The sequence below is a fragment of the Ranitomeya variabilis genome, chromosome 4 (genome assembly GCF_051348905.1).
Source record: "Ranitomeya variabilis isolate aRanVar5 chromosome 4, aRanVar5.hap1, whole genome shotgun sequence".
Lineage (NCBI taxonomy): Eukaryota > Metazoa > Chordata > Amphibia > Anura > Dendrobatidae > Ranitomeya > Ranitomeya variabilis.
In genome coordinates this window covers 298,102,291-298,174,379 of record NC_135235.1, presented here as the reverse complement: position 1 = coordinate 298,174,379, position 72,089 = coordinate 298,102,291, and the positions used below count along the sequence as shown (strand labels likewise).

At 43.2% G+C, this 72,089-nt stretch overlaps 1 long non-coding RNA gene across 1 annotated transcript in view; it reads left to right on the top strand.

Annotated features, from left to right (window-relative positions):
* The first annotated feature begins 70,036 nt into the window (after window positions 1-70,036).
* LOC143768864 (uncharacterized) overlaps window positions 70,037-72,089 on the top strand; it is a 3,798-nt gene continuing 1,745 nt past the window's right edge. The window contains exons 1-2 of the long non-coding RNA XR_013214085.1: window positions 70,037-70,139; window positions 70,259-70,368. This is a non-coding gene — a long non-coding RNA (uncharacterized LOC143768864). The remainder of the gene's footprint in view (window positions 70,140-70,258; window positions 70,369-72,089) is intronic.

Sequence of the window (72,089 nt, the reverse complement as noted above, 5' to 3'; positions counted from 1 at the left end):
CTGCGGATTTTTCCGGACTGATTTTGTTAAATCCGCAGGTAAACCGCACTGCGGATTACCTGCGGAATTGCCGCTTTTTTTTTGCAGATTCCACCTGCGGTTTTACACCTGCGGATTCCTATAATGGAGCAGGTGTAAACCGCGGCGGACTCCGCACAAAGAATTGATATCCTGCAAAATAAACAACGCTACGTTTCCGCGCGTTTGGTTCCGCAGCCTGTGCACTACGGATTTTGTTTTCCATAGGTTTACATGGTGCTGTAAAATCATGGAAAACGGCTGCGAATCCGCAGCGTCAAAACCGCTGCGGATCCGCAACAAAATCCGCAACATGTGCACATACCCTAACACTTGATGCATTTTTCAATAAAAGTGTAAAACCTTCTGAAACCTTTATAATTATACTTCAGTAACCACAGAAACACCGAAGACTATGTTCACATATTGCATTTTGGAAAAGTATTTTTTGCAAAGTTTTTTTAATACAAATAATACCAGCTGGAGCTATTAGATTTCAGAAATCTCATGCACACTCTTGCTATTTTTTCCTGACTTAATTGTAAAACTTCTGTGTCTTTGGTAAATCTGCAACATGTCAATTTTTGCAGGGTGTTTGCAGAATTTTTTTTTTTTTCATCGCAGAAAGCAAAAAGAAAGAGAAACGCAAGGTGTGAACAGAGCCTAGAGTGTCTAAAAACATTGAAGCAGCAAACCGAAAAACACAATTTGTGTCAGTCTCCAAATTTTTGGCCTCGTCTGCGCAGTAAAGACAGGGCCGTACATCAGGGATGGAGAGGGGCAGGAACAAAAGAAAAACGGCATGGTTAGTAACAGGTCCTCCTCAACCTACAGTCTCGCCATCTTTGTGGAATAAAGAAAGCCATTAGTTTGCCATGGGTTAATACGTTTTATTACACTGTTTGTGTACTTGTGTTGTCTGACTCTTGTGATTAATGGCACCATTGATTTCGCATTAACCATGGATTAAGCTGTCTCCAACAACCGCTAGCTTAGAATATGATGTCACTGTATTGACTGGAGCACTAAACAAAGGCTGAGAAATATCTAAAAACCATAAATGACAATGTTATCAGCCCATAATGAAATCTACGTATCTATGGCCTGTCCTCTGCTCTTGAGCATGTCCATTTCACTATGATAGATCAATTATGTTCGATACATTTGGTTATCAGCCTCGTCTGTGTTCCTCCATATTGAATTCTGTAAAGTGTCGTAGTTGAGATTTCCTTGAAACCGATTATTTGGGTGACCACCCTCATTCAGTACATGTGGATATGTGGACTACGCGTGTGTCGGGAAGTTTAGTCTTGTCTGGAAATATAACACCGATTCAATTAAACATGACTTGTTTTCTTGATGATTAAACTATATTATGGGGCTGAATTATCAAAACTGTTGAGAAGAAAAACTGCCCTTGTTGTCCATAGCAACCAAACGATATGCAGCTTTCATTTTACCAGAGTGGTTTAAAAAATGAAAGCCGAGATCTCATTGGTTGCTATGAACAACAAAGGCGGTTTTCTTTTAGACAGTATTGATAAATGAGGCCTAGTATCTGTACACAAGCCTGAGACATGACCAACGTGTTTTGGTGGTTATGCCTTTTTTTATGGCCTGTAGTCTTTTCTGCTCTGATTTGGTGGGCAGGGTCGTATTCTAGCAAATACCCCAAATACCCAAATCTTAAACATGTGATCGCTCTGTAGCTTTCAAAACCTATATGTATTCAGGTGCGCCCAGTGTCGGACTGGGGTGCCAGGGGCCCACCAGTAACAATGACTTTGGGGGCCCACTTTTCACCTGCATACAAATATTACACTATCCTCTTTCACAAATTTACCTATATCTCTATATAATAATAAACTGGGTAGGTTGGTTAATGAATGTGCAGCGCCCCAGAGACCTGTTCGTTGCAGTACTGACGCTCCGCCACTAAGGGGAGTGATGCTATGTCTGATTGCACTAAAGAAGTTCACCTGACCAGGTATCACAGACACACATTACACTTCACATTCTGGCCTCCAGGGGGAGCAAAGGGCACTATGTATTAGGCCACTCCTCACAATCTGGTAAAACTGGGGGTTGGATAGAAAGTTAGTTACAAGCTGACTGGGTTGGAACCAGGCAACATCCTGTGGCAGAGGGTGTTGCAGGGGAAGATTCAGGGGGGTCCCTGTCAGGGGTGGGATCCTGACAGAGGCCTAGCGAACAGAAAAGAATGTTAAGGAACCGCACCTGCACTACATCGCGGCGGTATCTCAAGAAAGGCAAAGAAGCGAGGTTTATTGTGGAGAGTGAGAAACAAGATCAAAGCAAAAAGGAGATAACACCAATAGGAGTCGTGCTGTAAGATCGAGGCAACATCCTATTGAGGCGCGTAGCCGGTGGCTAGAACGCCGAGGAAGTATTAGGCTCCAAGCAATACTTCAAACAGAGGCAGGACAGTTGATTTTAGGTTGGCTGTCTCACCAAAATCACCTAAGAAGACATAGGGGGCAACTGTGGGAGAGGGGCGACACTAGGGTCCCGGAAGAACTCCAGGCCTTCTTGTCATACGGGTGCGTCCTATCCATATCATCTGGGGGACGGAGAAGAACATCAGGAACAGACACAACAGTTGTGAGGACTATCCCGTGGTGCTCAGCAGGGAAGTACTACAACACACAGGCGCTATAAGGTAGGCACAGATTTACACCTGCAAAGGGAACTCTGGAGGTGCCATCGGACCGGCCGGTCTCTTGCAGCCCTGTTAACCGTACTCTGGATTGAGGACCTTGAAGCCTTCAGTAAAGAGGTAAAGAGACTGCAACCCTGTGTCCTCGTTATTCACCGCGAACTGCACTACGCACCACCACCTACACCTTTCATTGGACGCCCCTTAGCAGGGTCAGGGACCGGGTCTAGCCACCGTGACGACCCCAGAACCGAGACAGAGAAGCCCGGTACCGAATACCCCGCGGCCCTGCGTCTGGGGGCGCTCCAAACGATGAGATGCTGCTTTTTTCTGTACACAGTAAATCATGTGAATTATGCCAAGTACTTCCCATATAGTGGGGTTGGGGGCCCATGTTTGCACAGGGGCCCACCGGGGGATTCCCCTGTTCCCCTATGGGCCAGTCTGAGCCTGGGTGCACTGTTAGGCACTTAGATCCAGGGCCTAGGCCCCTGATCATAAGTTTTATCCGAGCAGGCTTGTGTGCTAACAGGCAGGCAATCCCTGCATGTTGTGTTGCGGCTGTCTAATAGTAGCAAGACACGCAGCCACAGAGACTCAAAGATATTTTTCGAGCATGCAGAAGACCCTCGGTTAGCACACGAGCATGCTCGGATAATCCCAGCACGTTCACTCATCACTATTCCCCAAGCTTTGAACCCACAACCTTCAACATTACAGGCAAGAGCTAAAGATACTGAGCCACAGGCTCTGGTGATGTTACTGGGAGAATTTTGTATGCTTGATCTGTATTGCAGGCTCTGACTCCACAGGCAGATTACATAGAGATACATTGTACATAGTTGTGTGTTTTTATGTCTCTGTATCCTAGAGGGAGAATAAAAGAGATTTTTTTTCTTCCTATAAAATTACTAAGAAATAATAAAAAAAACACAATAATGTCAGTTTTAATTTGCTTTTTAAAAAATAATAAAAAACACAAATCAGCAAATAACATTGACATATTTAGTGTTCCTGTAATCGTAACCATCCGCACAACAGATCGATCATATTATTTCTGGGCATAAAAAATGGCATGAGTTATATTTTCGCTCTATGAAACCCATAAAAAAAAATAGAAATTGAATGTTGAGGCCGTGTTCACAAGTAGCGTTAATGCTGCGTTTTTTCTACTGCTTTTTTTCAGTCCGTTTTCTGCAGGTGTCCGCACCACACGACACAATAACAATCTTCTCTGATTATTGCGTGTGTGCTGCATTTATTTTATGTGTGTTCATCCATGTTTGATGCATTTTTTTTGGTGTAGATTTGAATCCGATTTTTTAATACTATAGAAAAGATTTGATTCTATACTTAAAAATGCAATAGCCTTTTTTTCCTTGCATTTTTTTTCAGGTTCCACATAGAAACCTATATAGAAAAAAAGCATCAAACCGCAGAACTCGGCAGAGATGGTGGAGATTTCATGGAATCACATCCACTTTGCTTAGACATTTAGACCTTGTTCACGTGTAGGATAAAAGCTGATTTTTTGCTGCTGCTCTTTTTGCACAGAAATTCTGCTGTTTAAGGCTATGTGCACACGTAAGAAATGTGGTGCAGAATTTTCTGCACAAAATCCGCATCTCCTGGCAGAATACGCAGCTGCGGATTTGACGTGGTTTTTATGCGGATTTTGTGCGGATTTTATGCAGTTTGGTGTGCGATTTTGGTGCTTTTTTTTCTCTCTTGCCTTCTATGCGGAGACTAAAAAAACACATGTAAAAACACCAGTTACTTTTTTAAGTGCTGAATCAAAGCTTTCTGTACTATAAAATGCACTTAAAAATGTGGCTTCACATCTGCACCAGAAACACATCAAATAACAGGGAAAAGGAATGTAAAAAAATGCAGCAAAAATGCAATAATCAGAGAAGATTGTTATTGTGTAGTTTGGTGCGGACACCTGCAGAAAACAAAAACAAAGTATTTCTGCGATGTGTGAACACGGCCTACAGACACAAGCTGTCATTATAATTTAAAAAGAGAAAACACAGTAGTTTGACAATAAATGGCTTCACCCAACCACTAACCATGAGTGGAGAAAAAGTTTTGGTGTTATCAATCACATTCTCTGAAAAAAGGCCAAGAAAGCAAAAGTTCTGCTGGGGTATGTAAACTTTTGAGCACAACTGTTTATAGATAAATGATTAAAGCACTTTATAAAATAAAAAAACCTATATAGTGACATTTATAAGCAAAAAACCATAAGAGGCAATGTGCAAATAAGCATTGAAATAAGGTAGAGTAAATAGGTATATAAACCTTCTCTGCAATCAAAGCACACATGCAGATCAGCTTAATATATGACCCAAGACAAACCGTTAAATGCAAGTTATAGCGGTAAAGTGAAAAAGAATATATAGATGTGCAAATAAGCAAAATATAAGGTTTCTGAACCAAAATACTTTCACAAATGATTGTGGGTCCTTGGCATGAATGTGCAATTTGGCATAATATACAAGCCAAGGGCAAAGAATCAAAAAGCTGACAACCTCATAGCTAGATAAAGTCAAATATTGTGGAACCTGCATACTAATTGGAGAGAGATCCCCACGAGTATCACCACAAGACATAGCTTCCTCAGGGGTGATGGTGGGGAACAGTCAAAAGTCTGTCTTATTTATATGCATCTCAAAGATAATTAAATGATAATTGCCATATGTCTGGACAGACGAGAGAGCGATGGTTCAGAACGGCGTCCAGAAGTGCTTGCAGTGCAAGCCATGGGACATGGCGGCACATGCGCAGAAAGAGAATGCAAACGTGTATGGAACCATGTGTGCATAGGAAGCAGAGTGAGATAAGCTCCCTCAAATTGTGGCTGCACACAAGATGATCAGTGGCAGCGGAGATGAGCTACGTCAGAGGGGAAAGCATGCAATTCAGGCTAATCAGGTAGTATAACATTAAGGAAGCTATTATGCGCATGCACATGAGATCTGACTAGGTATAGCATAGATGAACTATGTTCACACAAATTGACTTATATTTAGACATGCAATATGGACCAATAGAAGTAAGTGCACACAGAAAGTGTACAGGTATGTTGAAAAAAAGGTTACTTATTGTGTAATTACAAGAAGGATGAGGAATACCCATTCTGCCATAGAGGAAAGCATCACTAAAGTTATTGAACCAGAGTCAAGTGATGATTCAATAATACAATAAAACCATATAACAATCATTCCAAAGAATGATTTGCAAGTTACCTAATGTAGCCTGAAGGGTGTTTTGTGACTCCAATTGCATCTGGTTTCCCTCTTGTTTGACAGCCACCATGCTTGAAACCTTCTGTTCTGTGTCCTTGGATTCTGTTGACTTACGTTTGCCCCATCTGGTAAGTTTTCTTGGTTGCTGGTGTCGGAGGACAAAAGCAGTCACTGGAGGAAGGTTCCTGAGTTGATAGGGTAGTGCTGATGAACATTACCATTCCTATTCCTAATAGAATTCCTTCTCATTATGTTGGATATACAGTTGCCAACAAGTGTCCAAATAAAAGCCTTCTTCTCATCAAAATCATTGTTATCATTGGAACATTTAGATTTTTTACCCTGAATAATCTCCTTCTCAAATTTATGTTGTCTTTTAATCTTTGCTGAAAAGGTAAAACTACGGTGTCAGAATCTAAGGACTTCATTTTATTCTCTCCATTTTTTATGCCCCCTTTTAGTTGAACAAGCAACGCTTTATCATGCTCAATAAGAATATAATTGGGGAGCATTTCTGTAAACCTGTTTCCCTGAGTAAGTCTGAAATCAGGGTCCACTGTTGTGAACTCTGTTTTTGGGCTCCCTCTTGTGGTCACAACTGGTACTGTGTGAGTGCTGTCTTTGGGCTCCCTCTGGTGGTTCTTTGTGTCATTCTGCAGGTCTGAGGCTGATCAGCTGTCTCGTTATCTGTTAGCTGGTTTCCTATTTAGTTCTCCTGGACTCTCAGTTGTTGCCTGCTGTCAATGTCTTCAGTGCTATTTTGGAGCTCTCCTGCAGTCCTTCGTTATCAGTCTCTTCAAGAGAAGCTAAGTTTTGCTTGGTTCATTTTTTGACCATCAGTGGTCATATGTTTCTTGGTTTATTTTTGTTTTCTTGTCCAGCTTGCTAATATGTGATTTCCTTGCTTGCTGGTAGCTCTAGGGGGTTGAGTTTCTCCCCTCACACCGTTAGCTGGTGTGGGGTTTCTTGTGTTCTCAGCGTGGATATTTTGCATAGGGTTTTTTACTGACCGCACAGTTCCCTATCTGTCTTCTGCTGTCTAGTACTAGCGGGCCTCATTTGCTGAATCTGTTTTCATTTCTACGTTTGTGTTTTCCCCTTACCTCATCGTTATTATTTGTTGGGGGCTTCCTATATCTTTGGGGTGATTTCTCTTGAGGCAAGTGAGGTCTTACTTTCCTTCCAGGAGTAGATAGTTTCTCAGGCTGCGTCGAGACGTCCAGGATTTTAGGCACGTTCAGTAAAAACCCTTACAAAATATCCACACTGAGATTTCAAGAACCCCCGCACCAACTAACGGTGTGGGGGGAGAAACTCAGCCCCCTAGAGCAACCAGCAAGCGAGGAGATAACATCTTAGCAAGCTGGACAAGAAACATGATGAATGCTGATAATCAAAAAATGAACGGACAAAAACTTAGCTTGTCTTGGAGAGGCTGGGAGCAAGGTAATCACAAAGAATCTGAAGAGCACTGAATACATTGATAGCAGGCAAGGAACTGAGTATGCAGGTGAGCTAAATAGGAAACCAACCAGGATAACGAACCAGCTGATGTAGCCAACCTGCAGAAAGACAACACTACACAGTACCGCTTGTGACCACTAGAGGGAGCCTAAAAATAGAGTTCACAACAGTACCCCCCCTTGAGGAGGGGTCACCGAACCCTCATCAAAACCCCCAGGGCGATCAGGATGAGCCGCGTGGAAGGCACGAACCAAATCGGCCGCATGAACATCAGAGGCGACAACCCAGGAATTATCCTCCTGACCATAGCCCTTCCACTTCACCAAATACTGAAGCCTCCGTCTAGAGATGCGAGAATCCAAAATCTTCTCCACCACGTACTCCAATTCTCCCTCGACCAGCACCGGAGCAGGAGGCTCAACAGAAGGAACCACAGGTACCACATACCTCCGCAACAAAGACCTATGGAACACATTATGAATGGCAAACGATGCTGGGAGGTCCAAACGAAAAGACACCGGGTTAAGGATTTCCAAGATCTTATAAGGACCGATGAAGCGAGGCTTGAATTTAGGAGAGGAGACCTTCATAGGAACATACCGAGAAGACAGCCACACCAAATCCCCAACACGAAGTCGGGGACCCACACCGCGGCGGCGGTTGGCAAAGCGCTGAGCCTTCTCCTGTGACAACCTCAAATTGTCCACCACATGGTTCCAAATCTGCTGCAACCTATCCACCACAGAATCCACCCCAGGACAGTCAGAAGACTCAACCTGACCCGAGGAAAAACGAGGATGGAAACCAGAATTGCAGAAAAAAGGCGAAACCAAAGTAGCAGAACTAGCCCGATTATTAAGGGCAAACTCGGCCAATGGCAAAAAAGTCACCCAATCATCCTGATCAGCAGAAACAAAACATCTCAAATAAGTTTCCAACGACTGATTAGTTCGCTCAGTTTGGCCATTAGTCTGAGGATGGAAGGCCGACGAAAAAGATAAATCAATGCCCATCTTAGCACAAAAAGTCCGCCAAAACCTGGACACAAACTGGGATCCTCTATCAGACACAATATTTTCAGGAATGCCGTGCAAGCGAACCACATTCTGAAAAAATAGAGGAACCAAATCGGAGGAGGAAGGCAACTTAGGCAAGGGCACCAAATGGACCATCTTGAAAAAACGATCACACACCACCCAGATGACAGACATTTTCTGGGGTACTGGAAGATCCGAAATAAAATCCATGGAAATGTGCGTCCAAGGCCTTTTCGGGACAGGCAAAGGCAAAAGCAAACCGCTGGCACGAGAACAGCAAGGCTTAGCCCGAGCACAAGTCCCACAAGACTGCACAAAGGAACGCACATCCCGCGACAAGGAAGGCCACCAGAAGGACCTAGCCACCAAATTTCTGGTACCAAAAATCCCAGGATGACCCGCCAACACCGAAGAATGAACCTCGGAAATAACTCTGCTGGTCCATCTATCCGGGACAAACAGTCTCTCTGGTGGACAACGGTCAGGTCTATCCGCCTGAAATTTCTGCAGCACTCGTCGCAAATCTGGGGAAATGGCAGACAAAATCACTCCCTCTCTGAGAATACCAGCCGGCTCAGAAACTCCCGGAGAGTCAGGCACAAAACTCCTAGAAAGTGCATCAGCCTTCACGTTCTTCGAACCAGGCAGGTATGAGACCACGAAGTTGAAACGGGAGAAAAACAGAGACCAACGAGCCTGTCTAGGATTCAGGCGCTTGGCAGATTCAAGGTAAATCAGATTTTTGTGATCAGTCAAGACCACCACACGATGTTTAGCTCCTTCAAGCCAATGTCGCCACTCCTCAAATGCCCACTTCATAGCCAACAACTCCCGATTACCAACATCATAATTCCGCTCGGCAGGCGAAAACTTTCTTGAAAAGAAAGCACATGGCTTCATCACAGAGCCATCAGAGCTTCTCTGCGACAAAACAGCCCCTGCTCCAATCTCAGAAGCATCAACCTCGACCTGGAAGGGGAGAGAGACATCTGGTTGACATAAGACTGGAGCTGAAGAAAACCGGTGCTTCAGTTCCCGAAAGGCCTCCACGGCCGCAGGAGACCAATTAGTCACATCAGAACCCTTCTTGGTCAAATCCGTCAAAGGTTTAACCACGCTAGAAAAATTAGCGATGAAACGACGGTAAAAATTAGCAAAACCAAAGAACTTCTGAAGACTCTTAACAGACGTAGGCTGAGTCCAGTCATGAATAGCCTGGACCTTGACAGGGTCCATCTCCACAGTAGAAGGAGAAAAAATAAAACCCAAAAAGGAGACCTTCTGTACTCCGAAGAGGCATTTTGAGCCCTTCACAAATAAAGCATTAGCACGCAAGACCTGAAACACCATCCTGACCTGCTTCACATGGGACTCCCAATCATCAGAAAAGACCAAAATGTCATCCAGATAAACAATCATAAATTTATCCAGATATTCTCGGAAGATGTCATGCATGAAGGACTGAAACACAGAAGGAGCATTAGAGAGTCCAAAAGGCATCACCAAGTACTCAAAATGGCCTTCGGGCGTATTAAATGCTGTTTTCCATTCATCTCCCTGTTTAATGCGCACAAGGTTATACGCACCACGGAGATCTATCTTATTGAACCAACTGGCCCCCTTAATCCGAGCAAACAAATCAGACAATAGTGGCAAAGGATACTGAAATTTGACTGTGATTTTATTCAGAAGACGATAATCTATACAAGGTCTCAAAGAACCGTCCTTCTTGGCCACAAAAAAAAATCCTGCACCAAGAGGGGAAGAGGATGGGCGAATATGTCCCTTCTCCAAAGACTCCTTTATATAATTCCGCATCGCGGCATGCTCTGGTATAGACAAATTAAAAAGTCGTCCCTTAGGGAATTTACTACCAGGAATTAAATTTATAGCACAGTCACAATCCCTATGAGGGGGCAGGGCACTGGACCTGGGCTCATCAAATACATCCTGGTAGTCAGACAAAAACTCAGGGACCTCAGAAGGAGTGGAAGAAGCAATAGACACCAACGGAGTATCGCCATGAATTCCCTGACAACCCCAACTTGACACAGACATAGCTTTCCAATCTAAAACTGGATTATGAGACTGCAGCCATGGCAGACCCAAAACAACAACATCATGCAAATTATGCAAAACAAGAAAGCGAATCACCTCCTGATGTACGGGAGTCATGCACATGGTCATTTGCGTCCAATACTGAGGCTTATTCTCAGCCAATGGCGTAGCATCAATTCCCCTCAGAGGAATAGGAAATTCCAAAGGCTCCAGGACAAAACCACAGCGCCTGGCAAACGACAAATCCATCAGATTCAGGGCAGCACCCGAAACCACAAAAGCCATAACCAGGTAGGACGACAAAGAGCAAATCAAAGTAACAGACAAAATAAATTTAGGCTGTATCGTACCAATGGTGACAGGTTTAGCGATTTTTTTTAAACATTTAGAGCATGCTGAGATAACATGAGTAGAATCACCACAGTAAAAGCACAACCCATTTTGACGTCTATGATTTTGTCGCTCAATTCTGGTCAGAATTCGGTCACATTGCATAGACTCAGGTCTCTGTTCAGAAAATACCGCCAAAGGATGAGCAGATTTGCGCTCCCGCAAACGCCGATCAACCTGAATGGCTAAAGCCATAGAATCACTCAGACTTGTAAGGGTGGGAAACCCCACCATAACATTCTTAACGGCCTCAGAAAGACCTTCTCTGAAATTTGCAGCCAGGGCACACTCATTCCATTGAGTAAGCACTGACCATTTCCGAAATTTTTGACAATACACCTCTGCTTCATCCTGACCTTGAGAGATAGCCAGCAACGCTTTTTCTGCCTGATTCTCAAGATTAGGCTCCTCATAAAGCAGTCCAAGAGCCAGAAAAAATGCATCTACATTAAGCAATGCAGGATCTCCTGGCGCCAGAGAGAAGGCCCAATCTTGAGGGTCGCCACGCAACAAGGAGATAACAATTTTAACTTGCTGAGCGGAATCACCAGAGGAACGAGGTCTCAGAGACAGAAATAACTTACAATTATTCTTAAAATTCTGAAACCTAGATCTATCTCCAGAAAACAACTCAGGAATGGGTATCTTTGGTTCTGACATAGGGCTATGAATAACAAAATCCTGAATACTTTGCACCCGTGCAGCAAGATGATCCACAATAGAAGTCAGAGTCTGAACATTCATGTCTGCAGCTTAGCTCAAAACCACCCAGAGTTCAAGGGGATGAAAGAAGCTAAACAGACTGCAGCAAAGGAAAAGCGGGAGGGAAAAAAAAAAAATGTACTCAGGTCTTCTTTTTATCCCACTTCTGCGATGCATTAAACACTTTTTTGGGCCTGCTATACTGTTATGATCCTTAGTGGTTGAGGATCACGAATTACTCCAGCTAAGAAACAAACATAGGACAAGCTCTAGGGAGGTGGCAAACTGGACTGACCACAAATCTGAACCTATCCAAACACACTAGAAGTAGCCGGTGAACGTGCCTAAAAATCCTAGACGTCTCGAGCCAGCCTGAGGAACTAACTACCCCTAGAGAGAAAGAAAGACCTCTCTTGCCTCCAGAGAAATAATCCCCAAAGATATAGAAGCCCCCAACAAATAATAACGGTGAGGAAAGAGGAAGGCACATACACAGGGGTGAAAACAGATTCAGCAAATGAGGCCCACTAATACTAGATAGCAGAAAATAGTAAAGGGGTCTTTGCGGTCAGTAAAAACCCTTACAAAATATCCACACTGAGATTTCAAGAACCCCCGCACCAACTAACGGTGTGGGGGGAGAAACTCAGCCCCCTAGAGCAACCAGCAAGCGAGGAGATAACATCTTAGCAAGCTGGACAAGAAACATGATGAATGCTGATAATCAAAAAATGAACGGACAAAAACTTAGCTTGTCTTGGAGAGGCTGGGAGCAAGGTAATCACAAAGAATCTGAAGAGCACTGAATACATTGATAGCAGGCAAGGAACTGAGTATGCAGGTGAGCTAAATAGGAAACCAACCAGGATAACGAACCAGCTGATGCAGCCAACCTGCAGAAAGACAACACTACACAGTACCGCTTGTGACCACTAGAGGGAGCCTAAAAATAGAGTTCACAACAGTTCACCAGTTACCTTTAGTGTGTTGGTTAGGATCAGGTTTGCAGTCAGTCCAGTTACCACCTCCCTAGAGCTCGTGTCTATGTTCATAAACTTAGCTAGTCCGTTTTGTGATCCTCAGCCACTAGGATCATAACAGTACAGCAGGCCAAAAAGTGTTTAATGCATCGCAGAAGTGGGATAAGAGAAGCCCTGAGTACAATTTTTTTTTTTTTTTCCTCTCTATCTTTGCTGCAGTCTGTCCAGCTTCTCTCATCCCCTTAATCTCTGGGTGGTTTTGTGTTCAGCTGCAGACATGGATTTTCAGAGTCTGACTTCTAGTGTGGATCATCTTGCTGCAAGGGTGCAAAGCATTCAGGATTTTGTTGGTCATAGCCCTATGTCAGAGCCAAAAATACCTATTCCTGAGTTGTTTTCTGGAGATAGATCTAGGTTTCTGAATTTTAAGAATAATTGTAAATTATTTCTATCTTTGAGACCTCGTTCCTCTGGTGATTCCGCTCAGCAAGTTAAAATTGTTATCTCCCTGTTACGTGGCGACCCTCAAGATTGGGCCTTCTCCCTGGCGCCAGGAGATCCTGCATTGCTGAATGTGGATGCATTTTTTCTGGCGCTTGGATTGCTTTATGAGGAACCTAATCTTGAGAACCAGGCAGAAAAGGCCTTGCTGGCTCTTTCTCAGGGCCAGGATGAAGCTGAGGTGTATTGTCAAAAATTTCGGAAATGGTCGGTGCTTACTCAATGGAATGAGTGTGCCCTGGCTGCAAATTTCAGAGAGGGTCTTTCTGAAGCCATTAAGAATGTTATGGTGGGGTTCCCCACGCCTGCAAGTCTGAATGACTCAATGGCTTTGGCCATTCAGATTGATCGGCGTTTGCGGGAGCGCAAATCTGCGCACCATCTGGCGGTGTTTTCTGAACAGAGACCTGAGTCCATGCAATGTGACCGAGTTCTGACCAGAATTGAGCGGCAAAATCATAGACGTCAAAATGGGTTGTGCTTTTACTGTGGTGATTCAACTCATGTTATCTCAGCTGTTATGGTTCTCAATGGCAAGAGAACATAGCCCAGCAAACATAAGAACTAGCTCTTGGAAGGATGGAAACTAAACTGACCATGAACTAAACCTGCCGCACAACTAACAGTAGCCGGGTAGCGTAGCCTGCGTTTTATCCCTAGACGCCCAGCGCCGGCCGGAGGACTAACTAATCCTGGCAGAGGAAAATATAGTCCTGGCTCACCTCTAGAGAAATTTCCCCGAAAGGCAGACAGAGGCCCCCACAAATATTGGCGGTGATTTTAGATGAAATGACAAACGTAGTATGAAAATAGGTTTAGCAAAATTGAGGTCCGCTTACTAGATAGCAGGAAGACAGAAAGGGCACTTTCATGGTCAGCTGAAAACCCTATCAAAACACCATCCTGAAATTACTTTAAGACTCTAGTATTAACTCATAACATCAGAGTGGCAATTTCAGATCACAAGAGCTTTCCAGACACAGAAACGAAACTACAGCTGTGAACTGGAACAAAATGCAAAAACAAACAAGGACTAAAGTCCAACTTAGCTGGGAGTTGTCTAGCAGCAGGAACATGCACAGAAAGGCTTCTGATTACAATGTTGACCGGCATGGAAGTGACAGAGGAGCAAGGCTAAATAGCGACTCCCACATCCTGATGGGAACAGGTGAACAGAGAGGATGATGCACACCAGTTCAATTCCACCAGTGGCCACAGGGGGAGCCCAAAATCCAATTTCACAACAGTACCCCCCCCTCAAGGAGGGGGCACCGAACCCTCACCAGAACCACCAGGGCGATCAGGATGAGCCCTATGAAAGGCACGGACCAAATCGGAGGCATGAACATCAGAGGCAGTCACCCAAGAATTATCCTCCTGACCGTATCCCTTCCATTTGACCAGATACTGGAGTTTCCGTCTGGAAACACGGGAGTCCAAGATTTTTTCCACAACGTACTCCAACTCGCCCTCAACCAACACCGGAGCAGGAGGCTCAACGGAAGGCACAACCGGTACCTCATACCTGCGCAATAATGACCGATGAAAAACATTATGAATAGAAAAAGATGCAGGGAGGTCCAAACGGAAGGACACAGGGTTAAGAATCTCCAATATCTTGTACGGGCCGATGAACCGAGGCTTAAACTTGGGAGAAGAAACCCTCATAGGGACAAAACGAGAAGACAACCACACCAAGTCCCCAACACAAAGCCGAGGACCAACCCGACGCCGGCGGTTGGCAAAAAGCTGAGTCTTCTCCTGGGACAACTTCAAATTGTCCACTACCTGCCCCCAAATCTGATGCAACCTCTCCACCACAGCATCCACTCCAGGACAATCCGAAGATTCCACCTGACCAGAAGAAAATCGAGGATGAAACCCCGAATTACAGAAAAAGGGAGACACCAAGGTGGCAGAGCTGGCCCGATTATTGAGGGCAAACTCCGCTAAAGGCAAAAAAGCAACCCAATCATCCTGATCTGCAGACACAAAACACCTCAAATATGTCTCCAAGGTCTGATTCGTCCGCTCGGTCTGGCCATTAGTCTGAGGATGGAAAGCAGACGAGAAAGACAAAATCTATGCCCATCCTAGCACAGAATGCTCGCCAAAATCTAGACACGAATTGGGTACCTCTGTCAGAAACGATATTCTCCGGAATACCATGCAAACGGACCACATTTTGAAAAACAGAGGAACCAACTCGGAAGAAGAAGGCAACTTAGGCAGGGGAACCAAATGGACCATCTTAGAGAAACGATCACACACCACCCAGATGACAGACATCTTCTGAGAAACAGGAAGATCCGAAATAAAATCCATCGAGATGTGCGTCCAGGGCCTCTTCGGAATAGGCAAGGGCAACAACAATCCACTAGCCCGAGAACAACAAGGCTTGGCCCGAGCGCAAACGTCACAAGACTGCACGAAGCCTCGCACATCTCGAGACAGGGAAGGCCACCAGAAGGACCTTGCCACCAAATCCCTGGTACCAAAGATTCCAGGATGACCTGCCAACGCAGAAGAATGAACCTCAGAAATGACTTTACTGGTCCAATCATCAGGAACAAACAGTCTACCAGGTGGGCAACGATCAGGTCTATCCGCCTGAAACTCCTGAAAGGCCCGCCGCAGGTCTGGAGAAACGGCAGACAATATCACTCCATCCTTAAGGATACCTGTAGGTTCAGAATTACCAGGGGAGTCAGGCTCAAAACTCCTAGAAAGGGCATCCGCCTTAACATTCTTAGAACCCGGCAGGTAGGACACCACAAAATTAAACCGAGAGAAAAACAACGACCAGCGCGCCTGTCTAGGATTCAGGCGTCTGGCGGACTCAAGATAGATTAGATTTTTGTGGTCAGTCAATACCACCACCTGATGTCTAGCCCCCTCAAGCCAATGACGCCACTCCTCAAAAGCCCACTTCATGGCCAAAAGCTCCCGATTCCCAACATCATAATTCCACTCGGCGGGCGAAAATTTACGCGAGAAAAAAGCACAAGGTCTCATCACGGAGCAATCGGAACTTCTCTGCGACAAAACCGCCCCAGCTCCGATTTCAGAAGCGTCGACCTCAACCTGAAAAGGAAGAGCAACATCAGGCTGACGCAACACAGGGGCGGAAGAAAAGCGGCGCTTAAGCTCCCGAAAGGCCTCCACAGCAGCAGGGGACCAATCAGCAACATCAGCACCCTTCTTAGTCAAATCAGTCAATGGCTTAACAACATCAGAAAAACCAGCAATAAATCGACGATAAAAGTTAGCAAAGCCCAAAAATTTCTGAAGACTCTTAAGAGAAGAGGGTTGCGTCCAATCACAAATAGCCTGAACCTTGACAGGATCCATCTCGATGGAAGAGGGGGAAAAAATATATCCCAAAAAGGAAATCTTTTGAACCCCAAAAACGCACTTAGAACCCTTCACACACAAGGAATTAGACCGCAAAACCTGAAAAACCCTCCTGACCTGCTGGACATGAGAGTCCCAGTCATCCGAAAAAATCAAAATATCATCCAGATACACAATCATAAATTTATCCAAATAATCACGGAAAATGTCATGCATAAAGGACTGAAAGACTGAAGGGGCATTTGAAAGACCAAAAGGCATCACCAAATACTCAAAGTGGCCCTCGGGCGTATTAAATGCGGTTTTCCACTCATCCCCCTGCTTAATTCGCACCAAATTATACGCCCCACGGAGATCTATCTTAGAGAACCACTTGGCCCCCTTTATGCGAGCAAACAAATCAGTCAGCAGTGGCAACGGATATTGATATTTAACCGTGATTTTATTCAAAAGCCGATAATCAATGCACGGCCTCAAAGAGCCATCTTTCTTAGCCACAAAGAAAAAACCGGCTCCTAAGGGAGATGACGAAGGACGAATATGTCCCTTTTCCAAGGACTCCTTTATATATTCTCGCATAGCAGCATGCTCAGGCACAGACAGATTAAATAAACGACCCTTAGGGTATTTACTACCCGGAATCAAATCTATGGCACAATCGCACTCCCGGTGCGGAGGTAATGAACCAAGCTTAGGTTCTTCAAAAACGTCACGATATTCAGTCAAGAATTCAGGAATCTCAGAGGGAATAGATGATGAAATGGAAACCACAGGTACGTCCCCATGCGTCCCCTTACATCCCCAGCTTAACACAGACATAGCTTTCCAGTCAAGGACTGGGTTATGAGATTGCAGCCATGGCAATCCAAGCACCAACACATCATGTAGGTTATACAGCACAAGAAAGCGAATAATCTCCTGGTGATCCGGATTAATCCGCATAGTTACTTGTGTCCAGTATTGTGGTTTATTGCTAGCCAATGGGGTGGAGTCAATCCCCTTCAGGGGTATAGGAGTTTCAAGAGGCTCCAAATCATACCCACAGCGTTTGGCAAAGGACCAATCCATAAGACTCAAAGCGGCGCCAGAGTCGACATAGGCATCCGCGGTAATAGATGATAAAGAACAAATCAGGGTCACAGAAAGAATAAACTTAGACTGTAAAGTGCCAATTGAAACAGACTTATCAAGCTTCTTAGTACGCTTAGAGCATGCTGATATAACATGAGTTGAATCACCGCAATAGAAGCACAACCCATTTTTTCGTCTAAAATTCTGCCATTCACTTCTGGACAGAATTCTATCACATTGCATATTCTCTGGCGTCTTCTCAGTAAACACCGCCAAATGGTGCACAGGTTTGCGCTCCCGCAGACGCCTATCGATCTGGATAGCCATTGTCATGGACTCATTCAGACCCGCAGGCACAGGGAACCCCACCATAACATCCTTAATGGCATCAGAGAGACCCTCTCTGAAATTCGCCGCCAGGGCGCACTCATTCCACTGAGTAAGCACAGCCCATTTATGGAATTTCTGGCAGTATATTTCAGCTTCGTCTTGCCCCTGAGATAGGGACATCAAGGCCTTTTCCGCCTGAAGTTCTAACTGAGGTTCCTCATAAAGCAACCCCAAGGCCAGAAAAAACGCATCCACATTGAGCAACGCAGGATCCCCTGGAGCCAATGCAAAAGCCCAATCCTGAGGGTCGCCCCGGAGCAAGGAAATCACAATCCTGACCTGCTGAGCAGGATCTCCAGCAGAGCGAGATTTCAGGGACAAAAACAACTTGCAATTATTTTTGAAATTTTGAAAGCAAGATCTATTCCCCGAGAAAAATTCAGGCAAAGGAATTCTAGGTTCAGATATAGGAACATGAACAACAAAATCTTGTAAATTTTGAACTTTCGTGGTGAGATTATTCAAACCTGCAGCTAAACTCTGAATATCCATTTTAAACAGGTGAACACAGAGCCATTCCAGGATTAGAAGGAGAGAGAGAGAGAAAGGCTGCAATATAGGCAGACTTGCGAGAGATTCAATTACAAGCACACTCAGAACTGAAAAAAAAAAAAAAAAAAAATCTTCAGCAGACTTCTTTTTTCTCTCCTTTCTCTGTCAATTAATTTAACCCTTTTTGGCCGGTCAAACTGTTATGGTTCTCAATGGCAAGAGAACATAGCCCAGCAAACATAAGAACTAGCTCTTGGAAGGATGGAAACTAAACTGACCATGAACTAAACCTGCCGCACAACTAACAGTAGCCGGGTAGCGTAGCCTGCGTTTTATCCCTAGACGCCCAGCGCCGGCCGGAGGACTAACTAATCCTGGCAGAGGAAAATATAGTCCTGGCTCACCTCTAGAGAAATTTCCCCGAAAGGCAGACAGAGGCCCCCACAAATATTGGCGGTGATTTTAGATGAAATGACAAACGTAGTATGAAAATAGGTTTAGCAAAATTGAGGTCCGCTTACTAGATAGCAGGAAGACAGAAAGGGCACTTTCATGGTCAGCTGAAAACCCTATCAAAACACCATCCTGAAATTACTTTTAGACTCTAGTATTAACTCATAACATCAGAGTGGCAATTTCAGATCACAAGAGCTTTCCAGACACAGAAACGAAACTACAGCTGTGAACTGGAACAAAATGCAAAAACAAACAAGGACTAAAGTCCAACTTAGCTGGGAGTTGTCTAGCAGCAGGAACATGCACAGAAAGGCTTCTGATTACAATGTTGACCGGCATGGAAGTGACAGAGGAGCAAGGCTAAATAGCGACTCCCACATCCTGATGGGAACAGGTGAACAGAGAGGATGATGCACACCAGTTCAATTCCACCAGTGGCCACAGGGGGAGCCCAAAATCCAATTTCACAACACTCAGCATGCTCTAAGCGCGTTAAAAAAATCGCTAAACCTGTCACCATTGGTACTATACAGCCTAAATTCATTTTGTCTGTTACTTTAATTTGTTCTTTGTCATCCTACTCGGTTATGGCTTTTGTGGATTCAGGTGCTGCCCTGAATCTGATGGATTTGTCGTTTGCCAGGCGCTGTGGTTTTGTCCTGGAGCCTTTGGAATTCCCTATTCCACTGAGGGGAATTGATGCTACACCATTGGCTGAGAATAAGCCTCAATATTGGACTCAAGTGACCATGTGCATGACTCCTGTGCATCAGGAGGTGATTCGCTTTCTTGTGCTGCATAATTTGCATGATGTTGTCGTGTTGGGTCTGCCATGGCTGCAGGCCCATAATCCAGTTCTGGGTTGGAAAGCTATGTCTGTGTCAAGTTGGGGTTGCCAGGGGATTCATGGCGTTGCTCCTTTTGTATCAATTGCTTCTTCCACTCCTTCTGAGGTCCCTGAGTTTTTGTCGGACTACCAGGATGTATTTGATGAGCCCAGATCCGGTGCCCTGCCTCCTCACAGGGATTGTAATTGTGCTATAAATTTGATTCCTGGTAGTAAGTTCCCTAAGGGACGACTTTTTAATTTGTCTGTACCAGAACATGCCGCAATGCGGAGCTATATAAAGGAGTCTTTAGAGAAGGGACATATTCGCCCGTCCTCCTCCCCTCTTGGTGCAGGATTCTTTTTTGTGGCCAAGAAGGATGGTTCTCTGAGACCTTGTATAGATTATCGTCTTCTAAATAAAATCACGGTCAAATTTCAGTATCCTTTGCCATTGTTGTCTGATCTGTTTGCTCGGATTAAGGGGTCCAGTTGGTTCACCAAGATAGATCTTCGTGGTGCGTATAACCTTGTGCGCATTAAGCAGGGGGATGAATGGAAAACAGCATTTAATACGCCCGAAGGCCATTTTGAGTACTTGGTGATGCCTTTTGGACTCTCTAATGCTCCTTCTGTGTTCCAGTCCTTCATGCATGACATCTTCCGAGAATATCTGGATAAATTTATGATTGTGTATCTGGATGACATTTTGGTCTTTTCTGAGGACTGGGAGTCCCATGTGAAGCAGGTCAGGATGGTATTTCAGGTCCTGCGTGCTAATGCCTTATTTGTGAAGGGCTCAAAATGTCTCTTTGGAGTACAGAAGGTTTCCTCTTTGGGTTTTATTTTTTCTCCTTCTATTGAGATGGACCCAGTCAAGGTCCAGGCTACTCATGACTGGACTCAGCCTACATCTGTTAAGAGTCTTCAGAAGTTCTTGGGTTTTGCTAATTTTTACCGTTGCTTCATTGCTAATTTTTCTGGCGTGGTTAAACCCTTGACGGATTTGACCAAGAAGGGTTCTGATGTGACTAATTGGTCTCCTGCGGCCGTGGAAGCCTTTCGGGAGCTGAAGCGCTGGTTTTCTTTGGCTCCAGTTTTGTGTCAGCCTGATATCTCTCTTCCTTTTCAGGTCGAGGTTGATGCTTCTGAGATTGGAGCAGGGGCTGTTTTGTCGCAGAGAAGCTCTGATTGCTCTGTGATGAAGCCTTGTGCTTTCTTTTCAAGAAAGTTTTCGCCTGCCGAGCGGAATTATGATGTTGGTAATCGGGAGTTGTTGGCTATGAAGTGGGCATTTGAGGAGTGGCGACATTGGCTCGAGGGAGCTAAGCATCGTGTAGTGGTCTTGACTGATCACAAAAATCTGATTTATCTCGAGTCTGCCAAGCGGCTGAATCCTAGACAGGCTCGTTGGTCGTTGTTTTTCTCCCGTTTCGATTTCGTGGTCTCGTACCTGCCTGGTTCGAAGAACGTGAAGGCTGATGCTCTTTCTAGGAGTTTTGTGCCTGACTCTCCGGGAGTTTCAGAGCCGGCTGGTATCCTCAGAGAGGGAGTGATTTTGTCTGCCATTTCCCCAGATTTGCGACGAGTGCTGCAGAAATTTCAGGCGGATAGACCTGACCGTTGCCCACCAGAGAGACTGTTTGTCCCAGATAGATGGACCAGCAGAGTTATTTCCGAGGTTCATTCTTCGGTGTTGGCAGGCCATCCTGGGATTTTTGGTACCAGAGATTTGGTGGCTAGGTCCTTCTGGTGGCCTTCCTTGTCGCGGGATGTGCGTTCCTTTGTGCAGTCCTGTGGGATTTGTGCTCGGGCTAAGCCTTGCTGTTCTCGTGCCAGCGGTTTGCTTTTTCCTTTGCCTGTCCCGAAGAGGCCTTGGACGCACATTTCCATGGATTTTATTTCGGATCTTCCAGTCTCTCAGAGAATGTCTGTCATTTGGGTGGTGTGTGATCGTGTTTCCAAAATGGTCCATTTGGTGCCCTTGCCTAAGTTGCCTTCCTCCTCCGATTTGGTTCCTCTATTTTTTCAGAATGTGGTTCGCTTGCACGGCATTCCTGAAAATATTGTGTCTGACAGAGGATCCCAGTTTGTGTCCAGATTTTGGCGGATCTTTTGTGCTAAGATGGGCATTGATTTGTCTTTTTCGTCGGCCTTCCATCCTCAGACGAATGGCCAAACCGAGCGAACTAATCAGACCTTGGAAACTTATTTAAGATGTTTTGTTTCTGCTGATCAGGATGACTGGGTGACTTTTTTGCCGTTGGCCGAGTTTGCCCTTAATAATCAGGCTAGTTCTGCTACTTTGGTTTCGCCTTTTTTCTGCAATTCTGGTTTTCATCCTCATTTTTCCTCGGGTCAGGTTGAGCCTTCTGACTGTCCTGGGGTGGATTCTGTGGTGGATAGGTTGCAACAGATTTGGAACCATGTGGTGGACAATTTGAAGTTGTCACAGGAGAAGGCTCAGCGCTTTGCCAACCGCCGTCGCGGTGTGGGTCCCCGACTTCTTGTTGGGGATTTGGTGTGGCTGTCTTCTCGGTATGTTCCTATGAAGGTTTCCTCTCCTAAATTCAAGCCTCGCTTCATCGGTCCTTATAAGATTTTGGAAATCCTTAACCCAGTGTCATTTCGTTTGGACCTCCCAGTGTCGTTTGCCATTCATAACGTGTTCCATAGGTCTTTGTTGCGGAGGTATGTGGTGCCTGTGGTTCCTTCTGTTGAACCCCCTGCTCCGGTGCTGGTTGAGGGCGAATTGGAGTACGTGGTGGAGAAGATCTTGGATTCTCGTATTTCTAGACGGAGGCTTCAGTATTTGGTTAAGTGGAAGGGCTATGGTCAGGAGGATAATTCCTGGGTTGTCGCCTCTGATGTTCATGCGGCCGATTTGGTTCATGCCTTCCATGTGGCTCATCCTGATCACCCTGGGGGTTTTGATGAGGGTTCGGTGACCCCTCCTCAAGGGGGGGGGGTACTGTTGTGAACTCTGTTTTTGGGCTCCCTCTTGTGGTCACAACTGGTACTGTGTGAGTGCTGTCTTTGGGCTCCCTCTGGTGGTTCTTTGTGTCATTCTGCAGGTCTGAGGCTGATCAGCTGTCTTGTTATCTGTTAGCTGGTTTCCTATTTAGTTCTCCTGGACTCTCAGTTGTTGCCTGCTGTCAATGTCTTCAGTGCTATTTTGGAGCTCTCCTGCAGTTCTTTGTTATCAGTCTCTTCAAGAGAAGCTAAGTTTTGCTTGGTTCTTTTTTTGACCATCAGTGGTCATATGTTTCTTGGTTTATTTTTGTTTTCTTGTCCAGCTTGCTAATATGTGATTTCCTTGCTTGCTGGTAGCTCTAGGGGGCTGAGTTTCTCCCCTCACACCGTTAGCTGGTGTGGGGGTTCTTGTATTCTCAGCGTGGATATTTTTCATAGGGTTTTTTACTGACCGCACAGTTCCCTATCTGTCTTCTGCTGTCTAGTACTAGCGGGCCTCATTTGCTGAATCTGTTTTCATTTCTACATTTGTGTTTTCCCCTTACCTCACCGTTATTATTTGTTGGGGGCTTCCTATATCTTTGGGGTGATTTCTCTTGAGGCAAGTGAGGTCTTACTTTCCTTCCAGGAGTAGATAGTTTATCAGGCTGTGTCGAGACGTCCAGGATTTTAGGCACGTTCATCAGCTACCTTTAGTGTGTTGGTTAGGATCAGGTTTGCGGTCAGTCCAGTTACCACCTCCCTAGAGCTCGTGTCTATGTTCATAAACTTAGCTAGTCCGTTTTGTGATCCTCAGCCACTAGGATCATAACAGTCCACCACCCAAGCAGGAAAAAATAGCACCCTGAGGCCCCTAGGTACCAGACCTAATTTCAGATACTCTTCTAAGCTTTTAATATTCCAACAACTTTTGACTTCTGATTCGTGAAGATTCATTAATTCAGATGAAAGTTTATGAAAAGTGTGATCTACTTTGTCATTTAGTGTAGTATCAAAAATATAGGAAACCTGACTGATCCAAGCCGCTTCCCTTGCCTGTATGTTCATTATGGTAAAATCGTGTGCCACCACTTAGAGATATAAGAAATCACCAAAAAACAGCCAATGCATAATAGAAGCTGGGGGCACAACAAATAATTATTGGGATCACTAACTACACACTTGAAGTGAACATACAACTGGGAAAAGTAGTGTATAATAGTCAGGATCACTGGGCAAAGCGCCAGAATTGGCACATCTAATAGACGCACCAATTCTGAGGCTGTTTCAGGCTAGTATTTTTAGGCTGGGAAGGGCTCATTAGCCATGGACCTTCCGAGCCTGGTAATAGCAGCCACCAGCTGTCTGAGAGAGACAGCCAGACAGAGAGACAGCCATAGAGAGACAGATAGAGAGAGACAGCCAGAGAGAGGGACAGCTAGACAGAGACAGCCAGAGAGACAGATAGGGAGAGAGAATTAGAGAGATAGACACAGAGAGACTCTCTGTCTGTCGGTCTCTCTCTGACTGTCTCTGTTTGGCTGTCTCTCTGTCTCTTTGGCTGTCTATCTGTCTTTCTGGCTGTCTCTCGTTATCTTTCTCCCTCTCTGGCTGTCTCTCTCTGTCTGGCTATCTCTCTCTCCCTGACTGTCTCCCTTTCTCTGGATGTATCTCCCTTTGGCTATCTCTCTCTGGCTGTCTCTCTATCTCTCTCTGGCTGACTCTCTCTCTCTGGCTGTCTCTTTCTCTCTTGATGGCTCTCTTTCTGGCTGGTTGTATCTCTTTGGCTGCCTCTCTATCTGGCTGTCTCTCTCAGTGGCTCTCTTTCTGGCTGGTTGTCTCTCTGGCTGTCTCTCTCTGTGGCTGGCTGTCTTCCTCTCTCTGGCTGTCTCTTTGGCTGTCTCTCTCTATCTCACTCTCTGGCTATTTCTCTCTCTCTGGCTGCCTGTCTGTCTCTATGATGAGGAAAATGTTTGTGCTTCGGGGCAGCCTGTGGGCAGGTCTCTCCTAGGACTTTCCTTGGTATTTCCTTGGTCTCTCCTTGGTCTTTCCTTGGACTCTCCTTGGTTTCTCTGGCCTAGAGCAAGAAGGTAACTCTCTACCTACAGTCCAGCATGGGCATCTCATTAGCTGAAAACTTCTAACACAAACAAATTTGGACATTTTCCATCAGCTGGCTTTTGTATAAAGTACCATTCATTATAAGTTCCATTTTTAATCTCGACCCCAAGAGAAGGAAAGTTAATATACAATTCTGGGGACATTTGGACTTCACCTTTTTGATGGACCTGTTGCATCCATATGTTACTCGGCCATGTACTGTAAAGCTAAATATGTATTATACTGTAGAGTATGTACTGTACCATAGCCAGGTTTGGCTTCCCTAAACGATGTTTGCTATTATTGGGGTTATCAAGGTGGACCAAAAAATGACAGTCCATAAAACTTCCAGTAAGTCAATTTCCTATAATCTTGTTCATCATAATGATGTATGTGCAAGTAGGGATGAATCACAAAACACTGGCACATAATAAAACCCTCATAATTACATTAATTTGAATGAAAATTGACGTCTGAATGCTTTGATTTTCCATAAAACAATGTGATGAGTCATTTTATGAAGAAATTTAATACAGACGCAGCAAATTCACATTTTTTCTTTCTTTAATGTTTTTCTCAGCAGTGACGCCGGAACTTAAAATAAAAGGGATACAGGCAGGAACTGGCAATCTGGAATTTTTACGTGAGGTTATTAGTGGGAAAGTCTCCTCTTACTATCTGAACTTGTTATGGGATTTTTTTAAGCTTCCTGGCCTTAAGAGTCATGGACACTCAATACTACAACCCTTGGGGCAATAGGAAAACATAGTAACGAGCTGAGTCAGCGAAACGCACAAATGGTCCCTGCCGGCCCGTCAAGCTAACCTTTAGTAAGAGAGTACATAGTCTGACAGTAATAACCATATATTACCCATGTTACCTTGAAACAACAATAACCTTTGCAAAAAACCCCCCACAATATCATAAAATGAGGATGTAAGAAGTCTAAATGGGGCAATTGTCTCAGTGCTATCATCCAGAGCTTTAAACATCCTATACTTGAGATGAATGAATCAAATCTAATCAAATCAAATTTGACTTGAATTTTTTGGAATTCTACGAAACCTGCAAATTCAACACTTAGTTCAAATCGCCATTTTACGAAATACAGAAAATTGAATTGGGCAGTGAAAAATCACATCACGTTATGTGTGGCCAGGTAAGCTTTCCCATAATACTTTTGCCCCATCACATGGTATAGCAGAAGCAGTAAGGAGAAAATATTATAGCCTGTATAAAAGCAGAAGCAGGAAATGCAGCAGCCATTTTTGGTGAATCTAGATTGTAAGAGGACGTCAGAGCTCACAGGTCGACTGTAGAGATAAGAAGAAAATGTCAATCACATGACATTTCATGCAGCTGGACATGCTTCCACATACTGCATTGAAGCCATCATATTACATGGTATAGCTTAGCCAATCAGGAAAGAGTATCAAAGCCTGTATAAAAGCAGAAACAGGAAATGCAGCAGCCATTTTTGGTGAATCTAGACTGTAAGAGGACTTCAGAGCTCACAGCTCGACCGTAGAGATAAGAAGAAAATGTCAATCACATGACATTTCATGCAGCCGGACATGCTTCCACATACTGCCTTGAAGCCATTATATTACATGGTATAGCACAGCCAATCAGGAAAGAGTATCAAAGCCTGTATAAAAGCAGAAACAGGAAATGCAGCAGCTAATGTTGGTGAATCTGGAGAGTGAGAGAATGAGACAGCTCACAGCCTAGCTGCAGAAATTAGGAGAGAATTTTTATTTTCAGGCTATGTTCACACTTTGCATTTTTGCAGCATGTTTTTGCTGTATTTTTATGCAAATCTCATATAGACGCTTGTTTTTAATACTTAATTTGAGAACCGCGTTTTTTAAATCTGTATCATGTCAACGATTTCATCATTTTTTTTCACCCATAGAAAGCAATGAGAAAGTGTAAAAAAAACTGTAAAACAGAAATTTTTGTGGCATTTTCGCAGTGTTTTTGAATTGTTTTTGGTGATTAAGACACGGATAAAATGGGTGTTTTGAATGGAGTGTTTTTTTACTGCCGAAAGAACAGGTTTTGGTTGCAGAGAAAAATGCAGCAAAAATGCAAAGCGTGAAAGGACGTAAGAGTCAGAGTGTCAAACACGTGTTTTCAGGTTTTGGAATTCTTTTGATTTGCGGTAAATCAATTTGCTGCCAATTTAATTTCCCAGACAAATTTGTCAACGATGGCGAATTTGAATTAGAAAAGATTCACTCATCACTATCCTATACCTATCATTCATAACCCACAGGGCCTGATTAAAAATACAAATTTATATTTAGGGGTCCAAAGGTTCTTGAACCCCCATATTTTGGCTTCTGTATGTATTATTTGAATAATATGTTGGACTATTTGATTTTTTTGGAGCTGTTCTCTATTTCTCCCTGTCTAAGAAATGGAACAAACCCCCAAAATGATGCTTTGATCAAAAGCCACCAAAGTCCTTGAAGGGTTTCTGTACTATTTATGTCTTTATACAGTCTAATTAGTGTAATTAGGAACAAACCTTGAAAGTTTTACATTTTGGCACCCATTTATCTACACCATTTATGGTGCTTTTCCTTCTTAGGCTTCTTTCACACTTCAGTTGTTTGGCGTCAGTCTGCTCCGACATAGTGACGGATCGACGGATCCGTCACAATTGTTGAGAAAACGGTTCTAATGGATCCGTTTTTTTGACGGATCCATTACTTGGGGGTTGTCTGGGAAAAGTATCTACTTTTTGGAGCATGCGCAATTGAAAAAGCGGATTGGGGCGACGGATCCGCCGAAATGACGGTCGCGACAAATCCGTCGCCCATAGGCGGCCATTCTATGGAATGGCGGATGCGACGGATCCGTCGCGAACCGCCATTTCAGCGCAGACAAAAAACGTTATAATGTCCGTCTATGTCTAGATGACGTCTGCCAAATTTCGACGGATCCGTCACATGGCGGATGGAACGGACGACCATCCGTCACTAATGCAAGTCTATGGGAAAATAGCGGATCCGCCAAAAAAAATGGCGGATCCGCTATTTGATGAAAACGGTGGATTCAAACTGACGCCAAAAGACTGAAGTGTGAAAGAGGCCTTAAAGTGCAAGTTATTAGCTCCTACATCAGGTAAACCCCTTGAGTCATTCCATGACCAGATATCTCATGGGTGACTTCTGCCCATGGCTGAAACTGAATCAGATAAGGCAAAATAATTGGGCAGCAGGTAGCTTTCTCTAATCTTTCCTGGAACAAAAAGGAATTGCTGCAGAAAAGGCCAAAAAAAAAATGCCCATTGTATTACTGGCCATAAGAATTAAAGTGTACCAAACCCCAAACTATTTGTGGGATAATCTACAGTATATGGAGTCTACTGCCTGTCCCATGATGGTACTGTAATTATCATTGGAAAGAAGATGTTTGGTGGAGATAACCTGAATGCATTACTCTTTCCTGAAAATCATATTCTCTAATTGTTTCTACTGTTGTAAAGGAATAATTTCCTAAATTACAAGTTACTAAATCTACCTGTGTTTTTGAATCCGAGCCATTAATAAGGGTATAAAAGGCAATCTGCCCACTGACATTCAAAGGAACATCAAAGTTGTCATAGAAAAGTGCTAAGCGTGGATGAATTACATGGACTATGAAGCTTTCCTTTCTCGGCCTTTTGGCTAAGATCAAGTGTAGTATCTTTCGAAAAGGTGGCCTGCTCCTACCACCTTAGTACATTGATACACAATACATACTGGGTTGGCGCACTTGCTAGTACACCAGGTGGCTCATACAGTCATCTGGTAGAAACCATGGCCCCCCAGGATCGAAGTCACTACGATGGGTAAGTGTGAGGGCTTATGGTGCATTGTGCCCCAGGAGTGGTCACCCTGGTGGGAGTCTGAGCTTACTTGGAGTGAAATCCCAGGTAAGTCTTAGACTCCATAGCACGCCGCACGTAGCCTTTCATAATTTCTTGAGCACCCTACTCCTATTCCTGGCCTTCGGTTTAGGAATGGGAATTTTTTTTAAACCCGGTCGAAGGTCCGGTTAGCTTAGGGCTGAGAAACCAACATGAAACAGGGCTCCCATCTCCACTAGGGTGAGAGTCTGGATGGACGCTGGGAGCACGAAAATGGCTCTCCCCCCGGCCTCGGCTAGGAAGAGCATCGAAGATCCCTAACCCTTGCTGTGGCCTTCTGGCTCAGAGGGACCTGGATGGTTTATTGGGGACCCGCTCCTCCGGGAAGGGTCCACATGAATCCTCGCCTTGTGCGCTGTTTTGGTGTGACTTCGGTCACATTTTTTTAGAGCCCTGGATGTTGTTTCAATCAAAAAATGAAGCTTTCCTGAAAGATGATTCTAAAAGAAGGTAGCACACATTAATGAGTCAGCTCTGTTTTCCTTCAGTGATGAATGATTCTATATCTTGGTTTCTATATGTCTAGTAACCAATGTGCTGCAGGCAGTAGTGATATAGGTGATAAAGCTATTAGTGTATGTGCACCGGTGTGGAGCGAGCATGTGTAGGCTCACATCCTTCCTCCTCTTCACTGACTCATCATAATCATCTTTCATCTTTACTCTCCTTTCTTTCCATCTGACATAAAAGAACCTCCTGTTGGATAACATAGCTTGGGGTGACTTTATCTCCTTCAGTTCTTTCTCAAACTGTCAAGTATCTTCCGGGATTGTTACAAGAACAATGTAAAGTTGGTGATTGGTCGTGAATCGTTTGCCCCTGACTCACCAAGTATTGGGAATCTGTTCAAGTCATCATCAGCATTGTGTATGTGTCTGACGGAAGAGGATGAGACCATTGCATCATGTGTGCAAAATCTATGATTTCATGTGAGAGGTGGTAAATCTAACAGAAGGGGGGTGGTGGTTAGTAATAGGTGAATGATGTCTCTAATGGAATAATTATTAACTTCAAACCAGGGACCCTTTAAACCATGAGTCACTTATTTTAAGTTAACGTCTGGGTTATTGTCTAAGTAACATCTTTTTTTTTCCATTTAGACGTATATGGAAAACTACTAGATTTTTTTTCCAATTATACCATTTAAATGTTCCCTGTACCTTCAGCAAGATGATCTCATTTGATAGGTAATGTGTCAAATAGACAATCTAAAAATCACTTTTCAAAAAAAAGAATATATTCCAAAGTGGCGATGCACTAGATGTCTATCTTTTGACTAAAGTACTATCTATTGCCTGTTGTCAAGTGTAATCCTCCATCAGCAGAGATGCCAAGACTATAGAAAGTGGGGTGGGTCTTTGTCTCTTCTTGTCTGCACTCTTGTTGGTTAAACTACATGCAGGTATGCCAGATTGCTGACCTTTTTAGTTCAAGGCAAGCAAACCATTGGTAGACTGGCAGGGTCTATCCATGCTGTATATTGTACCTATAGTGCTGGCAGAGTACTGATTAAAAGAAATTGCTTACTTAAATAAAAAAAATACAAAGTTAAAAAGTATGAGAATCAGGGAAGTTCCAAGCCATATGTTATTCACGCAGGTGGCGCACGTCGTCCATGGACCCACTGTGCCACGAATCGGACCTATCCTGGAGGGACAAGGCTAAGCAGTTACCTTGGTGTAAACTGGAGCCTGTAGTGGTGAGGTCAGGCTTGTGCAGAAGGTAGCTGCCAGATATCACTTCTGGTTGGCGTCCGGCAGTAGCAGTTGACCCCAAGGGTCTAGCCGTTTACTCCGATTCATAGACAGCAGGACGGCCACTAGGATAGGTTCAGACTGAGTGGACAGAACGGCTACTAAGACAGATTCAGACTGCGCAGTCTCCGGATAGCAGACGGGACGGCCACGGGGACAGGATCAGACTGTGCGGTCTCTGGAAAGCAGACGGGATGGCCACAAGGTCAGGTTCAGACACACTGGTCTCAGGAAACAGATCAGGTATGGCCGATGCAGTTTTGGGTAGGGACACCGCCGAAGTGGGCACTGGAACAATGACTAACTATGCTGGACTAACGGGACACAGGATACGGAAACATTAATAGACTAGGGACAGGGTACCTGGCAGCATACATTTGTACACACTAAACCACCTAATAGTAACTACAGAGGTTGCTCAGGCACCTCCTTATTGGCGAGGGTGCCTTTTGTACTAAATGCCTCCTAGTTGTCAGTTGTGGGCATTTACCATGTGATTGCGATGCCCCGTTAAGAACAGAGGTGTGCGCCATGCGTGGACTGGGCACGCCACCACCACTCAGTGCGACATACACAGCAGCAGGAAGCAGGAGACAGGAACAGGCCGGGGGCCGGACCGGGGACCGAGACAATGAGTAAGCCGGCTTCCCTGCATGGAGGGAAGAGGGAATACCGTGCAGGGTCGCCGGCAATAGCACTACATCATATTAGACTATTATGTGCACCAAAAGCAATTTAATCTTGTTTTAGAGAAGGAGGGCAGCAGTAAGAAAAGTGTGAGAGGTATGGGACCCTGGGCTGCGATGCTATGTCACTCATCACATCCATTCAGTCATGCCACTTTCATGCAATATTTGGCAATGATACAAATGTTCAGTGAGAATTCTAAGATGATCAATAAACAGTGATAAATGGCTGTAGGAAGGTGGTCCTCTAAAAAAAAAAGAGCAGTCTCGCACATGTATGATCTAAAAAAATGTGATCTCGGGGGTTACCTACTTTAAGAAATGTATTTTTTCTTTTGGGAGAGGTTAAACTTTACCTTTCTAGAAGACATAGTTAGAAAAAAGATAACACTTAAATAAGGACCAAAGAACTATTTGGGGATATGAATAGGATTAGTAGGTCACCAAAAGGCCAAGTATCAAAACATGATTTAGAGACAACCTGCCTGCAATAAAGAAATGTGCTACTCACAAAGTCCGCCCCCTTTTTTTTTAGACAATTTCTAAATTAAAAAAAAAAGTTTTTGTGATTTAATTATTTAATTAGAAAAAAATGGCCCTTGTTCAATAACGCTCGCTATAGTGATCTGCAAATCGATTAATCTTATATATAAATATAGAAAGTATGTGCAATAAATGGTTAAATAGTTGTGCCTGCAAAGTGTACTGGATTGTGAAACAGGATTGACAATGCATGCAGAACGCAATGATTAGACACACAAAGGCATTGACACATCCAACAGAGCGAATGGGGATAAATAGATAATGAGATTGTTTGTCCTCAGGTAACCTGCTGCTTAAGACACTACTGCACACTTAAGGAAATGACCAGTCATCATTTGAAATGGGCAGATTTCCACTGCAGTCTTCTTTCTGATATCATAAACTCTTAAAGGGAATCTGTCACCAGGTTTTTGGCACCTAATCTGAGAGAAGAATAATGTAGAGACAGAGACCCTGATTCCAGTGATGTGTCACTTACTGGGCTGCTTAGTGTGGTTTTGTTTCAATCACTGATTTAACAGCAGCAGATTATCACTAGAAGACAAGTAAAAACTGTTGCCAGGTAGTCCTGCATATTTATGAGCTCTGAATAACTCCACCCCATCACTGTTTGGCTGCTTTCTGTGTACACTGTACATGGGCAGAAAACAGTCAATCAGTGGTGTGGGGGCGGGGTTATACAGAGCTCAACAAACAACGGCTAGATAAGCAGCAGAGAAAAACTGTGATTTTATCAAAATGATAGCAAGCAGCACAGCAACTGATACATTGCTGGAATCAGGGTCTCTGTCCCTACATTATGCTGCTCTCAGGTGAGGCAGCAAAAACCTGGTGATAGATTCCCTTTAAAGAATCTGTCAGCTATCTTTTTGCTATGTGATCTGAAAGCAGTATAATGTAGGGTCAGAGACCCATATTCTAGTTATGTGGGTTCATAATGACACCTTGCAAAAGCTTTTAAATTATTTGAAGCTGAGAACAGCTAATCTATGGGGGTGCCGGGTGTCAGTTGTGGGATGTTTTGGAGTCTAATTTTATTTATAAAAGTAGATCTTTATCTTTTATACATTTTTACATAATTTCATTGATGCTTTAATTTGTATCTAGACAGAAGACAAACTAGAGTTCCTTTATTGATGATGTTAATAGCACTTTATGGCACCTCAGCTTCAATTTAGTCAAACTTAAATGGTATTTTTAAATATTAAACTATGGATAAAAGGTAATAACTTATATCAGACGTGTTTCATACCCGTAGACGCAAATATAATTGTTAGAGTTGTGACCATGAGAAGTGGAAGAACAATATGACTTATAGGAAAATGGAAGGGTTGAGGAAAAATCATATTGTAGGCAAAGAGAAGCTGAATCCAACGAGGTATCACTCAGATTACTGGATGCAGCCATTCTGACACAATCAGAGCTTTTAGATTTAGAATGCAGCAGAGCTGAGGAAGCTAGCCCCGCCCACACCAGGCTCTCTGTGTACAAAGTCCATAGACAGGGAGGAGCTTATCACAGGAGGAGGGGGCGTTGCCAGACTAGTGTAATCTGACAATGTTCATTTCTTAGTGATAAATCCTTCATAGTTACTAAACTATAGCACGTACTTTGATAAGTGACACATCCCTGAATTCTGTGTTTCAGCCTCTATCTCCTGCTGCCTTCAGATTACACAGCAAAAAACCCCTGACGGATTCCCTTTAAGGCCTGTTTTTTTAAAGGTGGTGGTGAGTGTTGTATTTCTCAGCCAGTTCTTGGTTATGCAAAGATGTAAGTATAAATAAATAAATGGGGATAAATGTAAGGTCATGCACTTGGGTAGAAGTAATAAGATGTATAACTATGTGCTTAATTCTAAAACTCTGGGCAAAACCGTCAATGAAAAAGACCTGGGTGTATGGGTGGATGACAAACTCATATTCAGTGGCCAGTGTCAGGCAGCTGCTACAAAGGCAAATAAAATAATGGGATGTATTAAAAGAGGCATAGATGCTCATGAGGAGAACATAATTTTACCTCTATACAAGTCACTAGTTCGACCACACTTAGAATACTGTGCACAGTTCTGGTCTCCGGTGTATAAGAAAGACATAGCTGAACTGGAGTGGGTGCAGAGAAGAGCGACCAAGGTTATTAGAGGACTGGGGGGTCTGCAATACCAAGATAGGTTATTACACTTGGGGCTATTTAGTTTGGAAAAACGAAGACTAAGGGGTGATCTTATGTTAATGTATAAATATATGAGGGGACAGTACAAAGACCTTTCTGATGATCTTTTTAATCATAGACCTGAGACAGGGACAAGGGGGCATCCTCTACGTCTGGAGGAAAGAAGGTTTAAGCATAATAACAGACGTGGATTCTTTACTGTAAGAGCAGTGAGACTATGGAACTCTCTGCCGTATGATGTTGTAATGAGTGATTCATTAATTAAATTTAAGAGGGGACTGGATACCTTTCTGGAAAAGTATAATGTTACAGGGTATATACACTAGATTCCTTGATAAGGCGTTGATCCAGGGAACTAGTCTGATTGCTGTATGTGGAGTCGGGAAGGAATTTTTTTCCCCATGGTGGAGTTACTCTTTGCCACATGGGGTTTTTTTGCCTTCCCCTGGATCAACATGTTAGGGCATGTTAGGTTAGGCTATGCATACCTCCCAACTTTTGAAGATGGGAAAGAGGGACAAAGTTTGCGGCGCGCAAATTTTAGGCCATGCCTCTGACCACACCCATTCATAATTAGTCACACCCATATCCACGTCCCAAGCACACCCATTTAGCACTGCTGATCACACTGTTTCATATACAATAGTTATAAACAAAAAAATATGGCCACACAGTGCTCCATACTGTATAATGGCCACACATGAGGCTCCATACTGTATAATGAACACACATGACGCTCCATACTGTATAATGACCGCATGCATACTGTATAATGGCCGCACATGATGCTCCATACTGTATAATGACCGCACATGATGCTCCATACTGTATAATGACCGCACATGATGCTCCATACTGTATAATGGCCGCACATGATGCTCCATACTGTATAATGACCGCACATGATGCTCCATACTGTATAATGACCGCATGCATACTGTATAATGGCCGCACATGATGCTCCATACTGTATACTGGCTGCACATGATGCTCCATACTGTATAATGACCGCACATGATGCTCCATATTGTATAATGACCGCACATGATGCTCCATACTGTATACTGGCTGCACATGATGCTCCATACTGTATAATGAACACACATGATGCTCCATACTGTATAATGGCCACACATGATGCTCCATATTGTATAATGACCGCACATGATGCTCCATACTGTATAATGACCGCACATGATGCTCCATACTGTATAATGACCGCACATGATGCTCCATACTGTATAATGACCGCACATGATGCTCCATACTGTATAATGACCGCACATGATGCTCCATATTGTATAATGACCGCACATGATGCTCCATACTGTATAATGACTGCACATGATGCTCCATATTGTATAATGACCACACATGATGCTCCATACTGTATACTGGCTGCACATGATGCTCCATATTGTATAATGACCGCACATGATGCTCCATACTGTATAATGACTGCACATGATGCTCCATACTGTATAATGACCCCACATGATGCTCCATACTGTATTATGGCCACAGTTCTCCATACTGTATAATGACATACAGGCACGCAGCTCACACACATGCAGCATCACACACACAGTATCACACATACACACGCAGCATCACAAACGCAGCTCACAAACACATGCAGCTTTGACACAAATGCATCACACATGCAGCCATCACACACACACAGCCATCCCACACACACGCAGTCATCACACACACACACGCAGCCATCACACACACACACACAGCCATCACACACACACGCAGTCATCACACACACGCAGTCATCACACACACACGCAGTCATCACACACACGCAGCCATCACACACACACACGCAGCCATCACACACACACACGCAGCCATCACACACACATGCAGCCATCACACACACACACACACGCAGCCATCACACACACACACACGCAGCCATCACACACACACACGCAGCCATCACACACACACACACACGCAGCCATCACACACACACACACGCAGCCATCACACACATGCAGCCATCACACACACACGCAGCCATCACACACACACGCAGCCATCACACACACACACACACGCAGCCATCACACACACACACACGCAGCCATCACACACATGCAGCCATCACACACACCCAGCCATCACACACACCCAGCCATCACACACACACACACCCAGCCATCACACACACACACACACCCAGCCATCACACACACACTCAGCCATCACACACACACACCCAGCCATCACACACACACACCCAGCCATCACACACACACACCCAGCCATCACACACACCCAGCCATCACACACACCAGATACCTCATACACACATGACACACACACAAATGCAGCATCACACATCTCACACACACACACACATCACACACACACACAATCTCCTCTGTGGTGCAGGGGCGGCTGATCTGTCCATGTGCAGCTCTTCAGTTTCTCCGGCTGCTCACAGCTCTGCACTGTCCCGGCACCTCCCCCGTCTCTCCTTCTCTGCCGGGATAGCAGCTAAGAGCAGGAGACGCCAGAGCTCTGTGCACACACCTCAGGTAGTGAGTCGCTGACCTCTCATCTTGATCGCTGCTGGCTCTCTTCCTCAGCGTGGCAGCGCCGCACACACAGGGGGCGGGGGCGGGGGCGGGGGAGGGATCGGTCGGGAGGAGACCCAGCATGTATAAGAAAAAAAAAACAGCCACAAACCTAATCGGGCTCTCTCTACGTCCCGGAAGTGGGCGGGGCTTCACCGGCGGCCGCAAATTCGGGATTTTAAATGCCCGAAGCGGGACAGCGGGACCCCGGTGCCAAAGCGGGACTGTCACGCTGAAATCGGGACGGTTGGGAGGTATGGGCTATGGGTTGAACTAGATGGACTTACAGTCTTCTTTCAACCTTAATAACTATGTAACTATGTAACTATGTAAAATAAGTGCCTGAGGACTTGTTTGTGGGCTCCTCTTCTTCCAGGTACCCCAAACTGGCAGCATTTCTCACTCCTGTGGATGTGATATAAACCTCAGCATTAGGAACACTCCTTTTGGACACTATGAATTTTCCATGTTTTTTCCCAGAACAATGGCGCATATATCCACCTGCCCACTCGGAAGGTCGCTCTCCCACTAATCATAGAGTTAGGACATATTCTAAAATGGGATTATCGTTATAAAATGACTGATGTCTGTGAATCCTGTATAAGTTTAAGGACTGATGGAACGAGGCTAAAACGTTGAGCAGAAACACTACTATATCTATGATTCATCCATGTATCTCGCTCAAACATGTCTACCCTCCCAGGATAGACCAATTAAAGCACTTTAGTCTTTCCTGTTATGTTGATGATAGTGTCTCCTGTGATCTATTTATATGCTGTAGATATGGAGTGCAGACCTCAGCATCCAGACATCTGTACTGCCTGGTGTTGCAACCTATTATCTACTATTTATATATCTTTTGACTTTCCATAAAGGGATTTTGCCAGAAAATAGGAGAATATTTTGACAAACTTAAAGTTTTTTTATTTTTTTTTAAATTGATGGCCTGTGCTTCGTATAGGCCATTAATATTAGATCATGGGGGATCTGACTTTTAGCCCCTCTGACGACCAGCTGATTGAAGGGGCCACAGTGCTGCAGAGTCTCCATTGTTAGATTTTGTAGCATCAATGCTTGGAATTTCAGCATTGTCTTATTCAAATGAATGGGAAGAAGCTGCAATACCGAGCATGAGTAAAGGGAGATTGAATGATTGTCTGCAGTGGCCATGTAATCGCAGCAGCAAAGTCAACATCAATGGCTAGGAAGTGGTGGCAGAGTGCTGGTTATTATATTATTTCCAAAAATGTCAGATTTGCCAGAATCAGGAATTTGGGGATTCTATATGGCTGCCATTTTGCTAGATTATTTGAGGGTTTAAAAGGAGTTAAAAAAATAACAAAAACTTTACTCATCTTTTCTAGGCCTGCCTCTTCCTTATCTGTTCTGCCTACACTCAGAACTCCATTTTCTCCTTCCAGTCTTTGGATTTCCAACACTGATTAGACATCTCTCAATCATATGGGATGCAACAAGCGTCAATGACGCAAATGACACGCTTTGCTCCCTATGTAACCCCATGGGGTGAGGCCATTTGTTGCCCATCACGTGACCGTGAGAGGTCTAGTTAGCGATAAAAGTTCGGAAGATCGGAGGGCACTGCGGTGACTGGATGTGATAAAAAGTGGGCCTATGATGGGAATATAGTATTTTATAAGTTTTTTAATTTCTTCCGTCCCCTCCATTTACTATGCTTTGAGTTCTGGAGAGACCTCAGAGCATAATAAAGACATATTAAGAACACTTTCAAATTTGTCCAAATAGAATTCAGTTCAAATCGAATCAGGTGAATCGGCCAAAACGAATCCTGTGAGATTGTCTCATCTCTCCTCTCATCTCTTGCTATTAGCCCATTTAAAAAAAAAAAAAAAATCCAGACGACTCCTTGTAATGGATTTGGTAGTGGAATTTTGGGCACTCTGAAGCAAGAGCATGGAAAAATTGCAGTCCAAACAGTAGGTTTTGGTGTAACTGACCTCAGCCAGCTTCATTTTCAGCAACAAATTCAAACAAGCAAAAGAAAACCCTGTGCTTGCTGACACTAACTACTCATGAAGTAGACCATGACTATCAGGATCTAGGGCCTTGTAGGCTCTAACTACTCATGAAGTAGACCAAGACTGTCAGGATCTAGGGCCTTGCAGGCTCTAACTACTCATGAAGTAAACCATGACTGTGTCAGGTTCTAGGGCCTTGCAGGCTCTAACTACACATGAAGTAGAAGACCATGACTGTAAGGATCTAGTGCCTTGTTGGCTTTAACTACACATGAAGTAGACCATAAGTGTCAGTATCTAGTACCTTGCTGGCTCCAACTACACACGAAGTAGACCATGTTTGTCAGGATCTAGGGCCTTGCAGGCTGTAACTACTCATGAAGTAGACCATGACTGTCAGGAACTAGTGCCTTGCTGGCTCTAACTGCTCATGAAATAGACCATGACTGTAAGGATCTAAGCCTTGCTGGCTCTAACTGCACATGAAGTGGACCATGACTGTCAGGATCTAGGGCCTTGCAGGCTCTAACTACTCATGAAGTAGATCATAACTGTCGGAATTTAGTGTCTTGCTGGCTCTAACTACTCATGAAGTAGATCATAACTGTCGGAATTTAGTGTCTTGCTGGCTCTAACTACTCATGAAGTAGACCATGACTATCAAGATCTCAGGCCTTGCAGGCTCTAACTACTCATGAAGTAGACCATGACTGTCAGGATCTAGTGCCTTGCTGGCTCTAACTACTCATGAAATAGACCATGACTGTAAGGATCTAGTGCCTTGTTGGCTCTAACTACACATGAAGTAGACCATAAGTGTCAGGATCTAGGGTCTTACAGGCTCTAACTACTCATGAAGTAGATCATAACTGTCAGGATTAGTGCCTTGTGGGCTCTAACTACTCATAAAATAGACCATGACTATCAAGATCTCAGGCCCTACAGGCTCTAGCTACTCATGAAGTAGACCTTGACTGTCAGGATCTAGCGCCTTGCTGGCTCTAACTACACATGAAGTAGAAGACCATGACTGTAAGGATCTAGTGCCTTGTTGGCTCTAACTACACATGAAGTAGACCGTGACTGTCAGGATCTAGTGCTTGCCACCAGATGCGAACAAATACAATGCGGTTCCATACAATCTGATATAGCACCTTTTCTTTCCCCAGGCTGAGAGATATGATAGAGCTGCCCACTATATAAAAAGGTATCTTACCAGGTCCCTAATCCATTAACTAAATAGACAGCCTATGACCAGGATCTCAAATGCAGAAAAACAATTTTCTTTGCTGAAACTACGGTACTTGCTGGTTGTTATATATGGAAGAAATCAGAAATCTTGGGAAAATATTGACCCTATCCACCATTTCTCTCCACACGGTCATGCTCTTGAAATTCTAAAATTCAAGCTGCTTCAGTCACCACTAGGGGGGCTAACTACATACTAATTGTCTTAAAGCAGCACTCCAGCAGTTTTGTTTTTTTTTCAATGCGGCACAGGAGTGGTGCGTCTAAATCAAGTGCCCCACACCTACTCTTCTACTTACCAGTCGACGTCTTCAGCTGTTCCCAGTGCCTCTCTTGTAGGTCTCCAGCAGTTCTCGATCTGTCGGATCGCTCCAGTGTTTGCAGGATGAACTCCAGAACGAGGATCTCACAGACTTACACTGAGAACTTGTGAGCGTTACCTTTGACTTCTGGTCAGTCAGAAGTTGCTGTCGCAAGATGGGGGCATGGGACCGGAGTGGTGGCGGGAAGAGCTGAAGATGGCAGCTGGTAAGTATTAGATTGGGGTCAGGGAGCTAAGATTATTAACACCACTCCAGCACTGAAATAAAAAAAACATTCTGGAGTCATGCTTTATCAGAAATCTTTCACCAGTTTTTTGCTACCTCATCTGAGAGCAGCATAATGTAGGAAAAGAGACCCTGATTCCAACATTGTAGCACTTAATTTACTGGGTGACGAAATCATAGTTTTTAGATGTAGCATGAAGCAGAGCTGAGAAAGCTAATCCTTTTTATGGTGCTCATTTTGCTATAAAAATGGCCCAGCAGCATGATTTCCCATCCCGGTATGATTACCCCGATACCAAATTTGTATGATTTCTTTTTTATTTAGATGGTGAAAAAAAAAGAAAATTGAAAATTTGCGAAAAATTGGATTATGAGACCCATACCATTTTTATATTTCCGCTGATGGATCTGTGTTTTTTTGCATGGTGAGCTGATGTTTTTATTGATACCATTTTGGGGTACATACGATATTGTAATCGTCTTTCATTGCCTATTCTTAGGGAAGTGCAATGATGAAAAAAGACGCAGTTCTGGTGTTTTGATGTTTTTTTCCCCGCTGCTGTGTCTCTGATCCTAGACGGATCAGAAGCTAATCTGTGACTGGTGGCAGCTGTGGTAGAACCGATAAAGAGAGATGGGACAAGGCAGCTGTGGATCAGAGAGGCGAGTAGGACTTCTTTAACATTGTATGAACTGAAATAAGTATTGCAATTGGCAAAATACTATTGTGCCCGTGGAATTAATCAGACACTAATTATCTTGTCTTTCATTTTAGTGTCAGACTTTTTTGAACTCACAATAAGTTTTAACCCATTTGACAATTACAATTGGTTATCATGTGTAGTACTGTGGAAAAAGTTTAGGCAGGTGTGGAAAAAATGCTGCAAGTAAGAATACCGAATTCTGCATTGATGGCACTGCTGGACATCTTCCGTTTTTAAAGGGAAGCAAGGATGAGGTATCTTTCATCTGCTGCACTAAGTTTCCGTGGCCGACCACTGCATCTACATTATGGTGTCTTGAGAAATACAGACAAATACTTTTCCATCATGAAATAAAATAATTGAGGAGTCTTATTTTCTCCAAATTTATTCTTCAGCAGTTCAACGACCCTAACCATACAACCAATGTCATCAAGATCTATCTTCAGTATAAAGAAGAACAAGAAGTCCTGGAAGTGATGATATGGCCCCACAGAGCCCTGATCTCAACATGATCAAGTTTGCTTGGGATTATAGAAAGAGACAGAAGGATTTATACAAGCAACATCCAAAGAAGATCTGTGGATAGTTCTCCAATATGTTTGGAACAACCTCCTGCTGAATTTCTATGACAACTGTATAAAATTCTAATGAGAAGAATTGTTGTTTTGAAGGCAATGTACGGTCACTAGTGTTGAGCATTCCGATACCGCAAGTATCGGGTATCGGAATTCCGATACCGAGATCCGATACTTTTGTGGTATCGGGTATCAGTATCGAAACAACATTAATGTGTAAAATAAAGAATTAAAATAAAAAATATTGCTATACTCACCTCTCCGACGCAGCCTGGACCTCACCGAGGGAACCGGCAGCGTTCTTTGCTTAAAATGCGCGCGTTTACTTCCTTCCGTGACGTCACGGCTTGTGATTGGTCGTGTGCCGCCCATGTGGCCGCGACGCGACCAATCACAGCAAGCCGTGACGTAATTTTCAGGTCCTCAATGCCTAATTCTAGGCATTCAGGATTTTAAAATTACGATCCGGCTTGTGATTGGTCGCGTCGCGGTCACATGGGCGACGCGACCAATCACAAGCCGTGACGTCACGTGAGGCAGGAAACGCGCGCATTTTAAAATTACGTCACGGCTTGTGATTGGTTGCGTGCCGCCCATGTGACCGCGACGCGACCAATCACAGCAAGCCGTGACGTAATTTCAGGTCCTGAATGCCTAATTCTGCATTCAGGACCTGAAATTACGTCACGGCTTGCTGTGATTGGTCGCGTCGCGGTCACATGGGCGGCACGCGACCAATCACAAGCCGTGACGTCACGGAAGGAAGTAAACGCGCGCATTTTAAGCAAAGAACGCTGCCGGTTCCCTCGGTGAGGTCCAGGCTGCGTCGGAGAGGTGAGTATAGCAATATTTTTTATTTTAATTCTTTATTTTACACATTAATATGGATCCCAGGGCCTGAAGGAGAGTTTCCTCTCCTTCAGACCCTGGGAACCATCAGCGATACCGTCCGATACTTGAGTCCCATTGACTTGTATTGGTATCGGGTATCGGATTAGATCCGATACTTTGCCGGTATCGGCCGATACTTTCCGATACCGATACTTTCAAGTATCGGACGGTATCGCTCAACACTAACGGTCACCACAAATCTTGATCTGATTTAGATTTTTCTTTTGTTCTTTTACTTTGCTTTGTGTTAATTGATGAAAAAATAAACTATTAACAACTCTTACTTGGCAGATTTAATCTAGTTTGTGTTGTGGTACAGAGGGGTTGGTGCAGTGTGACAGATATTCAGGGACCACAGAAAGTTCAACGTAAACAGTGTCTTTATTTGCAGACTCACAAAACAGACGTGGTATCCTCCGGATCGTAGCCGGGTATCCATATACACAGTCCGTGTTCACAACCCATTGCTGTGGACAATGACACAACCGTGTGTCTTGGGTGCGTCAGCCGCCTTGAAGCCCCTGGCTCTGTGTTAGCTCCACACAGACCTGGGTTGCACAGAGCCTGCTGCTCTGCAGCTTGCAAACTCCAAAACTCACACAAGGCAAAAACTAACAGATTTAACTGGAATCGTGTCCATAGAGTCACTTCCAAAACCCGGAGTGGAGAGAGGGATTCGCCCCACTACCAAACCTGCACATCCCTCCAAAAATAAAAGTCTTTAACAGGTTTTCCTAAAAATCTGAATGAGTCACTACTTGGACCCAATCCACTCTTTCTTTTATTTTGCCTTGTGACTTACAGGCATCCTGCTGTGAACACAAGGCACTCCAGCGGTTTTAATAGGACTCCGTCTGCATCTTGGGGTACACATATCGACCCTCGCACATGATCTGCCTCACAGTGCGTATAAATATATTCTTTTCTCTTCCATTTTTGAAAATGTAAAAAGTTAACCAAGTAATGCGGTCACTATCATGGCTGCCGGAACAGTTGGTTCCTGGTTCCGTGTTGTAGCTCCAGTAACTTGCAAACTCTTCAGAAGTTCATGTTGATAACATGAAATGTAATTGTAGGTTACATGTGTTGACTCCAGAAAGAGATAGCAAATATCGTTTAGACTTGACCTATCTCTCTTACATGTCAGTCATAAATGAGTCACTCGGTAGAGATTACGACAAAACCAATATGGGCAAATAAAAGTAAGTGAAACTATAACCAGTGACACATCATGACCTGTGTAAAATTAGCTCTATTATTACTTATAGTAGATAAAACGTTTGGCCTAGTGACCTATACTTTCCAAAGATCTCATGCACGTATTTGCCAATTTCACACCAAATAAGTTGTATTTCACAGCCAGGAATCTGTCATATGGAAGCATTTGATAGAGCAGGATTTGCCAAGAAATGTAGGTTTGTGAAAAAAGATTCAGGAAAACCAATCATTTATTCATATTAATTACTACTAAGTTTATGCTTTGGCATCCCGTAGGTGACATAGGGCGGTTGTCAATCACTATATGGACCACCCTCGGGACTCTTAAACCCAGAATGAGCAATAATTTAAATATATGAAAGTTTTAACCAAATCTATTCCCACAAAACTATATGACAATTGATTCAGCAAATCCAGTCTTATAACATGTTGCCTACAGCTCAGACTGCATGTAGCTTTCCTTTAACCCCTTTACCCCCAAGGGTTGTTTGCACGTTAATGACCAGGCCAATTTTTACAATTCTGACCACTGTCCCTTTATGAGGTTATAACTCTGGAACGCTTCAACAGATGCTGGTGATTCTGACACTGTTTTCTCATGACATATTGTACTTCATGATAGTGGTAAAATTTCTTTGATATTACCTGCGTTTATTTGTGCAAAAAATGGAAATTTGGCGAAAATTTTGAAAATTTCGCAATTTTCCAACTTTGCATTTTTATGCAATTAAATCACATAGATATGTCACACAAAATACTTAATAAGTAACATTTCCCACATGTCTACTTTACATCAGCACAATTTTGGAACCAAATTTTTTTTTGTTAGGGAGTTATAAGGGTTAAAAGTTGACCAGCAATTTCTCATTTTTACAACACCATTTTATTTTAGGGCTCATTTGATGTCATTTTGAGGGGTCTATATGATAGAAAATAACCAAGTGTGACACCATTCTAAAAACTGCACTCCTCAAGGTGCTAAAAACCACATTCAAGAAGTTTATTAACTCTTCAGGTGTTTCACAGGAATTTTTGGAATGTTTAAATAAAAATGAACATTTAACTTTTTTTCACCAAAAAATTACTTCAGCTCCAATTTGTTTCATTTTACCAAGGGTAACAGGAGAAAATGGACCCCAAAAGTTGTGGTACAATTTGTCCTGAGTACGCCGATACCCCATATGTTGTGGTAAACCACTGTTTGGGCACATGGCAGAGCTCGGAAGCAAAGGAGCGCCATTTGACTTTTCAATGCAAAATTGACTGGAATTGAGATGGGACGCCATGTTGCATTTGGAGAGCCCCTGATGTGCCTAAACATTGAAACCCCCCACAAGTGACACCATTTTGGAAAGTAGACCCCCTAAGGAACTTATCTAGATGTGTGGTGAGCACTTTGACCCATTAAGTGATTCACAGAAGTATATAATGCAGAGCCGTAAAAATAAAAAATCATATTTTTTCACAAAAATGATCTTTTCGCCCCCAATTTTTTATTTTCCCAAGAGTAAGAGAAGAAATTGGACCCCAAAAGTTGTTGTACAATTTGTCCTGAGTACACTGATACCCCATATGTGGGGGTAAACCCCTGTTTGGGCGCACGGGAGAGCTTGGAAGGGAAGGAGCACTGTTTTACTTTTTCAACACAGAATTGGCTGGAATTGAGATCGGACGCCATGTCGCGTTTGGAGAGCCCTTGATGTGCCTAAACAGTGGAAACCCCCCAATTATAACTGAAACCCTAACCCAAACACACCCCTAACCCTAATCCCAACGGTAACCCTAACCACATCCCTAACCTCAAAACACCCCTAACCCTAATCCCAACCCTATTCCCAACCTAAAATGTAATCCAAACCCTAACCCTAACTTTAACCCCAACCCTAACTGTAGCCTTAACCCTATCCCCAACCCTAACCCTAGCCCTAGCCCTAACCCTAACCCTAGCCCTAACACTAGCCCTAACCCTAACCCTAGCTCTAACCCTAGCCCTAACTCTCATGGGAAAATGGAAATAATCACATTTTTTTAATTTTTTTAATTTTTCCGTAACTAAGGAGGTGATGAAGGGGGGTTTGATTTATTATTTATAGCGGGTTTTACAGTGGATGTTTATGATTGGTAGCCGTCACACACTAAAAGACTCTTTTTATTGCAAAAAATATTTTTTGCGTTACCACATTTTGAGAGCTATAATTTTTGCATATTTTGGTCCACAGAGTCATGTGAGGTCTTGTTTTTTGCAGAACGAGTTGAGGTTTTTATTGGTAACATTTTCAGGCACGTAACATTTTTTTGATCGCTTTTTATTCCGATTTTTGTGTGGCAGAATGACCAAAAACCAGCTATTCATGAATTTCTTTGGGGGGGGGTTTATACCGTTCCGTGTTTGGTAAAATGGATTAAGCAGTTCTATTCTTCAGGTCAGTACGATTATATCGATACCTCATTTATATCTTTTTTTATGTTTTGGCGCTTTTATACGATAAAAACTATTTTATAGAAAAAATAATTATATCACTTTATTCTGGGGACTATAACTTTCTTATAATTTCGCTGATGATGCTGTATAGCGGCTTGCTTTTTGCAGGACAAGATGATATTTTCAGCGGTACCACGGTTATTTATATCTGTCTTTTTCATCGCGTGCTATTCCACTTTTTGTTTGGCGGTATGATAATAAAGCGTTGTTTTTTGCCTTTTTTTTTTACGTGTTCACTGAAGGGGTTAACTAGTGGTGCAGTTTTATAGGTTGGGTTGTTACGGACACGGCGATACTAAATATGTGTACATTTATTATTTACACATCTGAATATTTTTTTTTACACTTTAACATTGCCCTGGGGGGAGGGGGGCGGTATCGTGTTATAGTGTAAGATCGCTGATCTGACACTTTGCAGAGCACTGTGTCAGATCAGTGATCTGACTTACAGTGCTGCAGGCTTGCCAGCGCCTGCACTGAGCAGGCGCTTGGTAAGCCACCTTCCTGCAGGACCTGGATGCAGCCCCGTGGCCATTTTGGATATGGGGCCTGTAGGGAGAAGAAGGTAGGAGACCCTCGGAGCAACGCGATCACATCGCGTTGCTCCGGGGGTCTCAGGAAAGCCCGCAGGGAGCACCCTCCCTGCGCGATGCTTCCCTATACTGCCAGAACACTGCGATCATGTTTGATTGCAGTGTGCCGGGGGTTAATGTACCGAGGGCGGTCCGTGACCACTCCTGGCACATAGTGCCAGATGTCAGCTGCAATAGGTCATACGGGCCCACCACACATCGACGGGATAGTACGTCTAAAGTCAGAAAGGGATTAAAAGGGTTGTCCACCTTTGATGATTTTTTTTCTTAAATGAATGTATTTGGGGCAAAAAATTAGATAGTGGACTTCATTATAGTGGTAAAATTTGTTCGATATTACCTGCGTTTATTTGTGAAAAAATTGGAAATTTGGTGAAAATTTAGAAAGTTTGCAATTTTCAAACTTTTCATTTTTATGTCCTTAAATCAGAGAGTTATGTCACACAAAATAGTTAATAAGTAACATTTCCCACATGTGTACTTTACATGAATACCATTTTTGAAACATAAACATAATTTATTTTTGGTAGCAGGTTAGAAGGGTTAAATTTGACCAGCGATTTCTCGTTTTTCCAACAAAATATCCAAAACCTTTTTTCAGGTACCACATCACATTTGAAGTGATTTTAAGGGGCCTATATGACAGAAAATACCCAATTGACACCATAATAAACACTGCACCCCTCAAGGTGCTGAAAAGCACATTCAAGAAGTTTATTAACCCTTCAGGTGCTTCACAGAAATTAACTGAATGTGGAAGGAAAAAAATGAACATTTAACTTTTTTTTCACAAAAATGTTTCTTTAGACCCACATTTTTTGCATTTTCACAAGGGTAAAAGGAGAAACTGGACCCCAATTTTTTTTGTGCAATTTTTTCTGAGCATGCCAATACCCCATATGTGGGGGAAAACTACTGTTTGGGCACACAACAAAGATCAGAAGGGAAGGAGCACTGCTTGACTTTTTGAAAGCAAAATTGGCTGGAATTGAGAGTGGATGCCATGTCGCGTTTGGAGAGCCCCCGATGTGCATAAACAATGGAATTCCCCACGAGTGACCCCATTTTGGAAAATAGACCCCTCAAGGAATGTATTTAGATGTGCGGTGAGCACCTTGAACCCCCAGATGCTTCACAGAAGTTTATAACGTTGAGCTGTAGAAAAAAAAAATCAAATTTTTCCCACAAAAACGTACTTTCAGCCCTAAATTTTGCATTTTCACAAGGGCAACAGGAGAAATCGCACCATAAAATTTGTTGTGCAATCTCTTCTGAGTACGTCGACACCCAATATGAGGAGGAAAATTACTGTTTGGGCGCACAGCAGGTAAGGAAAGAATGCCATTTGACTTTTTGAATGCAAAATTTGCTGGAATCATTAGCAGATGCCATGTCACGTTTGAAGAGCCCCTGATGTGCCTAAACATTCGCCTCCCCCAACAAATGACCCCATTTTGGAAACTACACGCCTCAAGGAATGCATCTAGATGTGTGGTGAGCACCTTGAACCCCTAGGTGCTTCACAGAACTTTATAACGGTGAACTGTGAAAATAAACAAATCAAATTTTTCACACAAAAATGTTAATTTAGCCCAAATTTTTCCATTTTCACAAGGGGAACAGGAGAAATTGCACCACACAATTTGATGTGAAATTTCTACTGATTACACCAATATCCGATGGTCAAAAAACTACTTTTGAGGCACAGTGCAAAGCTCAGAAGGGAAGAAGCACCATATTGGAGTTCAGCTTTTGCTGGAATGGTTTGCGAGTGGCATGACACATTGGCAAAGTCCCTGAAGTGCCAGAACAGCAGAAACCCCCATAAGTGATGTATTTTTACAAACTACATCCCCCAATGAATACACCTAGCGGTGCAGTGAGCATGTTCACACCACATCTGCCTCACAGAAATGTATACCATTGAGCGGTGAAAAAAGAATAATTACGTTTTTACAGGTAAAATATTGTTTTAGCCACAAATGTTTAATTTTTAAAAGGGCTAATAGGAAAAATGGCACCTCACAGTTTGTTATGCAATTTCTCCTGAGTACGCCAATACCCTGCATGTAATAGGGAACTACTTTTGAGGCACATTTCAAAACTCAGATGAGAAAGAGCGCCATAATTTAGTGGAGACACTGAAAAAAGAGCATGGACCGCACATCTAAAAAATCATTTATTGATCTAATGTCGCTGGGCAAAAATATACATTACTGAACATGAGGTTCTTAGTTTAACATTATGATCAGACTTTATAAAGCCCACTGTCACACGTCACGGTGAACCTCTCAGTGGGTTCTAACATTTATTGGCATTTAGCCGCATTTTGTGCTAACCACTGTCAAAGTGATAATGCACCAGCAGGGTGGGCAGGCTGGTGTCTCACAACACCCATGCTTCAAGACTGCATCCCCATTACTCAAGACCGCAACGCCCCACGAGCACAAAACCACAGCAAAAATGGCCGCCACACAGCACCAACACCAAGTGAAAGGAACCATGAAACTCACCTTCCTCAAGCTCTCAGACTGTGAACTGTCTGAACATTCAATCAGACTGTATGAAGACCACTGCCACATCATGGTGAATTGCCTAGAATAGTTTGCAGACTCCATATACAGAGTCCCTAAGTGCTAGAAGAGCAGAATCCTAATTCAGGTTACCCCATTTTGAAAATTATACCCCTTTGGCATTTTTCTACAAGTGTAGTGATCAGGGGCGGATTATAAGAGGGTCAATCTGGGCGGTAGCCCAGGGCCCAGCGGTGTGGGGGGGGGCCCTTGGCTACCGCTCAGATTGCCCGCCGCCAGTCAGGGCATTACTGCCCTGACTGGCGTATGGGCCCGGTGGGCAGAGGGGGCCTACATCGGGCCCCGTCTCATCTGCTCACCGGGCCCCTACCGGCGCTGCGGCAGTTTCATCTATTGACGTGCGGGCGCGCGCCCGCACATCAATAGTTAACAGCCGCCAGCCAATTGGAGGCTGGCAGCTGAAGTCGGCCGCAGGCACAGCACACACGTCGCCGGCGTCTGACGTCATTGTCAGTTGCCGGCGAGTGCGAGCTACTGGAGGGAGCTGGGGCAGAATGCTAGACACACTGGGGCAGAATGCTGGGGGCAATATGCTGGAGACACTGGGGCAGAATGCTGGACACACTGGGGCATATTGCTGGACAGATTGGGGGCAATATTGGAGACACTGGGGCAGAATGCTGGACACACTGGGGCAGATTGCTGGGCACAGTGGGGGCAATATGCTGGACACACTGGGGGCAGGACTGGAGGCATGGGCAGAATGTAGATACGGGGCATGATTGGAGATACGGGGCAGAATGAAAGACATGGGGCAGGATAGGATCATGGGGCAGGATGGATACGATGGAGACAGATGGGGCAGGATGGGGAGATCATATGGGGTAGAATGGATACTCGTGAGAGCAGGATGCGAGAACATATGGCTGGAGCCAGGAATGAGATACACGCAGGATGGGGAATATTATTACCATAGGGGCTAATTAAGGGATATTATTACTGCAGTGATGTATTTATTTTATTTTTTGAGTATATTGTCTTAAATGGGGGGCGGTCCTGTTACTGTGCAGAGTGACACTATATCACCTTTTTTTCTTCATGTGGTGTAATGTAGATGTTGGGAAAAATTAAGTAATGTGTTCTGCAAGCGGAGCTCTAGATAACTGTGTTATTTCATGCAGAAACGAGCCCTGGCTGGAAGAAATGATGGTGGTCTGTGCTGGATGAAAGATGAAGGACTTCACCTAGAGACGTCACTGGTGAGTCAGTGTTACCTATACACTGACACTATACACTGTATACTATATACAGAGGTCCTGTGTATAATGTCACCGGTGATCACTGTATAACCTCTACACAGACACTGCATACTAAGTACAGATCTCCTGTGAATACTGGCACTTATGGTGATAGTATTGTGTTTTTTTGTTTTTTTTATCACTGATCAGTATTGTAGTATTCAGTCACTATGTGGTGGTAATATGTGGTCTGGAAATGGTGTTGCGGTATTTGTCCCTTGTATGTGCTATTTGGTCACCAAGTGGTGGTAATATGTGGTCTTGACATGGTGTAGCGGTATTTTTCCTTGTATGTGATATTATTCGATCACTGTGGTTGTAATTTGTGGTCTGGTCATGGTGCGGTGGTATTTGTTCCTTGTATGTGATATTATTGGTCATTTAAAAAATTGAAAAATAAATCAAAATATACCTAAATTGTATTGCATATTTTAACAAATATTTAAGGTTACAGTAGAGTAGGGCCTGGCCAAAAGTGTCTACCGTGTTATGGTGGCGGCTTACAAAATCTTTGTCACATGACCCCGTCACATGACCCCATCACATGACCCCGTCACATGACCGGGGAGCCCACAGTGTCTGAACTGCCCGGGGCCCTGGCTACCCTTAGGGTACTGTCTCACAGTGCAATTTTGATCGCTACGACGGCACGATTCGTATGATTATCGCTCCAGCGTCGTAGACTGCGGTCACACTGTGCAATCACGGCGCTGGAGCGATGCCGAAGTCCCCGGGTAACCAGGGTAAACATCGGGTTACTAAGTGCAGGGCCGCGCTTAGTAACCCGATGTTTACCCTGGTTACCAGCATAAACGTAAAAAAAACAAACAGTACATACTTACATTCCGGTGTCTGTCCCCCGGCGTTCTGCTTCTCTCCACTGTGTAAGCACCATAGCCGGAAAGCACAGCGCTGACGTCAGCGCGTCACCGCTGTGCTCGCTTTCCGGCCGGCAGGCGCTCACAGTGCAGAGAAGCTGAGACGCCGGAGGACAGACACCGGAATGTGAGTATGTACTGTTTGTTTTTTTTACATTTACGATGGTAACCAGGGTAAACATCGGGTTACTAAGCGCGGCCCTGCGCTTAGTTACCCGATGTTTACCCTGGTTACAAGCGAACACATCGCTGGATCGGTGTCACACACAACGATCCAGCGATGTCAGCGGGTGATCAAGCGACGAAAGAAAGTTCCAAACGATCTGCTACGACGTACGATTCTCAGCAGGGTCCCTGATCGCTGCTGCGTGTCAGACACTGCGATATCGTAACGATATCGCTAGAACGTCACGAATCGTACCGTCGTAGCGATGAAAATGGCACTGTGTGACAGTACCCTTAATCCACCCCTGGTAGTGATGATTTTGACTCCATGAGTGTTTTCCAGAAACAAACAGCAGTGGATGTGTCTGAGTGAAAATTGCTAATCTGCTATTTTCTCAATCTTGAATTTCTCTCTCTTCATCATCCTTCTGATGGCAGCGCAGTTTTAACCCATTTGATTCCATTTGTTTTACGTTTCTATTACCGTGGGTCTGCACCAGCTTAAACCTTTCTAGTGATGGTGAGCACACAACCGGACCAACTGAGCACTATTGCCCATATTTTTCCCTACTCATTATCCGGACAAGACCTTATTGCAGTTCTCGTCCTTCCAGCTTTTTGCAGACTCATATTATTAATGAGTCATTTTTACTTTCCTTTTAATTATTACACATTTTATGTTTTCTCATACTGGAAGATATGTGGCACTGTAAAAAAAGGCATTTGACCCCATAAAGATATCACATAATAGCATGTTTTTAGCACTTTTCTTTATTATCATTGATACCCTTCCATGATATAAAAAAATAACAAAAAGTGACCAATTTAACGGGAACATGTTCTCCTGCTTCCTGTTCTACAAGCCAAGGTGGTGGACAGCAGTCAGGAGACTAAAGGCCCCGTCTCACACAGCGACGCTGCAGCGATACAGACAACGATGCTGATCGCTGCAGCGTCGCTGTGTGGTCGCTGGGGAGCTGTCACACAGACAGCTCTCTCCAGCGACCAACGATCAGGGGAACGACTTCGGCATCGTTGAAACTGTCTTCAACGATGCCGAAGTCCCCCTGCAGCACCCGGGTAACCAGGGTAAACATCGGGTTACTAAGCGCAGGGCCGCGCTTAGTAACCCGATGTTTACCCTGGTTACCAGCGTAAATGTAAAAAAAAACAAACACTACATACTCACCATCTGTTGCCCGTCAGGTCCCTTGGCGTCCGCTTCCTGCTCTGACTGAGCCGCCGTACAGTGAGAGCTGAGAGCAGAGCGCAGCGGTGACGTCACTGCTGTGCTCTCACTGTACGGCGGCGCTCAGTCAGAGCAGGAAGCGGACGCCAAGGGACCTGACGGGCAACAGATGGTGAGTATGTAGTGTTTGTTTTTTTTTACATTTACGCTGGTAACCAGGGTAAACATCGGGTTACTAAGCGCGGCCCTGCGCTTAGTAACCCGATGTTTACCCTGGTTACCAGTGAAGACATCGCTGGATCGGTGTCACACACACCGATTCAGCGATGTCAGCGGGGCCTCAACGACCAAAAAAAGGTCCAGGCCATTCCGACACGACCAGCGATCTCACAGCAGGGGCCTGATCGCTGGTACGTGTCACACATAGCGAGATCGCTATGGAGGTCGCTGTTGCGTCACAAAACTTGTGACTCAGCAGCGATCTCGCTAGCGATCTCGCTATGTGAGACGGGGCCTTAATTGGAGAGTTGCCCGCAAGCTATTTCACCCAGTGTTCATGGAGCAGGATCCTTAGCCATCAGATTACTGTCTCCTCTGATTACATAGGACAACCCTTCAGTTGGAGCCTCAAGCAAACCAATAATTTGGCACAACCCTGAGGTGCTGTTGAGGTTAAAAAATTCCAACATAATTCAGTTCATAGGGAACAGTTATTTACATCACCCAATCGGTAACACAATGAACATACATCATTCTGCTCTGGCAAAAGATCTCTCCCTCTAATTAAGGTGGCACATAATAGCCTAGCACACTCCTTTTTTCTAACCCTGTCGTTAGCTGGCCAACAATGATGCATGGTGAGATAAACCTCATGTACTGAAGCTTAAGGCCCCGTCTCACTAAACGATTTACCAACGATCACGACCAGCGATATGACCTGGCCGTGATCGTTGGTAAGTCGCTGTGTGGTCGCTGGGGAGCTGTCACACAGACCGCTCTCCCCAGCGACCAACGATCAGGGGAACGACTTCGGCATCGTTGAAACTGTCTTCAACGATGCCGAAGTCCCCCTGCAGCACCCGGGTAACCAGGGTAAACATCGGGTTACTAAGCGCAGGGCCGCGCTTAGTAACCCGATGTTTACCCTGGTTACCAAAAAAAACAAACACTACATACTCGCCTTTCGGTGTCCAGGTCCCTGGCCGTCTGCTTCCTGCTCTGACTGAGTGCCGTACTGTGAGAGCAGAGCGCAGCGGTGACGTCACTGCTGTGCTCTCACTTCTCACTGTACGGCCGGGAGTCAGTGAGAGCAGGAAGCAGACGGCAAGGGACACCGAAAGGCGAGTATGTACTGTTTGTTTTTTTTGGTAACCAGGGTAAACATCGGGTTACTAAGCGCGGCCCTGCGCTTAGTAACCCGATGTTTACCCTGGTTACCAGTGAAGACATCGCTGGATCGGTGTCACACACACCGATTCAGCGATGTCAGCGGGGCCTCAACGACCAAAAAAAGGTCCAGGCCATTCTGACACGACCAGCGATCTCGCAGCAGGGGCCTGATCGCTGGTACGTGTCACACATAGCGAGATCGCTATGGAGGTCGCTGTTGCGTCACAAAACTTGTGACTCAGCAGCGATCTCGCTAGCGATCTCGCTATGTGAGACGGGGCCTTTACTCATTTCTTTACACACATTACTCATTACTTTGTGGGCTCCATGCGAATAACAAGATTATTTTTACACTGGCTACATTGGTGGTCAGGATGTTTACGAGGATGAAGCTCCTGCATTTGTGTCAGACTCGAAATGGATTGTTACTGAGGAGAAGCGTGAAGGCACTTAGGGGAATAATTCACATTTACTGTACACGGGTCACCTCTGTTTCATATCTATACCACATTTATGTACCAAGTTGTCTGGTATTCTCTTCCATTAAATTTTTTTCATCTTGCGAAGATGCTACAGACAACCACTAATGGCAGCCATTACAGTGAATATGACTACTAATACTCCTACTACTAAAAATAAGTATATACCGCTTGTACTTCTAGGATACTAATAGTATTATTATTTATTCATAGAGCACCATTGATCCCACAGTGCTGTACATGAGAAGGGGTTACATCCAAAATACAAATATCACTTACATTAGACAAACTAACAATGGTAGACTGGTAGAGAAAGGAGAGGACTTTCCTTTGCGGGCTCACAGTCTACAGGATAATGGGGAACAAGACAGTAGGTTGGGTTGTTGTGGTAGATCCAGTGGTGGTGAGGTGGCAGCGAGGTTAGTGCAGGCTGTAAGCTTTCTTGAAGAGATGGGTTCTCAAAGTTCTGTCTGAAAGTTCTGAGTGTGATGGATAATGGGACGTGTTGGGGTCAGGAGATTGGGTGAGGTGCGTATAAGTGTTGAGGAGAGAAGGAGGCCTTGGGAAGACCAGAGATTCCACGTCACATGTAACGAGCAGAGCCTGTGTTGGTATGCTCATGTCCAAACATGTGCGAATGAAACATGAAGAGTCCTGTACAAAGGAGGGCAGTTGTTTAACCAAAGGCTGTAGAAAATAATCTACATAGATTGATGCCTTTTCACATAGGCTCCCAATACTGGCCACAATGGGCCGACCAGGAGGCTTAACCAAATTTTTGTGCACCTTGGGCAGCATGTAAAAGGTAGACACAATAGGACACTCCACCCACAAAAATCTGAATTCTTGTTCCCGGATAATGCCCAAATCCTTGGCCCTGTCCAGGAGCCTCCTGTATTTCACAGAAAATATTCCTGTGGGATCTGACGGGAGTTTCCTATAGAATTTGGTATTCTGCAATTGACGATTGGCCTCCTCCAGATATAAACCATGTGGCCAGAGAACCACATTGCCCCCTTTATCGGCCTCCTTGATGATAAACGCCTGATTGTTTTTGAGGCCCATAATTAGCTGCGCTTTGCTTCCTTTTTTTTTTTTTTTTTTTAATATATTCATGATTGCTATAGGAGGTCTTTTGCCATCTGTTATTCTTGGGGCATTACTATATATGTTTATGGTGACTATTGTATATTTATATTGATATTTTTGTTACTGTGTATTTATTGTCATCATTCTATTAACCATTGGGATTGTGTATGGTTACTATTGTATATTTATATTCATGTTGATATTTTTTGTAACTATGTATTTATTGTCATCATTCTATTTACCATTTGGATTGTGGATGTAGTGCCCTCACAGCATAGGGGGTCCAGGAGTGGGGTGCTATTGCTCTGTTTTTACTTATGTTTTATGCATTTTTTCTGCTGTTTTGGTGTACTTAATAAAGCTTTATATTATTACTATTTGGTGTAGTGTGCGGGCTTTTACGGTAGTGCCTTTTTTCTCTTTCTTGCTCATGTAGTTCATTACTACCGGCCCCTTGGCACCTCCCTGTTACTTTGACTATAGTTGTGCGCCTGGTTTCTCTTTATTATACCAGATCCAAACCAGACTTGGGAGTCAATCTGGCTGTATCCGAGAACCATTCTTGTGGGCTGTTACTTCCAGCGTAGATGTACGGTACACTGTGTGGGCTGGTGCCATGCTTCAGGGAACGGAAACGGCCAGTGCGACGAGCACACTGTATTGTCTAATGGCTCGCAAACCATAGGACTAGCGGGAAATACCCGTGAACCCCGCTAAGGCCAATGTAACGATTACGGGTGTTTACAGAGACCACAACAATTACGGGCTTAGTACTGAGAGTGGAAAAAAGATTTTTCAGCATAAGTTTTTGTCCTTCAGGAGACCATGATTAAGACTGTATAAGCTGAAACGCGTCGGTCATGTTGGTGGGTATCCAGTGGTATGCCAGAATGTCCATTGTTATAAAGAAGGAATAAATGTAAAGTTTTAAATATTCAACCTATGCTGGAGAATCTTTTTTCCATTTGTACTTGTAAAGCGTCCCAGAGCAGGACAGCTCCGTGCGGAGGCTTCCATCCAAGCAAGGTGCAGTGGATACCGGTGAACTGACCTCCTCTCCCCTTTCCCTGAATCTGTAGTACTGAGAGTGATGCCTGTCAAGCTGAGACATATAGACATTAATAGTTGTTCAATTGCTAGATAATAAGAATATTAAGAACAGTGTATATAATAGAACACTGCATATATATTGTATCTAGCTGTGTTCTGATAGTCATAACATACTGCATGGATCTTGCTACTGTTATCCATAATATTGTGCTCTAATAATATTTGTGTATATATACTGACGGATTTTATTTCGGTTTTAGTCAAATAAATAATGTTGGTTAATTGCCATTGTCTCCTCATTGTCTGTGTTGTTGCATCCAAGTAACCTGCTAATAAATGTATCAGAAAAATGTAGCTTTGACTAATATATAAGGACCTAATAGCTAAAATGTATAACAAATGTGAAGATCCTTTCTTAATACAAAGATGATTGGATTGCAATACTGTGATAGCAATAAATGCATCAATTTAAGACTCTTCTGTGAATTGCACCACAACCCATTGCCCTGTCTTATCATTTCATTTGACCTCGAATAACATTCACCATGACTCATTTTATTTGCTTCTATAAATTGCAACATAATCTGAATAAATTATTGAAATATTAGATAGCTATACAAGCATGAAAAAAATATTAAAGGGGTTGATTCACGACGACATATTGATGAGCTAGTCAGGAATATCAGATCAGTGGGCTTCTGATGCTGACTCCACCAATGATCAGATGTTATTGGCTCCAGTCACCACAGGATTACAGAATTTAAACAATTTGAACAGAGCTGCTCCGTTCCGTGCGAAGCAGCCACTGCCGGATACTGCAGAACAGCTGCTACTCTTCTATTGGAGATACCCGACAGTACCCTGCAGGGGCCGCTACACATTGAATGTTCAAAGTGTTTACATCTGGGACCATTGGAGCAAATAACAGCTCATCAATATGTTTTGAATGGTTAAACCTTTTGTTCTTTCATGCCTTGACTGAATTCAAGTTAATATATATATATATATATATATATATATATATATATATATATTCTATATGCCTAGGATAGAGCAGCATAAAACAGGATTTAGCCAGTTATAAAACATACATTTATTATACTTACTTACATACCGCCATCATATTCCACAGTGCCTTACAGACTCCATCACTGTCCCCATTGCGGCTCACAGTCTAATTTTGCTATCAGTATGTTTTTGGAATGTGGGAGGAAACCGGAGAACCCGGAGGAAACCCATGCAAACACGGGGAGAACATACAAACTCCTTGCAGATGTTATGCTTGGTGGGATTTCAACCCAGGACCTCAACGCTGCAAAGCAACAGAGCTAACCACTGAGCCACCATGCTGCCCTATACATAGTACATTGCTAACCACTGAGACACCTCGCTTCCCTATACATAATATAGTGCTAACCACTGAGCCACCATACTGCTCTATACATAGCACAGTGCTAACAACTGAGCCACCGTGTTGACCTATACAAGGTACAGTGCTAACCACTGAGCCACCTTGCTGCCCTATACATAGTACAGTCCTAATCACTGAGATATCTTGCTTCCCTATACATAGTACAGTGCTAACCACTGAGCCACGTGCTGCCTATATAGAGAGGGGGCTTGGGAATACAAGGAAAGGGTTATGAAGGGAAAGTGGGGGAATTTTGAATTTTCAGGTGACTCTGATTGCGATCACCTGGTCCCTGCTATGGGAATTAGAAAAACACCATAGATGTAAATATAGTATAATTTCTACCTTGGTTTTTTACCTTTTTTCCCCTTTTCCTTACTTTATTTACATTTCAAGATTCTATATTTTCATTTATTACAAAATGAAAGACATTGGTTATTTTATTTTTTTTTGTTGGGGGGGGGGGGTTAGGAATTGCTGATATAATCAGTGTGATCTGTCTCTAATGCAACAACCAAAACTTACTATTAAAAACAGATAATAAATACATTTTGTAAGGCCCTAAGGGATGCTTTTTTTTTAAAAAAAAAGTGTTGAAATGCACGATTTTTTTTCTGCTCCATGTTACTTCAGTAATGAATAAAGCAGATTGTGCGGTTAGGTTACAGAGGAAGAAACTGATAGAAAACACTAACAATAATAACAGGCATTCTTCATCCATTACTACTACTAATGATATTAAAAATAATAGGGATAAAAACTAATAATACTAGTTTAACAAGGGGTTGTCCTAGTAGTGGACAACCCTTTTAACTACTACCATCATCATCCTTATTATAAATCTACATCTGCTATTAATAACAATCAGAATATTATTATTATTATTATTAGCCAGAAAGCGAGTAATAATAATGCAAATAATAATAAGGAATAATAAAATAACTACTGCTTATTGTATAACAGAAGCATCAGCGATATTACTACTATTTCTAATTATAGCAATAACAGGAAGAATAGTACTGCTATTAAAACTAATGATAATAATGATACAATGATACAATAACTGTTAATTTAATAACAAAAACAGGAATGCTATTAATACTACTTCTACTAAAATTAAAAGCAAAGCCACAGAAAATGGAATTAATATTTCCCCAAAAATATATAAAAAAATAAGCACTACCTGTGTGTGACCAGCGCCCTATACAAGCCTTATCTGTGCGCAATACCGGCCATCGCCCCTCCATGAATTGGTAGGTTGTTGTGATTGGTTGTTTCCTTAGTATTTTGCACCTGCGTTACTTCCGCCTTTATAAAGGGGGTTAGTGGCATCCTGTTAGTTTCTGTTGCCCTTTATTTTTGCCATACCACTAATAATAATAATAATAATAATGCTAATACTTGTAATAATATGGATAGCATAAAAGTGATATTAATAATTAAAATTAAAACTACTAATATTTATAATATGGATAGAACTACTGATATTACTAACAAAAATATTATAATTTACAGTAATAATCCTAACTCCTGCTACAAATTATAAATACCAATAAAACCTACAAGAGAAAAAGGGAGCAAAAACCCTGCTGGAACTAAGTAAATGAAAAGCAAAAAAGTGCATTTAAATAACACAGACTTTTCAGTAATCCTAAACTTCTCTACTCTCCATACACTTATGTGAAGAGCATCTGTCAATTCCTTGGTAAAGCAGATTTTATCAGTGAATTAAAAGGAATCTGTCACCAGGATTTTGCCACCGAATCTGAGAGCAGCGTAATGTAGGGACAGAGACACTGATTCCAGTGATGTGTCACTTACTGGGCTGCTTCTGTTTTATCAGCTGGAGACTATCACTAGAGAACTAGTAAACCTGCTGCCAAGTAGTTAAGCTTATTCATAGACCCTGTATAACTCCACCCCCACCACTGATTGGCTAAAAAGCAGCCAATCAGTGGCGTGGGTGGGGTTATAGAGAGCTCAGCATTTAGAGAACTGCTAGATCTGCAGAAAATAAAACTGTGATTTTATCAAAACTACAGCAAGCAGCCCAGTAAATGATACATCACTGGAATCAGGTTCTCTGTTTCTACATCATGCTGCTCTCATTTAGGGTAGGCAAAACCTGGTGACAAATCTCCTTTAAGATTGAAAGATCAGTCCAGGGGGAGAATGTTTCTTAATTTCTTCATTTTCACTATTGATTTATGAAAAAAATCTATGAAAACGACAGTTACTCTTTATAAGCCCTGTTTCGCTCAGTTACTAGACTGCTTTCTGTTAGATATCAGATATGTTTAAAGAAGACTGCACCATATGCAAATTACCTGTCTGAGGTCAAGGAGGTGGAGATAAGTCAAGCTGACCACACCCTAGTCTTGATTGGCATAGGTGAGGATAGGTTTTGTGATAACCTTAGGGATGTCAATGAAGCTTTTGCTGCAGACGGCGTGAGCGGGCTTTTGACTTTTTAAAGTAGGCACCTACTGGAGCTAATGAGCGCAGATTTACAAATTACATGAGCAAAAAGTATGGTAGTGGCAGTAGATTTGGAAAGCAAGAGGTACCCGAACCAAACATGGGCATTGTCACTGCTAAGTGCAGCACAAAGTAAATGTAGGGGAATCTTCTATCCAGACGCAGTGTCAGGATCCAGACTGGCAACAATCAGCTGATCAGAGCTAAAAGGGGCTGGCCAGAGGATCCAGATAGACCAGGCCCGAGCTACATACGGCATGCAGCCCACCCACGGCGCTGTCCGGAAACTCACTCCCTTCTTCCTATATTCAAATGTATTTTCATCTTTCAGATGTGAATATATGTTTGTGGCTCCAGACCTGGCGTGTAGCAGCGTGATGAGGTCAGCACGCTGGTGATGTCATCACACTGCTGCCAGGGCCACACAGGCTAATTAGACGTCGGGCTGGTAAATGCTTCATGGAGGAGCTGAATAAATGTGCTTCTATGTTAGATAAGGGAGACCATAAACGGGCAATGAAGGACATAATGGGGCAATTGGCAGATTGTGAAAAGGGGTATAGTATAGCGAGTGGCAGTGAGGACAATATGCGGAGAGGCATTGTGGGGGAGCTAGGGAAAGGGGCAGTTTGGGGTGATATTATGAGGAGGGGCAGTGTGGGAGTATATTATGGAGAGGGGCTGTGTGGTGTATATTATGGAGAGGGGTTGTGTGTCTATATTATGGAGAGGGTCAGTCTAGAGTATATTATGGAGAGAGGTGGTGTGGGGGTATATTATGGAGAGGGACAGTGTGGGTGTATATTATGGAGAGGGGCGATGTGGGGGTATATTGTAGAGAGGGACTGTATGGGTGTATATTATAGAGAGGGGCTGTGTGGGGGTATATTATGGATCGGGGCAGTGGGGGTATATTATGGAGAGGGGCAGTGTGGTGGGTATATTATGAAGAGGGGCAGTGTGGGTGTATTTTATGGAGAGGGGCAGTGTGGGGGGTTTATTATGGAGAGGAGATGTGAGGAGTATATTATGGAGAGGGGCTGTGAGGGTGGACATTATGGAGAGGCGATGTGAGGGGTATATTATGGAGAGGGGCTGTGAGGGTTGACATTATGGAGAGGCACTGTGAGAGGGTATATTATGGAGAAGGCAATGTGGGAGTATATTATGGAGAGGGGCTGTGAGAGTGGACATTATGGAGGGGGCATTATGGGTGTTATATTACAGAGAGGGCAGTGTGGGAGATATTATAGAGAGGGGAAGAATGGGGGGATATTTTGTGCAGGAGGCAGATTGAGGTGCAATTATTTATCCAGTTGCACAGCATTGGAGATATTTAATTTTATGGGGAAGTATAATGTTACTTTTATTTTTAAGGGTACCATGTTGGGAATTGCTGCTGAAGAAAGAGAAGATTGAAGGCTGCAGAGACGAGCTTTGGGCATGAAATCTCATTATGGCATCTGGACAAAATGGAGAAGAAAAGAAGAAACACTTTAATCAGAACAAATGTCACTTATAAGGTACCTGGATGTAAATGTGTGAAACTGTCTGTGTCTTATCAGTGCTGTGTATTATGCGGATGATTTGGCGAGTTTGTGCTTTAAAAACTCAGTTTAAGTTAGTGTGTGTTCACACTGATTTTTTTTATTTAGCAGAAACTCCCAAAAGTCTTCTGAAATTCTCAACACTTGGTTCTGGGGATCTATTAATGTACTAACAGTTGTTCTGGTGATGTATTCATGTAATTATCCCCCTACCTTTTGGGGGGGCTTTTGGGATTGGTCCAGTATGGCAATGTGGCCCTAGGGCCAAAAAATGTTGTGCACCTCTGAGATAGACCCTTTAAAATATTAACAAAAAAAAGATAATTTAGTGACAATTTTGGGGGTCATTTTCATATTTTAGAAGAAAATCTAAAGATTATTATATTCTGTAAACACACTGATAGTCAATCAGAAAGAAATCAAATTCTCAGGGGCTTTACATTATTTATTTAATCATCTTTGCTTCCTGTTCTATGTTTAGTGGACAGAATTGTTCTTACACCTCCTACATACTGTATCCCAAAACATTTGCCAGAATCCATGTGATCATTAATGCTTATATCATGAAGAAACCTAATTAGGCAACAGAGTCTAAATGTAACTGCAATTCTCATCAGCCATATGAAAGAGTAATTTCTAAAGCAGATATTGTACATTTTATTTAATGCTTTAAATGTTTGGCAGATACAATGACTGTGAGGGTAAAGTCTTAAAGACAATCTTATGTACATTGTTCAATTTTTTTATTCATCTCGGCAAAAGATGTCATTGAAAAGGACATTTAAATGTCTTTTGTGTTTGGACAGCGACTCAAAATAAGCCCCAGTGATCCTCTATGATTTGGGGGAAAATCTGGTTGGAAGTCTACAACACACAGATTGCCATAATGATACATTAGAACATAGGTTTTTCAAACAACTGCTTTAATGGCAGTATAGTCATTGACACCTTAAAGGGATTTTTCACTATCTGGACAATCTCCTTTTAAATGAAGTAGTCCCCCTTATAAAATAAAAAATACATATACTCACCTCCCACACTGGCGCCATTCCAGCGAGAGAGCCATGTCTGCTGCTGTTCGTGTGACCATGTTATGCCAGGTGATTGCTGCAGCCAATCAGTCGTACTCGACACTATTGAGTTGTATGCTCTCACTTCCCTCAAAAGAATGGTGGACAAGCGGAAAAAGTGAGAGTACTGATTTGGCTGAATGCTCATGTTTCCTACCGATATCACCTGAACACCAGCAGACCCGAGGACAATATCAAAGGAACGCCGCCGGTTTGGGAGGAGAGTATATGTGATTTTTATTTTACAAGAGGGCCTAATTAATGTAAAAATGGGTTGTCTAGGCAGTAGACAACCGCTTTTAAACAATTACAAGAGTGAAGAAGGCCTCAAACTCCCTATATCTTGGATACTTATGTAGCAGAATTTAAGCCGTTTGCGTCTCCAAAGAGTGGGCATAGAGTCAAAGAAAACCTTAACCCCCAATTGTAGCCTCCAAAAGTCTTTCCAGATAAAGCCTCTAAGTAGGAGACCCCAAAAAGTATCTCCTTTACAATCAACAGTGGGTGGGTAAGCAATAGTTCAAATCAAGAGACAAAAATGATTGAAAATGATGGTCAAACGTGACCTTTTATTCAACCAGATTCTATCTCATTGGTGTCATACTTTTATTATGACCTCTTCATCCTTTTTGGCACTATGATGAGATCTCTTGTTCAACTTTTAATTTCCTTTATGTTAATTATGTAACTAATAAGGATATCTGTTATTAAATTGATATGTGGTGATCGTAGTCATTATTGTAGGTTTGGATTTATGGTATTTATGACTACAACTTAATAAACTTGGTTTCTATATCTGGCTCAGTGGCTTTGTGCCAAAAAACACCTTCACAGTTTAACGGTTACATCAAGATGAGGTGGGATCAAACCTATTTGTCTTGGTGACCATAATTAAGGCTGTGTGCTGAAACTGGTTGGTCATGTGGCTTGATTTCTCTATAGACTGATTTGCTGTGTGCTATCATTTCTGGTTTTAATGTTTTTGTGAAAGAAACTTCAAGTTTTACTTACCTGAGGACATTTCGCTGGAGAATCAATTTTTGTTTCTACTTGCTTTCTAGGTAGCCCTGACCTGGGTAGTTCCGTGCATTGTTCCTCCTCGTGGCACAGGTGTTTTCATCGTTGGTGAGATGACTTCTCCTGTTTTCTTCTATGTATATTTGTCTTTAGACCTTTTTCTTCCATTTTTATTAGCTTTTTCAGTACTTTTTTTGCATTGGATTCATAGGAGACTGATGTAACTGGACAGAACCTCCACATCTAGAAATATTTCTAGATCCCAACCGGAATTGAGATGTTTACGTATCCATATTTTGGACATCAGGGCATCTGGCAGAAAAGCGTTTCTACCTAACCACCTATGACATGCCGCCATACGTATGTGATGAGGTCAATCAGTAAACCAAGCTAATTGGGTCAGTAACTTTTGCAACTTATTTTGCACTTTTTTGTTAAAGAGAACTCTTAAATTCGACCCGTAAAGATTAGTTCTACTAAAGGAATTTTCCCACGTTAAAAGTACATACTCAATGTAGACCTTTTAATAATAATTCACAGTCTCATTGATCTCCATTATCTTCATGTAATGTGGGGTTACCACCAAATTGGAACATGCTTTATTGTAAAATATTGTTAGAAGGTTATTAGAACGGTTATAAACCACATGACCGATCATTGTTCTCAGCGAGGGTAGATGTTATTAGGGAAAGCAAGAAACTAAAGGCATATTCCTACCACCTTATGGTAGAACCCTTACTTGCTTTTTATAACACCCTATGGTATGAAACATAAGGCTAATCAATTACCATATGTAACACCTTATGGTCTGACCCATACGCCTCCTCCATTGCCTTTTATAACACCTTATGATGTGACCCAAACTGCCCATTGCCATATGTAACACTTTATGGTACCGTATCACACATACTTCTCCATTTCTATATCTAGCACCTTATGGTATGACCTATAATTCTTCTCCATTTCCATATATACCACTGTAAGGGAGTGCCAGGGTCGTAGTCGTGGCTGAGACTAATCACCCTTGCGCACCCTGGTCTCCCGTCACATAAAACAATGTCCTATTGTCAGTGTACTTGCCTCTCTGCTCTCTGCACCCTCAGGGTCTTCTCTGAGTTGCTGAAGACCCCCTCCGTATGATTGCGCACAAACAGACACAGTCCAATTTCAACTGTAAACAAATAACTTTACTTCTTTCCTATCACATCATGTCCATATCAGATACAGCATCAGTGTAGGGTTTCATGCAATACACAACCTTTGTTTTCACTGTACTCTTCCCTACGCCTTCCAGTGGGTGCCCAGGTCTTCCCGTTCTATCCGGTACTGCAGCGTCCTCCCTGTTCAGCCTTACTACGTTCAGGAGTTCCCTCATTTGCTTCGCATCGGACAGTAGGGCATCTGCCCATGAAGTAAGCTGCCACATGTTGAGCAACCTGCATCCCTCTACTGCTGTGGCTTTGGCTACAGCCTCTGTTCCCACTGCTGCTGTCACTTCTGCCCTTCTGGCCCTGGACGGCTGGGCTTCTTGCATTGAACGTTGTGGAGGCAACCGTACTGTATGGGCTACTACTGGGCTGTCTGGGCTCCCAGGCCCTACTACCTAAATACAGGAAATGCTCACTATCTTCTCCTGGTTGGCTCCTCCTAAATAACTATGTTCACTAATGTACCACCATCTAGTGTCCACCTTGCGGTACTACACTTACCCTAAACTACAGCATAGTACACATAGCAGTATAATGTATTAAAACATATACAGTTAGCAACATTTTAACAATGTTTAAACGGGATGTCCTTGGGGTGTAAAACAGTCTCTGGGACCTCTTATACCACCTTATGGTATAACCCACACTTCTCCATTGCCTTTTATAACACCCTATGGTATGACCTATACTGCTAATCCATTGCTATGTGTAACACCTTATGTTATAACCCATACAGCTTCTCCATTGCCATTAATGTCATCTTATGGTCGGACCCTTATTACGCTTCTGTTGCCTTTTATAAAATCTTTGGTATTACCCACAATGCTATAACATTTTATGGTATAACCTTTACTCCTCCTCCATTGCCTCCTTTTATAACATCCTATGGCATGACCCATACTGCTACTGTCGTCCATCACATCTTATGATCTGATTCATGCTGCTCCTCCATTGAATAACTTATTGTAGTTTGACCAAACACTGCTCTTGTAAGGGTGCTTTCACATGGTGCTTATCTTCACGTTCATGGGTCCTCTTAGGGCTTGTGTCCAAATCCTCCACAAAACGGGATTCGGACATACCATATGTGTCGACAGAGCCATAGACAATAATGGTTTCAGCAGAGCAAACGTGGCCCAAAAGTGATGCACAACAGAGTATACGTTCGTATTCGGACGCATGAATGTGAAGATAAGCGCAATGTGAAGCACCCCAAGCCATTAGGGTATGATTCATATTCCTTCTTCTCTTCTATTACTCCTCTTGGTCTTTAGTGCTAGGGTTAAGCAGAGTCAAATTTCTAGCAATTTTTTGTATCCAATTTTAAGTGTAATTCCACTGGTGCCATTTTCTGTTGCCAAATCTCTTTGTCTTTCATTGACTTGCAGATATGTCTATCCTACGTTTTGTAATATCCCTTGGTGAGTATCTAAAGGAGGAATTCTTATCCTCCCTACTTGCTGGGAGAGTCAAGTACCCGATTAATTACTCTCTTCAAATGTTACAAGGAGGTGTGGAGTGTTTCCCTTGGGTGGCGGCGCATCTCCCGTGCACTTCTGAAGTTGAAATTCCTTGTGCAATTAACTAACAACTTCACCATGAAGAGACGGACAAAGAAGGATCTTCTTTTGATATCTCCAACATATAACTTAGATTGGGCAGGAATATGTAACAGTTTGGGGTAACCATTGTTTTACTGTTCAATCTACATAAAAACACTCAAAATTCACTTTATAACGTGATTGCATTACTTAAATCGTGTACAGATCCCAAGTTGTGACATGTATTACACTCCAGACCATAAATAATAGATAAAATGAACATTTAAAGATTTCTTATTACGGTAATTGAGATGGACATAGGCGAAAAGAGAAATAGGGCCTAAGGACCATTCGTATTAAAATGTCACCTTGACGTGGTTGGATGGCTTTTGCTTTCTTTGATCAAGAAACGCTAACAAAGTACCTTACGCTTTTAATGTTTGCATCAAGATTGAAGATGTACAAAAGAATGATTGTAGGCGAGTTGTAACCCTGGAGGATCAACACTAAAAGTAAACATTCCACCTATGGTGAGCGAAGGATACAGGGCTGATACGTGATGGAAGTAGGGATGAGTCTTCTCAGTACGAATCTTTTTTAAAGAGTACCTATCACTCATCTGGTGCTACCCTTTTATCTAATGAAACAATGGGAAGCCAAAAAAATGATGTTCTGTCTTAAATAATCGCTCCCATCAAAATGTTAATCCCCTTAATATATTGCAGTCATCATATTATACAGCACTGTGTACTTGCAATTGCTCATTTTTCCTTTCCACCTAGCTAATTCTTCTCCTTTTCCATTAGGTCTATGACATCACGTGATTAAAAACGGACAAGCTGAATCCTTCTAAGCTCTATGTAGGAACAGGAGGTCAATTTTCCCTGCATGAGTCATCATTAGAACTACAACTCTGAGGAGGAGGGAGGAATGGAGCCGTTTGGTCGGGAGTTGATCAATTGGATGACTCATGCAGGGAAAAGAGATTTCTTGGTGGGTGAAAAAAACCCCTGCTTTTCAGGCAGAAAAAAACCACATTGTGTGCACACAAACAGTTAATGTCCGTTCTCTTGAAAGTTCCAGTGGTAGCACCTAATCATGGAGATCATGTGCTGTTTGTGGTTTCCTATATTACGCCATCAGTGCGCTCAACTCCGCATCATATATAAAATGTTACACGCAGCCATCACAACTCCCAAAAATCCAATAATCTGCCGCTAACTCACAGGTGGATGTTTTTACCATTAGTCTGAAATATGAGGTATTGTCCGGAGAGTATTATGAATGATAGACTTGTTTTTCGTGGTATTGGCGAAATCTCACAAAGCAAAATTCTATACATTTTATGTATCATTTCTTCTATTAGTTTGACTGCCTGTACCATTAGGGTGTGTGCACATGTTAAACATTTCTGCACCATTTCTACATTTTTTGGCAGGAAAAACACAGCATAAAATAAAGGTGTTTTTGCCTCATTTTTGCCACATTTGTTTTTTCTGATATTCCCCCACTCATCAGTATGGGTGAAATCTGCAGCAAAAACGCTTTTTTTTCTGCAGCTTCTTTCTTGCTCCGTTGCGATCGTGTCCCGAGTGTCAGTGCTCTGATCCTCTCGAATGGGAGATTTGCAGCACAGGTGCGGAGTAGACGGACAATGTAATTTTCAATCTCCTTTGTTGTCATCGTTTATCGGACTCCACTTGGATGACATCCGAGTGTAGTCCTTTGTTTCACACGCACGCATAGACTTGTAGGGTGAGTGCGATCGGATTCTCGGATGCAATTTGGAATGAAATTTCTACCATTCTTAAAGCCCGATTCATCATTTTTAAAGTCAATTTTATTTTCTTTTGTGCATCCTACACATCTTTTTAACCGACACATCCTCAGTAGAGCAGGGACTAGCCCATCCCCTGACATGGAGGTCACTGATGACGCTTCGTTTCAGGGCGGGAGCACTGACCGCAGTCTCTGCCTCTTGATGGCGTCCCAGCATGCACTGGACATTCTCAATCAAAATGGAAGTAGATAAAAAAATAATTAAATAAAGCAGTTATATTGGAGAGAGACTTTTTCATTAAAATATATTAGAAAATAGATTAGATTTTTACAATGAATAGATAGACATTTCAGATTAAAATCAAAGCTAATTTCAGATCACCCCTTTAAAATTTTTTTATTATCACAGATATTGATGGCTAAAAGAAGATGATTTTATCCATTTAGTGGGCGCATTGCATTCTCTAGATTTGGAATATTAAGCTTCAGAAATGTCATTTTCTGGTAACAGGTTCCCTTTAAATGTAAATAGTCCATTACCGTAAAGGGACACCATTGTGTGCAGTGAGTCACTGTCTTCCTGTCGCCTGTCACATATCTTCATTCCCATTTGACTGGATTAATTACAGTGACAAACAGGTTCTTCTTCTGTCACGCCTTTCCCCTTGTCCACCCATGTTAAAGGCTTTATTTAATGCACACATTTACAATATCTAACCAGGACAGCTCAGTCCCAGATGCAATAAAACCCGTTTGGAGGATTACTCAGTTTATTTACCGAATTTCTACCTCCTTTGTGGAAGACGTGACCCGACTGTAGCTCCTTCCTCCACTGACGTGATGTTCGATGGTAACTTAGAAAACAAAACCCAAGCAAAACCTGTGCTTGACGCTGGGCTCCTTGTTCAACTTTTTAACCTTTACATGATGGTTAAGGTCAATGTGAAGTTGTCTGAAAAAACACATTAAAAATACAGGTTGGAGATAATTAGTGTACAATCCCTCCTAAGTAAACCAAATAAATAGTGAACCAGAAACAGAGAGAGAAAAAAGAAAGGAAAAGGCACCTCCCCTTGAGAAAGCACAAGCGAAACTCGCGTCGGGGCAGTTATGGTGAGCACATCTAGTTTCCCCTAGCTATGGGTAACCACTACATACTGAGCAGCCACGTGGCACTTTTGTAAACACTATCACTTTAACTTCAAAAACTTTACTAACTCTGCTACCTCCTGACACCATCTTTTTTTACTCTCATATGAACCAGCAACAGAGAGAGAAAAAAAGAAAGGAAAAGGCACCTTCCCTTGAGAAAGCACAAGCAAACGTGCGTTGGGTCAGTTATGGTGGGCACATCTAGTCTCCACCAAGCTATGGGTAAGTACCACATACTGAGCAGCCACATGACACTGTTGTAAGCACTGTCACTTTAACTTCAAAAACTGTACTAACTTTGCTACCTCTTGACACCCTTTTTTTACTCTCATATGAACCAGAAACAGAGAGAGAAAAAAAAAAAGGAAAAGGCACCTCCCCTTGGGAAAGCACAAGCGAAACGCTCGTCGGGGCAGTTATTGTGGGCGCATCTACTCTCCTCTAGTTATGGGTAAGCACTACATACTGAGCAGCTACATGGCACTTTGTTAAGCACTATCACTTTAAATTTACTAACTTTACTAACTCTGCCAACTCTGCTACCTCTTGACACCATCTTTTTTACTCTCATATATTAATATGGGGAGCTGGCTGTAATGGTGGTTATCAGTATATGCAGCTATACGTATTGTATTGGGGTCTGATGCTTTTTCCCACCTTTTATTTTTCTCCTTGTTAGACCTTATTTACATCTTTATTTGGTTAATTTTATAATTATTTCAATAATAAAAAGATGATTTTATTATAATAATAATAATCTTTATTTTTATATAGCGCTAACATATTCCGCAGCGCTTTACAGTTTGCACACATTATCATATTCCTTTCTATGGCGGTAATTGTTTACTCCATAAGGTTAAGGCCAGGGCCGTATTTGCCACTAGGCACTTGAGGGCATGTGCCTAGGGTGGGACAATGCGGGGGGCGGCACCTGAGCAAGGTTATTTTATTTTTTTAATTTAAGTCATGGGTCACCTCCCGACCGCCCGCCCCCCAGCCCCCCGGCCGCCCGCCCGCCTCCCACCTACCCTCCTTGTAGACGTCATACTCACCCTGCTCCAGCGATGCCTGGTCTCAGCGTCTGCAGCTCGTCCTGAGTGAGCGGTCACGTGGTACCGCTCATTAAGGTCATGAATATGCGCATATTCATGACCTTAATGAGCGGTATCACACGACCGCTCAAGCAGGAAGAAGGTGCTGCCGCCGGGAGTCGGGACAGAGCCAGAGGGATGTCGGCGCAGCCGCGCAGTGTGGGAAAGAAAGGTGAGTATGAGGGATGGGGACAAGGGACGGGGGGGATGAAGGAGGTAGGTAAGCGGCGCCATGTAAGATGGGAGCAGGGGGTTGGTTGAGAGATGAGCCATGCATACGGGGGAGAATATGAGCCATGCATACAGGGGGGAATATGAGCCATGTCACAGGGGGGAATATGAGCCATGCATATAGGAGGGGGTGATATGAGCCATGCATACAGGAGGGGGGTCATTATACAGTATGGAGCATCATGTGTGGCCATTATACAGTATTGAGCATCATGTGGGATCATTATACAGTATGGAGAACTGTGTGACCATTATACAGTATGGAACATCATGTGTGGCCATTATACAGTATTGAGCATCATGTGGGATCATTATACAGTATGGAGAACTGTCTGTGGCCATTGTACAGTATTGAGCATCATGTGTGGCCGTTATACAGTATGGAGCATCATGTGTGGTCGGTATACAGTATGGAGCATCATGTGTGGCCATTATACAGTTTTGAGCATCATGTGGGATCATTATACAGTATGGAGAACTGTGTGTGGCCATTATACATTATGGAGCATCATGTGTGGCCGTTAAACAATATGGAGCGCTGTGTGGCCATTATACAGTATGGAGCATCATGTGTGGCCATTATACAGTATGGAGCATCATGTGTGGCCATTATACAGTATTGAGCATCATGTGGGATCATTATACAGTATGGAGCATCATGTGTGGCCATTATACAGTATGGAGCACTGTGTGGCCATATTTTTTTGTTTATAATTATTGTATATGAAACAGCATGATCAGCAGCGCTAAATGGGTGTGGTTGGGACGTGGATATGGGTGTGACTAGTTGTGAAATGGATGTGATCAGAGGCGTGGCCTAAAATTTGCCGCGGCGCACTAAGTGCGCCGC